The sequence below is a fragment of the Athene noctua genome, chromosome 2 (genome assembly GCF_965140245.1).
Source record: "Athene noctua chromosome 2, bAthNoc1.hap1.1, whole genome shotgun sequence".
In the NCBI taxonomy this organism is placed as follows: Eukaryota; Metazoa; Chordata; class Aves; order Strigiformes; family Strigidae; genus Athene; species Athene noctua.
In genome coordinates this window covers 167,389,045-167,460,120 of record NC_134038.1, presented here as the reverse complement: position 1 = coordinate 167,460,120, position 71,076 = coordinate 167,389,045, and the positions used below count along the sequence as shown (strand labels likewise).

The 71,076-nt window shown below is 47.4% G+C and overlaps 1 protein-coding gene across 1 annotated transcript; it reads left to right on the top strand.

Moving 5' to 3' along the window:
- The first annotated feature begins 13,119 nt into the window (after positions 1-13,119).
- Positions 13,120-70,178, top strand: WNT9A (Wnt family member 9A). The gene is made up of 4 exons (XM_074898210.1): positions 13,120-13,226; positions 52,994-53,253; positions 57,130-57,392; positions 69,655-70,178. The coding sequence occupies exons 1-4, from the start codon at positions 13,132-13,134 to the stop codon at positions 70,126-70,128; spliced, it is 1,092 nt and encodes a 363-aa protein (XP_074754311.1). The 5' UTR covers positions 13,120-13,131; the 3' UTR covers positions 70,129-70,178.
- The last annotated feature ends 898 nt before the right edge of the window (positions 70,179-71,076 follow it).

Genomic DNA, 71,076 nt, shown 5'->3' with positions numbered 1-71,076 from the left:
TACGGATCTCTGTGTGTGTGCGTTCATGAGCACAATTTTTGCATGTGCATGCACATATAATTGTGTGTATGTACACATCTATGCATTTTTGGTATGTTATTGCTCCCACTGTTTCCACCAATTTGAAGTCAGAACCTCACAGTCTGACTCTCTTATTCTCCCAGTCTCAAATACTTTCCGTGCTCACAGCTGGGAAGTCAGCCCGTCACATGAACTGTAGGCAAGGAGCATTATCTACGTGGGTTTACTTGTTGAACAATGTAAGTAGATGATTAACCATTAAAGCAACAGAGTTTGCTGACCCATTAACCAAATAGGAAGGCCCTCTGGTTTGCTACACAATGGGTCCCATACAGAAAGCACCCCAACTTGCCCATCTCGTCAGTGCTGTTGCTGACAGGCCTGTGCGGATATTGCGATGTAATGACTCAGTTTCATCTCTCACGCAACCAATCGCGTGCCGGAGGCCAGTGCTCCCCACATTTTCATCTGCACTGTGTTGACCTTGGAAACTAATCTTGCCCGAATCCATGCTTTGTATCAAACCCTGGGAGACTTAATAGCTGCCACTCATTTTTCAGCCCCACTTTTGCATGAAGCATGTCTACACATTGCAGAAATGCTATGTCTGAATTCAGGAGATGGTAAAGCACACAAATTTGCTCATCTGGAGGCACCGGCCAAACACCCACCAGTCCTTGCATAAGGCAGAATTAATCATTCCTTTCTAACTTACCATTACTAATTAATCCCTGCATTGCATACCATCCTTGTCTTGCCTGTCAGATGCATTCCCAGTCAAACTATCCCTCCTGTGTTTTGCTCTACGCATGCTCAACTGTCCAGTACTTATTACCTGTCATTCTCCTTGGTGGCTGCTACTGGAAATTCAGGAAACTGAACTTCCTGCCTCCCTAATTTCAAAAGAGAAGGAAAAGTGGTGATGTGGTGATATGAAGGGGGAAATCTCTTCCATGTGGATGTCATCAAAATCATGATGTCACTCAAAGACCAAATACAGTGATAGGAAGACATTTTTTTTTTTTTTTTTTTTTTTACCCCATGCTAGTACATGGATGTAGACTGGGTGGACGTTCTGCAAGCTGTACATTTGGCATATGGGATATGCCTTGGTGTATCTCAGAGGTCGCAGGGATATTGAAATAGGAAGTTCCCCAAAGGCAGAGCTAAGTCTGGGATCCTCAAAGTTATCTGAAAGCCGGATTTCCAAAGGTATTTGGTATACTGAAGATGAAAACAGAATACGAAAGATCTGGTTTGGGACAGTGAAGTAGAAGAGTGGGGGGAAAAAAAAAAAAAAAAAAAAGGTCCAGCATTTAAATTGAAACTTTGAAACTTTGCACCTATTTGAAACAAGTAAGGACAAATTTTTCTACATATCGAGCTTCATTTCCACTTCCCCTCACAAACTGCTTGAAAAATAAAAGAAAATTTTCATTTCCAGCTACTTCTTTTAAGTAAGAAATTTTGCTAGCTCTATTTCCACCTGTTGTATGCATGTCCTTGAAAGACATGGACAGCAAGAGTTAAGTCCACCTTCAGCTCAGCTCAGGCAGCGGATACTCTGCACTTAGGCAGTATTGCAGCTTTGGATGGTAAAGGGGCATTTTGCAAGATATTTTAATTCCGGGTTTTCTCAGCATCCCTGTGTCAGAAGGGCTTGGGTTATTGTGCTTTCTCTTGTGCTCCTGGGCCTATTTGCCGATACTCTACCAAAGTTGCTTTGTAAGATGCTAAGTATATTTTGGCTCTCAAGCCCTGCCCCTTAGGGCTGTGGCTTTGGAGATATTGTCTCAGTCGTTCTCGTTTGGCCTCCAGATGCTGATCCAGAAGGACCTGGGTTACATCTGCCAGCCACATGTTGGTGCCTGGGATAACCTAGATCCTCTCAAATAGCCCAAGATACTTGTGTTGTCAACTGACTCCCACTCGTGGATTGTACTGACTAGGGCTCCACTGACTAGGATGAGAGTTTAGATGTTAAGGGGAGAATTGTCATTTAGGTTCCACTTCATATATCGCATAGCTCTCCAATAGATATAAAAGGAACCTAACATGAGTCTCCAGGTCAGATGGAGGTATCTACACTGTAGGTATCGACATCGAACCCAGTGAATCTCATTTAAGGATTGAATGGAAGAGAGATTAATCAAATATATGGCAGCTGGTAGATTTTGGGCCAGATCTGGAGTGACCCAATTAGTACATCCAGGATGGGTATCCTGCCCTTTAAACTGCACACAGATCACAGCTTACCAGTGTGGATGGATGCTGCTTTTCAGTGCTCTGCTTATCAACTGCCCACACTGCCCACATAGTAATGTCACATCACAAATATTAACCAGACCACACAGCCTGGGACTCTTCCTAAGTTTTGGACTCTGGGCACCTTCAGCCCACCTGCAAAAGCCTTGTGGACACACAAGGTTAGATGCTGCGAGATAACAGGGCTTCAGGTTGTCTCCCAAACTGCATGCGGTGTTGAGCTTGCAATCTAAGACAGAAGCCAATGGGCTACAGAGAGGGAAGAAAACAGAAGAAAAGAGCGAGATGGCTTTGTCCAGCAAGATGGTATGCTCCTAAGGCCTTACACTGGATCAAGAAGTATATGCCATCATCACCCTTCATCATCATGATGGTGACCCACCATCACTGGTATCTGAATGTCTAAATATGAAGACATCATACAGTTTAACCCTGAGACATTTAAACAACTACATTTGGAGCTCAGTACTGATACTCAGATTTTCCCCAGCAGTGAGTTACCTGTTGATATCTGGCATTTTTATTCTGTCTGTCACTTGATGAAAGCAAGTGGTAAAGGATTTCAGAGATGTAGCAGGCTAGGATAAGGTTTGCAAGAGGCCGGACAGGAACTGGCACAATGCAAAATGATTATTTCATCAGTTTGGCTGTGCAGGAAGGCATTAAATATTGAGGAAGCCAACAGGGAGCAGGACTGGCAGCAGACAGGTAGGGTAGCAAGAATGATCCTCTACACTATACTCAGACACTCCAGAAGACACAGGTCTTCTGTGCGATACCTGCCAGCCTTGTGTGGATGTCCAAGGTGCCCAAGGCCAGCTTGCTGACAACAGACATCTGCCTTCCATCTGTCACGTGGGCTCAGGTACCTAGCAGACATAGGACACCTTCGCTGGAGACCTCTGAACGGAGAGGGCTGGGTCCCACTGAGGCTTTCTGTGTTTTGCTGTATACCCACGCAGGAGCATCGTGGCTGACCAGTCCAATGACTGCGATCCTGACTTTGAGCTTGAGTTTTCTTTCTAAAGCTCTGTTTTGCTCACAGGAGTGGAGACTTGCTCATGAGAAGCTTCTTCCAACCCGGGGCTTATGAGCCAAAATCTGGTAGTCTACTCAGGCGCTAGCACAGGTAAAAACACCCAGCTCCTAGACACTCTGGCTGAAGACCAGACAGATGACAACATTCAAGACAATGGCATTTCAGTTACAGCAGTAAATCATAAGCCCAACTTTAAAAAGAAGGATAAACACTGTGAAATAAAATCCTTTTGTTAGCATAAAATGTCCAAAAAGTGAAATAACATGACCGAAATCAACCTTCATTTAATATAAAAGCAAAGAGTTTTCAGCAGTGCTGGAAAATACCCGACACATGTTCAATGGGTGGGCTTGATACTGTGACTACAAAAATATTTTTGCTCAGTTTGTTTCTGGCTGTTTTGCAGCTGAGGGGTTGCCAGATCTTTTGGCTGGATCCCTTCTGCTTTGACATTCAATGAGATGGGTTTGCCAGCATACCCGTATGGCTTGAAGAGATAGCGGTGCCGCTGGACTCGGGAAATGACCCCCCTGGTAAATCCCCTAGAAATATCCCACCGTTTTGAGCTACTGAGACTGTCAACAGTTTCAGAGAAACTGTCCAGAGCTGCTTAAAAAACAACCAATGGCTACTTTTTGCTTTGGCATTTCGAACAGGGCATAGCGGGACCGAGGAGCAGCTTTTGTTTAAATAAATGTGGCTGCTCGCAGGACAGAGGAGTATAGAAGGACAGGTCCCTTGGGAGGCACCTGCCATCCAAGAGTTGGCGGTGAGTGGTTCTGGACAATGCTCCTAGCTCCTCTCCACCAACCCACATGACCCCAGTATGTGGGGAAGAGAGGTGGATCTCCCAAGGGACAACCAAAGGGAGGCTGAACCCAAAAAATGGGAAAGTGGTGACAGGATTAAATGCAGGTAGATTGGAAAGACTAAAGGGGATTGGGTTTGTTTTGGGTTTGTTTGTTTGTTTGTTTGTTTGTTTGTTTTTTCCTCAGGCTTTTCAGGAAAATATGAAATCATAGAACAGCAAATGTCCTTTTGGCTCAGCTCATAACAGTCCATTTGAGCTCAGTGTCTGGTTTTGTTTCCTTCTGAGGGCATTTCACTCCTCCCATCACTGACTTTCCTTTGCACACAGGTTTGTTTTTGTGGTTGTGGGGTGGGTGGTTTTTTTCTTGGTTTTTTTTTTTTTTTAAAAAAAAAGAGAACACGCAATTTTCAGACAAAAAGGTCATATTTTGAAACATCCAAGGAAATCTGTTGGCATCTTGGACCTGCCCTTAGAATGTTGCAGGGAAATGTCTCATTTTTTCCTCAGAAATTTTCTCCTACCTTTTCCCCAGCCCACATAATTTTCAACAGAAATTTATGAATATCTTCTGTTCCTCCCCAATCTCCATTAAAAAAAAATAACAAAAAAACCCCACTATTCAAAAAAACCCAAAACCAAATGGAAAAGACATTACACAGACCTGCTCCTCATCCACTTTTATTATGATTTCTTGTTCTTTGCCATGTTAAAAGCTGATCTAACATCCTGTATCCCTTCCACCTGTATCCTCACCCACCAACGCACGCTCTCCTCCTTCCCTTGCTCTCCAGGACCACACGTTGAACATTCAACATGCACCAGCCCCTCTCAGTCATGTCTGGCCCAGTGTTGTGCAACCCATGTGCAGTCCAGCCAAAGCAGATGCTATGACCTGTCATTTATCATCAAGAAGAGACACAAAATGAAATGGTGGCAAGCTAGCAAGCAATAAAAGGATTTAAAGGATTTTTTTTTTTTTTCATTTTATCTGAGCAGTAATTAATTAGGGGAACCTCAAAAAAACCCATGGTGAATGGCAACATCCACAGACAGCTGGTATGGCTAGAAACTGTTACAAAACATCAACCAAAAATGAATTAGTTGGCATCTAAAGAGGTTTCTGTGTACCTCTCTCCAAGGGTACAGCAGTGACTGCAGCCAGGGACACAGAAAGAGAGGCCAACTGGACTCCAGAAGCGCAGCCTCTACTCCCCAATATATTTTTTCTTTTTCCTCCTTTCCCTTTTTTCCCCCACCCCCCATTATCACAGCTCTTCTTTTCCCTCTCAGGGACTGTGCATGTCCTTCAGTTAACTGGTTCAATGTATGTTCATGGGCAAAGATCCTTGACTTGAGCATATGCCTGGTCATTGCCATCAGTCTCTAAGATAGAGAGGCAAGGTGGGTGACCTTAAAGATAGAGGAATAGGTTACCCCAGGGCACCTGTCACTCTAAGGATGAGGTAAACAAGAGGTCCTACAGGAGCAGAGCTAATGAGGTCTCCTATAGATATGCAGATGACATCTGGACATCTAACCTCACAGTAACTCTTGCATCACCTTCAGCTCCTTTAATGCCTACCCCCACACATGCACAAACTCAATTTCTCAATTTCCCTCCTTCAGTCACTCCCCTACCGCCTCCAGTATCTTCACAGTAAGTCCGCGAGCAGCACGGCTGGTGGCTTCTTCAGGGCAGGCACTATATTAGTGGCATTAATCAGCTCAAAGAAGCTGCTGAGCTCAGACAGGGGCCCCTCCCTTTGCTGTGCACAAATTCAGATCTCTCTCTTCTACCTGATTTTCCAAAGGAAACAAACTGTCATCAAAAGCCCTCAAATAATGTCTGGTAAATCACTGTGTTTTACAGTCTGGGCTCAGGCAGAATGTGAAAAGAGTCTCTGCTTCCTTGGCACTATTCCTTCAGACCTAAAAAATACCTCCTGCAGCTCTGTCTAACAAAAACACATTCATTCCTAGCATGCCTGATTGTCGTAAAGACAATAAGGACTTTATTTTGCACTGGGACTAACTGCATTGAATATCATTCTGGTCCAGACTATAAAGTCTCTGATTCTCCATGAAATTACGAAGAGAAAGGTGATTACCATGTAAAGGACAACCTGTCCAGGTTTACTCAGAGGGCCTACTTTGATAGTATTCATGTACTTAAGAAGAAGAACCTTTGCAAGAGCAGAGCACAACTGGGGAAATATATGCATGGAAGCAGGAGTCAAAAATCTCCTTTTTAGGTAATTTTAAAATTATTTTGCCAGCTCTTGGGAACATCAGTGAAAAGAGATATCCTTTGGACCTTAAGAGAAGCATTTACTGGGCTTCCCATGAGTGGGAGATATTTTACAATTTCATTTTTTTAATGATGGAGAGTAATTAAAAAGTTTGAAAACGTCTTGTTTCACATGCACGCATGTATAATATCAGCAAGCCCTGAGGCCTAGGCACCCCCGATGGTGCTTTCTTGTGATTCAGGCCCATCAAAGTCATCTGGGGGAGTCCCAGTGAGTCACCCTCCACTCTCCCCCTCTCTGCATGGTCCCACTGCCTGTGGGGCAGCAGCCCTGCCTGCTCCTGGGCATGATTTGTTGATGGGTTCACCTCATCGATGGATGAAGAGATCTTCAAAGGCATTGTTCTTCACCACTATGGGGACTTTGTAGCCCAGCCCAGGAGTCCAGAAAGCCCTCCTGAATGGGAGACATGCCTGCTGCTGGACCTTATTGAGCATCTTTTCGTTGGACTGCCCTAATTCAGATTTATTGCAAGTCTATGCAAATGCTGGGTTATCACTGCCATTGCACATCACTCCAAAGACCAAGAGAAAACCTAACAGGGAATCAGCAGCTCCTGTGTGCTTTGGGATGTAGGAGTCCTTGGAAAAGATGCACAAGGGAAGACCAGCTGCAAACAACTCCACCTGGGTGCAGTGCTCATACGCCTCTTGGCATTAGTCTGTGCAGCCACCTTGACCTCACAAATAGGTGATGAACTTGGGCCTTCCTTCAGATTAACTGGCAAGCAATAGCCTCTTAAATTAAGGGGAAAGAGGTGAGTGCTCCTAAAGATCACCCCTTCCTCTTCTTGCACAAGATACTTTCAAAGTATATTAATACGGGTCCTGTAATCAGTTAAGAGAGGGGATCTCTGATGGGAGTGAAGCTCAGGGAAACCTATGGCTTCTTGAAATTTGGTGTGAAAGGCCCTGCTAGGGGTCAGCCCTATGGCAGCTTGGTGCCCTGGCCTGATTCTGTTTCCATCAGATTGCCTTGTTTTGGGGTAGACCTACAGAGGAACAAGCAAAAATTCAACACGTGTAGCCCAATGAGCTATGACTCTGAGTCCAGCATGGCCCCCACAGTAGATGGAACTCAGAGGACAAAGATGGTGTGTCCCCACCTTCTACAGCTGGGGACACACACAGCCTTAGAGTACCCCCATGTCCCTGCATCCAGTTCTGGATGGAAAAGGGGGGCCCCATGATGGAGAACTGCTTGCAGGCCATCATGGCATGACAGGCTTTCATTTGATTTCTGCCTTCAGTAATGCTGAAGTAATGCACTGCAACCGACTTCGGTGCCTTTTCTTCATTGGAAAGGTGGGGAGACAGGGCAGGAGTGGGGATCAGAGACATGCTGCTCCTTATTTGCAGTGATCTGCACTACCCAGAGACCTGGGGAAGAAGGGACGCTTTCAGCCTGGCTCTCATCAGCCCAGCTGAAAAAAACAGGCATATTTTGACAACATCTCTACCCCTCAAAATCATTGACCCTGTCCAGAAGGCTGGGTGCTGGCAGGATGGAGGGAAGGGATGGAGGTATAACAGAACACCATGTGGCCTGACTCTCAGAGCTGTCCCTGGAGTGACTCTAACTGCATTCAAGCCTGATGTGAAAGAAGCAAGAATCTGGCTTCCAGCCTGTGTGTGATCACTCGAAGAGAGGAAACACCCTGGAAGTCCACGTGATGGTGAAAAAAGAGTAACTGGAAATGAAGGCAGTGGCGGCAGGGGGGGCTTGCACGGCTTGATCCCTGAGATGGTGGAATAAACGACATCCCGTGGGCAGTCGGCTTTCCTGGGTCTTGTTATTTCAGACTGTATCCGGAGGGCAGATAAATGCCAGGCCCACTTCTAATTAAGGAAACTGAGGAAGGGAAATGTGAGTGGCTTGTCTCGGAGGTGATCTGTCGGGAGGAAATGCAGCTGAAGGCGTCTCAGCTATCCCGGGCACAGCCTCGGATACCCAGCCCAGACCGAGCCTGGTGAGGTCCCCACCTCTTGCTGCCTTGCTTGAGTTACTCTGACCTGGGAGTGAGTGCCAAGTATCTGGTGGGGAACCCATGCAGGACTGGCAACGGGGGATGAACGAGATGACCTCATGGGTATTTTCCTTCCCTCTCACACTTCTATGACTCAACCGCCCCGCTGAGCTGGAGTCGGTGCCCTGGAGAGGTTTGGTTCATGAAACGAGACCTCAGTGAGCTGGTCAAAGTCCTCGCCTCTCTAACAGGAGCTGCTTGGAGGGCAGACAGAGCCTGGCATGCAGAGAAGAGCACCTGTAGCAAAGCCATAGGGAGAGAAGGGGATCCCCAAGCACAAAAGTTGCTGGGTTTCCTGCAAAAAACAGTGAGGATGGTGGTGAGGGCTCCTCTGGTGTGGGGAAGCCTCTGGAGCAATGTAAGCAGGCTGAGCCCTGCTTGAGAGCTGAGTCACGGAGAAGGAAAACTTGAAGTCACCCTCCAGATCCCCCTGTGGTCTAACGTTCCTGGGAAGAGCCTGACAGGACGACTGAAGCAGCCTGTGCTTTCTGAGGATGTCCCGTCAGCTCTGCTTGCTGGCTGTCTCCGGTCGGTGTCACCCATGGGGCTGGGAGGCAGGGCTCGTCCTGGCAGCAGGTGCAGGGTGCCAGGACGCTTTGCAGGATGCCGGACCCTCTGCTGGGAACCTCACAGGCCACCCCCCCTTTGCAGGCAGGAGCATGTTACCGAAGCACAACAGTGGGATCGGGGTTAGGGGGAGGATGCGGGTTTTCTGCTGATGTCAAAGCAGAGACAGGTCCAGTGACGACTGCTCCGGGGCTCCTCGCTCAGCGTTAGCATCGCACCCTGGCATCTTCTTTTGATCCTAAAGAAGATGGTATGGTGCTGACGGTGCTGGCAGTGGCACCATTCCCTCGTGCACTTACGGCCCTTGGAAATTGCCACTTGAAAGGCCAAAATCTTTGGCCACTTGGCTGCTTCGCTCTGCCTGTGGGGTGTCCCGTCCATCTTGGATATAAAAAGTCACGTATAAAAATGCTCACTCTAAAAGCCAAGCACGTGTCCCACGCTGCCCTGGACACCACAGCACTGCGCCTATGTGTCACTGCCCTCTACTGTCGAGTGGCTACGGGGACATCGGCCAAGGCAACCACCGCTGAGTAGAAACACCCAGCTTTTGTGTCACCCTAGGGACTGCTGAAGGACCTGGAAAGCCACAAAGCTGCCCTGGGAGGACGCTGCACCCAGGACCGGTGCATGGTCCCCAGAGGCATGACAAGCAGGATCCACAGGCAGCAAAGCCCCGGAGGAGTCAGCGCCCTCCTGGGTTTCCCCTTTCCCCCAGCTGAAAGCAGAAGTGGTGACTATTTTTGGTGATGTCTCACGTTGGAAAGAGTCGCGCGCGCCCCAGAGCATCACCCCGGCTACGGCACCTTGCTCAGGGCAGAGGAAATGAGTAATGGCGAGGGTTGTGCTGCCTTTCCGTGGTCCTGCCCTGGAGCTCTGCAACAGGAGTTTCCTTCCACACGCTGGGCACACCAGCTTTTAGGGGGATGTGCACGAAGAATGACTTTTAAACTGTCTTTTCCAGCAGAGAAACGTTCAGGGAAAGCTTCCTAATTATATATATATATATCTATCTATATCTATATCTATATCTATATCTATATCTATATCTATATCTATATCTATATCTATATCTATATATCTATATCACCTTGCTTCTCCCCTCCACCTGCGGTCCTTTATTGCCTTTGCTTAAGCTGGAAGAGCTCAGGTGGGATGATAAGGAGATAAGGACACCCAACATGACTCCAGAGCTGGTCCTCATCTCCCAAACTCTCCTCAACGAAAGGCCTCTAGATGGGGCTTTAATGCAATATTGCTGCTGGCCTCGGCCGGGCTGCCATCGCCTGCAGAGCCCGGGGGCTGCTCCCCGGCCACCACTTGCCGGGGCACACAGGGACGGGGCACGGTGCTGCTTCACCCCAACCATCGGGATTAGGGAACCCCGATATTCCCCGACCCTGGTGAATCACGTGGATTTGAGGAAGCCGTTTGCTGGACTGGATTTGATGCTCCCCCCCAGCATGTTCCAGCCCCCACCCCGAGGGGGCTGAGGCTTGTGAGAAAAAGCTGGAGTGGGACACACACACACCCCCCCAGACCCCACGCACAGTCGTGCATGTGGAGGTGAGAAGCTTCGCGTGGTGCTTCTCTGTTAGTTTATTTTGCAAAGGTTTTGTCACAGAGTGGGCTGGGATGTTTTACACATTAAAAAAACCCCAAAAAACAAAAAACAAAGCAGCTTCACCCCACCCCTGCAAAATGTTTTTATTTTGAAAATAAGCAGACCCCAGAGAGTTTGCACAGTGCTGGGAAGGCTGGAAATGCCCGAGTGCGTGGCCAGTGTTGAGGATAAATTCACCAGTGTCTCTCCAGGGGCTGTTCCAGGATAAAAAAATTCATTCTGATTAACCCACCCCCTGCCTTGTGGCTCCCGAATCAGTTTGTCCGCAGACTGTTGGGGTCAGGAAGAGCGACGGGCCCAGCACGGTTATCGGAGGATGTCGCTGTCTCATCATGAACCCAGCTGTCCACTGCTGGGAACAGCTCTGCGGAGCCGAACACCCCAAACCCCAGGGCACGGATGGTACCTTTGGGGCTGAGCCCAGTGCCGAGGACCCACGTGTTTTCGGCGGGGACACGGGGTGGTTCAGCAGCCCGACGCACACTCAGGCGGGAAAACTTTTTTGTTCCTGGGTGGCAGCGAGCGCAGAAATTACCTCGAGGGTGACGGCGAGAGCGACGTCATCGACCAGCCTGGAACAACGGTGCTGAGCACCAGCCCGAAAGGGGTGACGCTTAGGACCTTGACTCCTTCCCAGTCAGGGTGCTCCTCATCCTGCCCGTGCACTGGGGTCCCTGCGCTCCCCTGGGATGCATCGGCGATCGCTGTGGCGCGTTGCTCTCGCACAAGAGTGTGCGATGCCTGCGCCTTGCCACGTCCAGCCTTTGCACAACTGATCAGCTCTTTCTTGCTCTTTCTCGCCTGTCTCACCTCTGCACAGCTGTCTAGCTTTTAAAATCCTGACTGACATGTCTAACCCTCGAACTGCCCAGTCCTTGCACAACTACCCGTTTGTGCATGACAGATCATCGTTACCAGCAGCCCTCGCGTGCCTTGTCATTGCACGCCTGGCCCTTGCATGTCTGGTCCATGAAGAGCCCTTGCACGTCTAACCCTCGCATGCTCAGCTCTGGCACAGCTGCCCAGCACTTGCACAGCTGCCTGGTCCTAGTAGGTCCCGGCCTTGCACACCCAGCCTTTTCACACCAGTCTGGCCTTTGCACACCCAGATGGCCCATCCTTGGCACATCCAGCCCTTGCACCACTGCCGTACCCTGGCACGCCCAGGCCTTGAACATGCAGCCCTTTCACAACTACCCAGCCTTCACCCAGCTGTGGCACATCCAGCTCTTGCACATCTGGCCCTTGCACAACTGCCCATTCCTGACACATCCAGCCTATCCCTGGCACGTTCAGGCCTTGCCTGCCCAGCCATGTCACACACTTACCCTGCACGTCCAGCCCTGGCACACCCAGGCCAGGGACACCCATCCCCTGCACACCCATGCTTGCACACCCACCCTTGCATACCCATTCCTCGTACACCCCTCCTTGCACACCCATCCTGCACACCCATTCCTTGAACGCCCATCCCCTGCAGACCTCTCCCTGCACACCCATTCCCTGCACACTCACCCCAGCACACCCCTCCTCGCACACCTACCCTTGCACACCCACCCCTGCACACCCATTCCCTCCACATCCACCCCTGCACATCCACCCCTGCACACCCACAACTTGCACACCCATTCCCTGCATGCCCACCCCTGCACGCCCACCCCTGCACGCCCACCCCTGCACACCCATTCCCTGCACGCCCACCCTTGCACACCCATTCCCTGCACACTCACCCCTGCACACCCACCCCTGCACACCCATTTCCTGCGCACCCACCCTTGCACACCCATTCCCTGCACACTCACCCCTGCACACTCACCCCTGCACACCCACCCCTGCACATCTACCCTTGCACACCCATTCCCTGCACACCCACCCCTGCACACCCACCCCTGCACATCTACCCTTGCACACCTACCCTTGCACACCCATTCCCTGCACGCCCACCCCTGCACGCCCACCCTTGCACACTCACCCCTGCACGCCCACCCTTGCACACCCATTCCCTGCACACTCACCCCTGCACACCCACCCTTGCACACCCATTCCCTGCACACCCACCCCTGCACACCCACCCCTGCACATCTACCCTTGCACACCCATTCCCTGCACACCCACCCCTGCACACCCACCCCTGCACATCTACCCTTGCACACCTACCCTTGCACACTCATTCCCTGCACACCCACCCCTGCACACCCCCCCGCCCGCCCCTCGCCGGCCCCTCCCGCCCCGCTCTCTCCTCCCGCCCGCTCCGCCGCCCGCCCGCTCGCTCCCCCCGGCCCCGCCTCCCGGGGGTGTGTCCCCGCCGCCTCCCGCCCCGCCGCCGGCCCCGCCCCGGCCCCGCCCCGGCCCCGCCCCGCCGCCGGCCGGGCTCTCTCCGCCGGCCGCGCTATAAGAAGCGGCGCGGGCGGCGGGGCCGCAGCGGGCGCGGCGGGGGAACGAGATGAGCAGCGCCGGCGCCGCTGCAAGATGCTGGATGGACACGTCCTGCTGGGATGGCTCTCCTCCTGCGCGCTCCTAGGGCTGCTCGCCTGCGCCCCGCGGCCCTCCGCCGCCTACTTCGGGTAGGTGCCCCGCTCCTCCTTTGAAACTTCTCGGGTTTTTCTGGGTTTTGTTGTTTTTTTTTTTTTTTTACCTTGTCCCTCCTGCCCGAGGTGGGGATGCTGCCGGCAGCCTCCTTCCCTCGGTGTGTGCGGGCATCCCGCGGCGCTGGCAGCAGCCCCGGGAGAAGGGTACGGGGAGGGGCAGCCCGGTGCCTGCGTTTCTTCCCCCGGCTCCCCCCACCCCGGGGTGCTGCCACCCTCCGCCGGGCTCCCCGGGAGCGGCAGGTTGCTGCCTGCCGGGGGCTGCCGCGCTTCTCCCGAGGCTGTTGAGGGCGAGGGAGCGTTTTCCTTCTGCCTTTCCCCGACGGGGTGGGCGGCGGTGGCCCACTTGGGGCGGGGTGGCCGGGCAGCTCGGCTCTGGACGTGTGCTATAACGTCCACCAGCCCCCAAAAAAACTTTTAACCCCCACTTCAGTGCACGCTTCAGCACTAGGCGCTGGCAAGCGGGTCCCGACATCACCCCGGCGGCATTTATTTTTTTATTGTGTGTGTGGGGTGAGTGCTGCTGCCACCAGCCTAAGACGTTGCAAAGTTTAGTCCCGAAAGAGATGAGCGCGGAGCCACCGCATCCCGCGGTGCTCACCTGTGCGTGAGGCGGGGGCACGGCCGGCAGGGGGCGCTACCGCTCCGCGCCCGCTCCGCGCCGCGCAGGTGGATCCCGCTCCCTCCCGTCGCCTCCCCACGACCTGCGCATCCCCCTTGCCTTGGGCGGGAGGGAGCTGGAGGGGCCAAACGAAACCCCTTCCCCGCTCCATCTTTAAAGCGCCCCCCCGAAACCGCCCCCATGGGGCTTCAGCCACCAGCAAAAGCTCTGTGTGCGCCTTGCTTCTCCTTTTTGGGGTGTTAGTGTAGATGCCTTTTGCCTTTTTTTTTTTTTTAAGACTTGTCCCCAAATGGGGTCGGTTTGCTAGGGCAGCGGGCCACAAGCACCTGATTAAGAGACTTTTGGAGCAAGTTTACTCAAGAGTGATGGTTCTTGCATCTTTTGGGGGATGTTGTGTTGTGGCCGCTGGTAGGAGCCACTGGACCGGCCCTGGAGAATGTTTTAGCACACTTGAGTTTTTTTTTTCCCCACCTTTCCAGTAAAACAGATTCTGGTGTTGAGGCTTGTCCATTGCTTGTGGTCTGGCAAAGTTTTCTAAACGGTGCTACTTACATCTTCTGTTTCCAACTCAAAAACCATTTAACTTCATGCTGCTGGGGCTGGTTTTCTGAGGAAACAGCCTGTCCTTTTAGGAAAAGCCCTCCTCTCACTCGGCAGCACACGGAGGCCTGTGCCGACCCCATTAGCTCGTGTGTCTGCCGCAGACCACCGGCACTGTGCAGTTGTACTGTGCCTCAGGGACTGACAGGGCTTGTAAGGAACTTGGCTGTAACTTTCCTGTTAATGCATGCGGTGCTGGTATCTGCTGTAGTGCAGCAGGTAACTCATTCCAGTTGTTTGCTTCTGGGATTTCTCTTCTGGCCTTGTCTGGTTGGTCTTGGTTTTAACTTAAGAGTGAACATGCTGAGCCAAGGGAAGTGTGCTGCTAGGTCTGTCCTGACCACTCTGTGTTATTCTGTCTCAGTATGGCCGCTGTTTCTGATTTGAGACTCCCTCTCTGTCAAGAAAGGGAGAGGAGATGCTGCCAGATGTGCAGCCAGCCAGATGTGCACTCCAAGTGCTCCAGGGCCGCTACACTGCGCGGTGAGGTTTGCTTCTGCAGAGCATCCTGCTCTCTGGTTAGAACAGCATCATCTGCTGCTAATTTCCTCTTTGTTTTTCCAAGAGGCCTAAAGCACAGATTGCACTTGCTGAGCTGATGGGGACACAGAATAGTTAGTGCTGAGGTCCAGGGTCCGTGCTAATCCCCAGCAATATGTGATCTAACAAAGTGTGTGTGGAAGAGCTGAGCTCTCCTTGCTGCAGGCTTTTATATATCGATAAGGGAAGAAACTCTTACCTGGTAAAAGCTGGATGTTCCTGCAGAGCTCTTGGTACTTCTGCAAGTGCCCTGCAAAGGCTGGTATTAACCCTTCTTGCTATGCTTAGAAAGGTCGCCATGTGCATGGAGGAACAGCTCCAGGTGAGAATGCACATCTGTTTGTTAGAATATAAATCTTTCCTGAAGACCTGGATGTGGGACCCTTTGCTCAGGAGCTGAGCTGCGATGCTGAAATGTGCTTAGTTGATGCAACACCCTTTCTAGACAAGGGAAGGGACACTCCTTCCCAGTCTGAGGCATCATCAAAGCCGCTGTGACACCTTCTGGTGTCCTGCTAGACCCTCAGATCCAAGTGCTGCTAACGTCCCCATCGGAGGAGATGGTGGGGAGCATAGCAAAGCAGGCGGGTGTGTTAAACAGATGTCATGCTGGAGCTGCGGCTTAGCTGCTCAGTTCTGCAGTCTGGTGGGGGATAGGGACAGCTGTGGATGATCCCTCCCCCCATCCCCAATGTCTTATTTCAGGGAAAGAATTCAGTGTCTCCAAATGTGTGGCCTGGCAGGGAATTAGTGCATGGGGACAGAAATCAGGCATGGTTACACGATAACAAGATTGTGTCAGCATGTAGTTATGTCTGTGCCTGTCCCACAGGGGCAGCTAGCGAGCAGGAGGGGATGCTGGGGTGGGTGGGAAGGCCACGGCTGGAGGCTGCTGCTTCTCTGTCTGTCTGGCTTTGGTGTTCTTAGATGAATGCACAAGCAGCCAAAAATGATAAATGCCCTCTGGAAGTAGAGCTTGGTGTCTGCGATAAAGCATTGGTGCAGATGGGGCCCTTGCTGCTGTCTTGCTCCATCCCCAAGCTGCCTGGCTAGGATATGGGGTGAAGGATGCAAAATGCCTGTCCCTCACCCAGGGTTATTCTGGCAGCCTCAGTGCTGCTCCATGGATGTTGCTGACCTTCTCCCTGGTGTAGGAGAGAAGCAGGTGCCAGCTTGACCTGGAGCTGGTACACAGCAAAGGCAGGACCTGAAGCGATGCTGATGTGTAGCAGTGAGCAGAGCTGAGACCCTGCAGGCACCTGCTCAGGAAGGGGTTGCCAGCCCTAATTATTGGAAAACAGCTGAAAGAGGCTGGCTTTAGGGATGTGGCTATGCTGTAGTTCTTAAGTCTTGTCTGATATGAAACTTCTTGATGCTGGAGAGGAAAAAACATGCCTGCAAAACTGAGCAGGACCTGGGGGCTTGTGTTAGATTTAGAGTTGCCCATCAGGATGCTTAATGATGATGGGTGCATCTTAGGGTAGGAGTACATCTGGGAGACTGTTACAGGCTGAATCTATACCAGAGGGGAAAGCATTGCCTTGAGATGAGCATCAGCTGAGACTGGCTTCTTGAGATGCACTGGCTGTTCTAAGAAAGGGCCTGCTTTTATGTTCAGACATGTCCTCTGCAGCTGGGCTGTCTGAAAACTAATTTGCACTGTATTATAACTGTCTGCTGGGGATAGTTTGGAGCATCCCCAGACTTATAAGATCCCTGAGAAAGCACTGCATTTTATTCTTCTTCCCTGCTCTGCTTTTCTTGTGCCTTACAAGCTTTGGGTGTGGGTACCTCCCCTCCCTCCCTTTCTTCTCTTAAAACGTGGATAGGTGGTGGTGAAAATGCCACAGCAGCATCTGAGAATTGTGTTGGGTCTTGCAGTACCAGGCTTTGGAGGTGGCAAATTACCAGATCAGCCGTGCTGGTGTGACAGGCAGGATGATTAACTTCAGTCCTGCTGTGCCCTGGTGCTAGTGGGAAGGCAAACCAGCCCGTAGGAGCTTGCTGCTTTCCTGAGCTGCCTGGTCCGTGGATCTGAGGTCGCAGCCTGTCCAGGCCATAAATCAAAACCCCTCTGTTTCTTTGTGAGTGTTCTAATTTATAATCTGATTCAGTTTTGATACACCCCCTTTTTTTTTTCTCTTGCTGGAAGAAGCGCTGGTTTCTGCAAGTGGGGATTTGCTTTGCTTTCCTCCAGGAGCAGAAGGAGCCCAGCAGCTCTGCCCCCTCTGCAAACACTTGTCAAGACAGCAGTAATGTTACAAGTGGCTCATGCTTACATAGTGTTTATATTGACAGATTGCAATGTTCTTCATAAATGTAACTGATCTGTACACTGCACGCAGGCAACAGGAACCCTTAAATGCTCGCGTGGGGGGGAGAGAGGGAGGGGAAGCATAGCTTTGCCCTACTTTACCAACACATCGCTAGTGAGAGCAGGCTTTTTATTGCATGGTGGGGGGTTTTGGTGTGGGAAGCGCAATATATTTTTGTTCCCCTTGGCAGGTACGGAATGGGTACTCTGCTATGCTTTAGGTGCTGCTGGAGTAGAAATATTGCATGCCCTGCAAGTCAGGGTGTGTTTCTGCTAAAATCCCTTGGAAAAGATCTGAATACTAGACTTAAAGGGGTATTTAGGGGTTGTGACCACCTTGATGGGGTGGGATCTTAAGGGAGCTGAGAGTTAGCATGAGTTTCTGAACTCTGTTGTTACAAGTGTGTGGCATCAGTTTGGATGTCATCTCCAATAAAAGCAAGCCCACGGGCACTGGCTGGCTTTGCCAGGTTTTGCCGGCCTGCAAGATATGCTAGGTGCTAACATGGCTGTTGAATATCAAGAATTTCTGTACCTGTCACTTGATGGTAGTGTGGGGCCACATGCTCATGTTTGCAGCTTCAGCTGAAGGCGTGTGAACTTCTCGGGAAGCTGTTGCGTAGCCAGGCCACAGCGTGTTGGCTTTCCAGACGCGCCGGTCGTCTCTGGCGTGTGTGAGATGGAGCAGCTGGTTCTCAGCACAACCCAAAAAAACAAAACCTGGACTCGGGTGGTGAGGGAGGAATGCAGCACGCAGGCAAACACAGCTGGAGCGTAAGAAGGCAGCTCCTGGGGCTGGGAGGGTGGCTTTCCCATCCCACCCTGTGTTGCTTTGCCTTTTCTAGATGCCAGTTTAAGGTGCTGGATTTCTGGTTTTGCTTGGAATAGGAAGGGTGTGCCTGTCTTGGTTTGGTGGGGTTTTTTTTTGGTTTTTTTTTCCTACTGCTTTTGAGCTGGGTGAATTGTCACGTAGAGAGAGTCCTGGCTGGCTTCTCTCCCAAAGTTGGCCTCTGGTCAATTCAAAGCAGTGTTGAATCTCCAGGGAACCCCATGCCCAGAAGATGCATTTGCTTTGTAGACACTTGAAGGTGTCGCTGGATTTGATGAAGTGCCGTAATGGTGGTGACAAATCCAGGAGTGTTTGGAAAAATAACTGCGCATGCAACTAAGGTCTACCAGACCTACATCTTCAGCCCTGGGGACCAGGATCTGCCCCAAATCAGGCTGGGAAAAAGCTCCTTCCACCTGCAGTGTACTTAAAGAATGGAGCAAAACTTTATTCAGACAGAGATTAGTGTGTCTTAGACTTATGTATTGGATTGATCATGTTGCTTAAGACTTGGGAACCACTATTCCGTGCCTCAGTTTACCTTACTTGGGGAGACACTGGGGCTGTTACTCTCTGAACTCAACTTAATTGTGAGCATTGTATGCAGCCTCTGTGTCCAAATATTGCCTGCTTTTTGCAGGGCTTACCAGTGCTACAGATGACTCCCTGGGGGAAAAGATGGCTCGTTAGGAGAGGATTGAGTCTATACTCAGCAAGGCAGGAGGCCAGTGACTTTTAGTGTGACTGGTGATGCAGAACTAGAGACCAGGAATCTATAGGACTCTGGTCTCCTGGTAAAAGGCCTGGTCAATGATTAACTTGCTTTCTGGAAGCTGCTAACAACAATAAAAGGGAGTCCAGCCCCACAACCCCAACACAAAAAGCCCATGAGTGTTTAATAATTAAAGGCCTTGTGCTTTATCGCAGGGTAATGAGAATCGCCTTAAGGCTTATTCAGTGGTAGGTAATTGAATTAGGTTGTGGGGTTGGGAAGGGGGAGGGTTAAGTGGAAGGTCTGGAAGACTGCACAGAGAAGCTGATGTGATGGTCCTTGATTTGAATCTTTCTGACTGGACTGGGTTTTGTCAGTCTTTGCCACTTTCTTCATTTTTGTCTGCTTAATTCACTGCTTGCAGACTTAGTGTAATTGCCTTGTGGAGAAGGTGTTCCTGTCACAAGGATGCTCAATTCCATTCCCTTCATTTAGGGAGATACTGACTGTTTTTATTTCTTTGAAATGCTGGTATTTACAGACTCCTTGAGATTTTTTTTTTTTGGTGAAAGAGCCAGGCCGGAAGACACTGCTGACCTGTGCTGTCTATTCATGGAGGAGTCTGACTAGCCAGAGGAGGTGCTGAACCAGTAAGCATCACCAGTGTTTCCACTGCATGAGGCAGTTTCTGATGCAGAGCTGACTGGAGCTGCTCAGGGTGGTGAGACCTCAAAAGCTCAGCTCAAAATAGCTGAAGACTAGACTTGCCTGCCCTGTCTCCCTTTTACATCCCTCTGCATAGCTGCTTTCTAAGAGGGACTTAGTTTGGAAGGGGGCTTTGGAGCTTTTTTTGGATTCTGAGGAGATGCTACATTCAAATATCCCTGTGGGGTAGACTGTCTTGAATGTGGTCTCAGGCCACCAGAGGTGTAAGGACTTCTGCTGCTGGAAGCCTGATATAGATCCTCTGCTCCAGTTTCTTGGAGCAGTGTGGCACCTTCAGGGCTTGTGTTCCCTGGTCACTTGAGTTCTCCAGAGTACAAATGGGACAACTCATCCTAATGTTTGCTGCTTGAGGCATTTGAGAGGAAAAGGCCCAATGCATTAAAAATGTCTTGCTCTGGTGTATGTGAAAGTGCTCTCTACAGCAGCCTCCTGGAGAAAGTACTCTTGGGTGGGATGGCACTTGCTTAGCTCTTACTAAAAGCCTATGTTAGACACAAACTTCTTTACCCCAAGTTCCCTGACTCTCCACGTAGCAACCTGCCACCTTCTCAGTCCTTCCCTGAGGGTCTGTGTTGAAACAGTCCAAGAAGTCTTATGTACCTGGCTTTCCAGACTGCAAACATGCTGAGTCTCTGGCTTCCCTCCATAATGAAGCAGTCTTTCTCTGCAGCCAAAAAAAAGCTCTCTAGTGGCTTGTAGCATGTTAATGCAATTGGTTTCTCAATCTGAGCAGTGCTCAAGCAGAGGGCTGGTTGCTTGTGCTGTTAAAGGCTGGCGGGAGGCTGCTGCTCCTCCTGCAGAATGTGGCTGCAGGGAGACTGGTGCTGTAGGTCCAGGAGCAGCACATGGTCTGGCTGCAGGCAGGATAGGTAAGATATGTTTTCCTAACTTACTGGACCCAGAGCTGGGGAAGCAGCTCAGGTCAGGTTGAGTGGAGCTGAAGTTATGATGCTGGATTGAAAGGGTTAACCCTTTAGAAGGTGTCTCTTTTTGTTTAGTCTCAAGTTTTTCCTCTTTCCCTGTTTTTAAGGTTCCCTCAGATTGTGCCTGTAAGTGCTAATGAGTCTTATCTCTTGAGATACTGTCATAAAATACACTTATGAAATTTATCAACTCAGTAAGGTTTACATTTTATTGTAATGCGTGTTTGCACTGTGCTAAGTGGAACAGGGAGTATTTTGACTACATGGATAAACATAGCAGTTACAGGATTTGATTTAGCTGACAGAAAATGCTATTCTGACTTTTCTCCCATAGCTGTTGCAGAAATTGAATATGAACATGAAATATTATTTCATATGGATTAAGCAGCTCCTACATGTGCTATGTGGCCTTCCAGTCTGCTTGTGACCTTAAATCGTTCTTCTAGAAAGTGTGGATAGTATTTTGCTAACAGATTTCTTTTTGGGGAAAGGAAATAACAGGTCAAAAAAGCTTGAACTCTTCCTTTTGGAAAGAACACAGAGCAAAACAGTCCTTCTATACATCCACTGTAGAACATGCAAACTCAACAGTATCTGACATTAATGCTGAGTCTGTGCTGGCTTGGAAGGTAGCATGGAGTGTGCAGTTCATGTTGAAGGGATGTCAGGCTGTATGGGGGTTGGCATGAATTTTATAAGCAGATTCATTCGGCCTAGCTCACTAAAATAGCATTAACCGCATAGCCAGATGCTTACAGAGTTTGGGAAAAATCTATCTTGTTCTGCCTTCTGCATTTGCCATGCATTGGATGGACAAGTTTCACAATTGTAGCAAAAGTTTCCTTTCTTGGAAAAACTGCTCTGAGACTTTCAGAGGGTGAAGTAGCCTAACTGGCCATTTACTGTGCGTAGTAGAAGGTAGCTGCTTGTGCTGTGGAGCAACGTGGGATTTCCTCTAGATGTAAATGTAGTACTGAGGTGCCTATAGGAATATCTTGAGTTTTGCTTAAAACTGTCAGATGGTCTTGTCTAAGGCAGTCCTAGGAGGAATGTGTAGAGGTTTAGTTCAGAGCCTTGATCTGCTGTTGGGAAACCTCTCAAACCACAGAGCAGCTGCCCAAAGCAAGTAGGGTCAAGCAACTGTTGCCTTCAAGGCCAAGTCCTTTTGGAAGAGGTCAGCTGATGAGCAAAAGAAATTAGCTTCCACTGTCTCTTGGACTACTTAATCTTTTTCTTCATCTTTAGGGTCTAGCAAAATTAAGTTTACTTTGAGATACACAAGAGTGTGTCTTGATTCTGACCCCTGGATGACACCTTCATGTGTAACATGCTGGTAAGTGAAACAAGATAAAATTAATTACTTTGATGCACAGAGCCCACAGCTTGACACTGGCTTTCTTGGTTCAGTATCTTAAGCACCTCTTAACTTCTTCCCAAAAGGAACTGGTCATGACTTGGCTCCCAAAGCATCAGCACTGCCAGATGAGCATCTACTGAGGTGGGTTTACTGATGTCTTCAAGAATACCTATTCTAACTTCCAGTTAGAGCAAGTTATTACCCCTTAAATTCCACCTCCATAAAGTGCCTTATGTTCCCTGCTGTCACTGATCAGGTCTATGTGACAGCTTCCCCAGCTCTGCATGTGGGAGTGTGCTGTGTGTTGCTCCAGCATGCACAGGAGTGCACTGGTGCTGACCCCTCTGTAGGCTTGGCTCAAGGGGCTGTTGGTGGTGGGGCTGCAGGATCACTGAGTACTCACGTTAGAGGACTGCCCATCTCCTGAGCTCTGTCAGGTTGCTCTCATGACTTAGTGTGATCTTTATAGACATCCCCAACTGACGGCTTAAACTGCGCAGAGGCACAGCTATGCCGTCATGGTCTGCCTACAGCCCATTCCTGGTGTAGATCTTGCTGTGTGAACACCTGTTGAGTTGGGTGTGTTGACTGGCTTTCATTATTATGGTGAGCTCTGACCTTTAAATATCCTCATTGTAATGTCTTTTCTGCAGGTTGATTTTTTTTTTTTTTTGGACTGGTGATCTCATGCTTGGTATTGCAATGAAACAAAGACGGGCAGCCCTGGGGTGGGAGGGCATAACTGCACTTCTGTTAGAGATTGCAACTGAAGATTGTAGGTGAAGCTGGTCCTGCAAGTTGGGGAGGACCTCTTTTGGGGCTTTCCAGCATCATCTTATAGGGCTACTGTTAGTAAAGACCTTATGCTCTGAATTTGCCAAGGTGAAGTGTTCCTTCTTCTGGGCGTTAGTGCTCCTTGGCTGTGTCTGAAACAGAGCTTAGGGGCTTCATTTTACCATGTTGACCAATACAATGTCTCAGTTGGAATCGGTGCTAAGACCTCTGGTAGCTGACTGCTAGTAGGGTGTGTGTTTTGGTGGGCCTTAACACTGAAGCTCCTCATCTTCTGCCTGCAGGAAGGGTCAGTCTTAACCACAGGAGGTCTGCAAGATCCTTTCTCAGATGGCTTTCTTCCCTCAAATCTTGCTTTGACTTCAGTGTCTCCTGATTCCCATGGAAAACAAGTTAGCCCTGTCTTCTGTGCCTTTCAGCACTGGAGCATGGGTGAAGGCACAACAGACAAAGCATTGTGAAATACTCAGGCAAGCCACAAAAATATGCTTCCACTTGAGTTTAGCTTAGGAAGACCACTGTGTACATTGGTGTTTCTCAGTTTCTTTACATTCTGCTGTCTCTGGCCTCAAATGCAACTATCCCAACCTGCCCACATTTGAGGAGGCCTGGACACCTCCTTCAGTAGTCTCAGAAGACTTCTAGTGTCCCCCCTCAGGTATGGGAGCTTCTGTATCCCACTGACCTGAGGCATGTCACAGCACTGCATGCCTCTGCCTCTTGCAGTGGCACTGCTTGTAGAGCTGAGCTCCTCTGGTGTATGGAACCAGCTTTAGTCTTGCTCAGGTGAGTTACGATGTGAATAAATGAGCTATGACATGTGCTATGATGTGACAGTGTCTGGGAGCCAAGTTCAGAATCACAGAGTTGTCTATGTTGGAAAAGACCTTGAAGATCATCCAGTCCAACCATTAACCTAACATCAACAGTTCCCAACTCTACCAGATACCTCAGCGCTCTCAACTCTACTCTTAAACACCTCCAGGGATGGGGACTCCACCGCCTCCTTGGGCAGCCCATTCCAACGCCCAACAAACTGTTCTGGAAAGAAATGCTTCCTAATATCTAGTCTAAACCTTCCCTGGCTCAATTTGAGGCCATTGCCTCTTGTCCTATTGCTTATTACTTGGTTAAAGAGGCTCATCCCCAGTGCTCTGCACCCTCCTTTCAGGGAGTTGTAGAGGGCGATGAGGTCTCCACTCAGCTGGGGTTCAGCTCAGGGTGGGGTATTCACCTGGGAGCTGGTGGGACTTGGGTACCTGGGAAACAGCTGAGTGAGACTGCTCTTCAGATGAGGGTTCAACTTGGGCAGATCCTTGTGGGCTGGCTCCATTGGTGCTGGCTCCAGGGATCTCTCCCAAAGCAATCAATGACTTCAGTAGAGCTCGCCCAGCTCAGTGACACAGAGTTCAGCCTACTGCTCTGCTGCAAGCCCTGCTGTGCTACAGCTTTCCAGAGCTGCCCGTCTCCTCTGACAAGAAACCCTATCCTGGAGCCCAAATCCCTCTGGGGACACTTCACCAGAACTGATTCTTTATTTAAAATAACTGACTTGTTTTGCTTAATCTTGACAAAATTCTTTTCTAGCCCTAATCCTCTTCTAGTGTAAGGTGAGATCTTGAAATACCTGGCAAACTTATAGCATACATCTTTCTTCATCTCTAGGCCTCTCTGTAATCAAAGGTGGTGGTGGTGGGGGTTGGGATGTTTTCAGCCCCTGCCAAAGATAAATCTCCTTCTGGGAGCTAGCAGGGAGCTGTTTCCCAGTCTGTGGTTAGCAAGCTGATTTGAGAGGCCAGAGGTGAAACAGCCACTTGAGCTGAATTACAGGGTCTATCCAAAGATCCAACACTTCCTTTGGCTCATTAGCATGGCTGTGTTGCATCCCTGGTAACTGTTTATCTTCAGGCTTGTCCCATGTTGACTCTGGATATCCAGAGGCTTAGCATGAGTTTGGAGAGAGAACTGAAGCTGAAGAGCTGTGCTTGGGAGAGTGTGGAGTAACCAAGACTTTGGGCAGTCCCTTTGGTTAGTCTTACATGGCTATTTGTTTTTTGCCTGATTGAAGCCATAATTTCCATGCTGTTTTTTGTAGCTGATGAAATGTATTTATGGGCAGAGACCTATCTGCAAAGTGCAGGACAGATGCTGGGCCAAAGAACGTTTGGAGGGAAGTGGGACCAGGCATAATCCTGCATTTGTCTCCCAAGCTTCCAGAGGAATCAACAGCCATGCAGAAACAAATCTCCCTTGATGCAATGGAGATGCCTTCAAACTAACTGCAGTTTGTCTCTGGGGAGCTTGTGGGCCCAGTCTTCCCCAGTGGACTGTGGGCTGTCCCAGACACTGCCTTGTGGGAGGTACCAGGGTAAGAGGAGGGCATCCTCCCTCAGCACAGCATCCCTTGAGGCACTTGCTTGGGCTGCTGCAAGGCTCATGGAAAACCTGACAGCTGGAGGGGGCACTGGGAAGGGGGAGGTGAACTTGAAGGCTTAGCCTTTTCTGACTCGCTGGAGTCTGGGACTGCACCAGGCTTGACCCTGTTACACAGTGACACTGTCCATATTTTTACCATGTCCCCTGGCTGGGGTTGGATGCTCTCCCTTGCAGACCATGCTGTAGGTGGGGGGGGGCACTTTGTGGTGCAGAGGTGGGTGGTGACCCTGTCTATTCCCAGAAGCTGACTGCTCCAGCACTGAGTGTGGTGTGAGGATTGGGAGGTCTTCTTGGGGATGCCGTGCTTCAGTTGCTGTTGAGCAGGGCAGAGGCAGGCACAGTTGGGTAGCCTTGTCCAAACAGATGCTCTCACCTGCTTGTGTGGGGCAGTTTACTCTGTCACCAGAACTCCCTGGAGCCCTGCTTTCAATTAAAGTGGCTCTAGAGCTGGTGTCTGATCTGTCTGGATGTGTTCAGAGGCCAGGAGTAAGTTTCACCTTGTTGCTCCATGGGGATGGATGAGGAGAGATTGCTGGTCATCTTTGTGGCTTTGGGCACCTTCACCAACCCCAGGGTGCTTCAGCTTGTGAAGCAGGGCTGTTTTCATGGGGAACAGGCTGTGAGCAGAATTGAGGAGTTGGTAAATGTCCCTTGGGTCTTCTCAGGACCCACAAGGGCTCTTTAGATTATAGACCAGGTCTGAAAATGCCTTATATAGGTGCTTGATGAAGCAGAGTCCTCTGGGATTGGAGTTACTGCTCCTGTTGCAGTAGTAAAAGGGGTTCAAAGACAAATGTATGGGGATCTACTGATGTCTTAGTGCTCTCTGAAATGCTGGTAAGCAGGTGGTGTTGTTTAGGCCGAGAGGGCAACTAAGCACCATACAGCTGTTCACTCACTCCTTCCCACTCAGCACTGGGAAGGAGAAAAATTAAACAGAAAGGCTTGGGAATTGAGATGAGGACAGGGAGGGTTTTTTTTTTATCCATTAAAACAGTCATAGGCAAAATAGACTTGTTAGGGGAAGAAAAACAAGAAAATCACTTTGAATTAAAGTAACAGCACTAACAAAACCAACAATTTGACAGAATGGGACAGTGAGAAGTGTTACATTATCTTAAAACACCTACCCCTCCCTTCTTCCCAGGGCCCAGCTTTGTTCCCCATCTCTCTACCTCCTCCCCCAGCGGTGCAGGGGATGGGGGGTGCAGTCAGTCCTCTGCTTCTGCCTCCAAGGGCAGTGGGGGGTAAGTGCTCTTCTGCATTCTTCCCCCTGCTCCACGTGGCTCCCTCTCACGGCAGACAGTCCTCCGCAAACTCTCTCTGCCATGAGTCCCCCCCATGGATGCGTTCTTCTCGAGATGCTCCAGCGTGGGTCACCTCCATGTGTTGCCCCTCCCAGCGCTGAACTACAATAGCGGGGGCTTCTCCCCTCAATCCCGGCCTAGTGCAGCCGTCTGCTCCGGCGTGGGGTCCTCCACAGGCGAATCTCTGATCATCTGGTGGACTCCAGGGGTGGTGGGGGGTGGCCCTGACATCTCACCATGGGATACAGGGGGGCTCCATGCTCCAGTGCATCTTTCCCTTTCTTACTTCTTTCCACTCACTTCAGTGCTCAGAGGTGTTCCTCATAAGTCCTCCTGCAAGTCCTCCTTGCTCTCAAGTTCCCCTTTTTAAACACTTTATCACAGAGGAGCAGCCGCTGTTGCTAATCGGCCTGCCCTTGGCCAGAGGCAGGTTCAACTTTTTTTGGGGCTCTTTTTTTTTTTTTTCCTGAGAAGCTTCTCACAGGGGCTATTGCTGTAGCCCTCACTCTACCAAAAACCTTGCCTCGAACACCCAGCGCAGCAGGAAACCCCTAGCTTCAGCCTGCAAGATCTGGCTGCAAAACAAGCTTCATTTTAAGAGTGCAGTGGTTGTGCCTGCTATCCTTTTCCCAGAGCTTTGCTGGATTTTCAGTGTAGCTGATGCCCTTGCATAAAGCACCAGCCGTGCAGTCCTCTTGCTACTGTCAGCTGCCTGAGTGCCTCCGTTTATGTATCTAAAACTTGAAGGCTGGAGAAGGAAGAAATCTGACCAGTGCAATGGAAACCTTCAATTCCCTGCTGTCCCAGGAGGAGAAGAGCAGCTCCAGGCTGGAGCTAGGAATGAACTTCATTTGTACACTGCCTTGCCTCTCCAGGAGGATCAGCCAGGAAAAACATCAACAGTTCCATTAAAAAGTCTGCTGGTTTGCTAAAGTAGTGGAATAAACATACCTGTAGGCATAACAGCCTGAACCGCACAGGAAACATTAACTAGAACGATCACACGCAGACTTGCTCCCTCTCCTCCTGTATATCTACCAGATAAAAAACACTGTGCATCCATGGTAATGTGTAAATCAAACAGCAGCTGGGGGTATTATTCTTAGCTGGGGAAGAATTGGCTTGGATCAGAGGGGCTCGGTGCTTTCCTAGAAAGGCAAAACCTGTGCTGAGCCTGCTCTGAGCTGCTGCCTGGTCTGGGGTGGGGACCTGCAGTAGAAAAGGGCAGGATGGGGTTTGGGGTGCTTGTTAGCCTTCTCTTTGAGTCCTGTTGCCCCTTCTTAACTTTCCTTTACCTATTTCTGTGGGAACTGTGTGGGGCTGAACTGCTTTTGCTCTAACCAGTTGAGTCCAGTTGAAAAGCTGGGGCGAAAACCAGTGGGAAGTGGGTGACACCCTGGGAGCTTGCAGAAGAGGGAGGAGGGTGTGATAGCACTAAATGAGGAAACCAGCCACCCCCAGACATTAGTGTCTGATGGAGATGGTCTCTTCAGTCCTCCACTGAGCCCACAAGACATCTCCTGATGTCTCTGGGACAGGGGGAGTGGAGACCTGCAAACTTGTATGACATTTCAGTGAGGGGATGTGAGCTTCAAGCATGACTTGAATGAGAGATGCTGCCAACACTTTTTGGACCAGCAACCTGCTCCCTGAACTGCCCATAAAAACAGCCTGGCCATACCCAGCATATATGGTATGTACAGAAAATACATGTGGAAAATGCCTTCAGTTGCAACCAGATGGCACCTGTCAAGCACAAGCAGACATTTCTATTAGTGTTATTAATTGAGTGTCTTGGACCACTCCCAGCCTCTGCATAGCAAAATAGCCCTTCTGTAGCTGTCCTCCCAGAGCAGCCCAAGGGGCAGGTTGATGTGATTATGGCATGCTAGATACAGTCCCTCTGCTCCCAGGCCTCATCTGCACAGCCATTTAGCACAGCTAATCTGAACTGACTTTTAAAGTGGATTAGTTCAATTACTCTTAACTAGCCCTGGTGGAAACACTCTCCTTGGGGGTTAAAGATCCTTAATTCACTTTAACACACTTGATTTTGATGTAAATCAGGCTAAACTGAATTAAGGGCACTTTGGAGCCTTGTTCAGAGGCACTCCTTCAAAACTCTTGTGGTTTAACCGTCCCACTTTGCATTCCTGTGCTCAGTTCATTCCAGTTAGCATTGCTGAAGTGTCCCCTTACAGATGACTAATATAGGCAGCCTCTCAGATATAAAGCTGCAAACACATTACCTAGGCTAATGTGTGAACCAGCTCCTGTGAGGACCTCCTGCATCTGTTGGTTTGGTGCTTAAAATGTACCAGCCAGAGTGTTTCAGAGGCGTTTGCTCTCTTTCATTTTTTTTTTCACTCTTCATTTTTTCTTTTCCACGTCTCTTTTAATTCTTCAAACCAAGCTCTTAGCTTTTTCACTTAAAAATGCAGAGCAGTGAGTCACACAGCTTTTCTCTGCTGTCCCTAACTCACTGGATAAAATAGTACTTTGCCAGTGCACTCATCCTCTTAACTTGGTAATTTAACTCTCCAGTTGAAGATGAGCAGTGGTTGTGAAAGAGATTGGCCTGTTTCCCTAAAGCTTGAGCAAAAACCAGTCATTAGATGGGATGCCCTGGGCAAGCAGGCAGGACAATTCTTGTTTTGGAGAGAGTTGGTTAGGATAGGGGTTTTCTTCTGTGTTTTAAGTGTTGGATGATGTGTGTCTTGGGTAGAAGAGGGGAATCCTCTCAGCACCAAGTGAAGGGAAGATTCTTGACCGGGGGGAAAAATTACCGCATTTTTTTTTCCTCCATACTGACCCTAAACTGTTTTGACTGTTTCCCAAAGGGGAGACCCCTCTGCAGATAAGGCTCTCCATCCCACAGAATCAACTATGACCTTGAAGATCATCCAGTCCAACCATTAACCTAACATTGACAGTTCCCAACTCCACCAAATCCCTCAGCACTGTCGACTCTACTCTTCAACACCTCCAGAGATGGGGACTCCACCACCTCCCTGGGCAGCCCATTCCAACACCTAACAACCCCTTCTGTTAAGAAATGCTTCCTAATATCTAGTCTACATCTTCCCTGGTGCAACTTGAGGCTATTACCTCTCGTTCTATCGCTTATTACTTGGTTAAAGAGACTCATCCCCCTCCTCTCTGCACCCTCCTGTCAGGGAGTTGCAGAGGGCCAGGAGGTCTCCCCTCAGCCTCCTCTTCTCCAGACTGAACCCCCCCAGTTCCCTCAGCCGCTCCCCAGCAGACCTGTGCTCCAGACCCTGCCCCAGCTCCGTTGCCCTTCTCTGGACACGCTCGAGTCATTCAATGGCAGTTTTGGGGTGAGGGGCCCAAAACTGAACCCACTCATCGAGGGGCGGCCTCACCAGTGCCGAGCCCAGGGCTCAGATCCCTTCCCTGTCCCTGCTGGCCACGCTGGTGCTGACACAAGCCAGGATGCCATTGGCCTTCTTGGCCCCCTGGGCACACTGCTGGCTCATTATCAATCCCCCCCAGGTCCCTCTCTGACTGGCAGCTCTCCAGTCACTCCTCCCCAAGCCTGTAGCCCTGCTGGGGGTTGTTGTGGCCCAAGGGAAGCCCCCGGCATTTGCCCTTAGTGAAACTCCCCCAGTTGGGCTCAGCCCATGGCTCCAGCCCGTCCAGGTCTCTCTGCAGAGCCTCCCTACCCTCGAGCAGATCAACACTCCCACCCAACTGGGTGTCATCTGCAAACTGACTGAGGGGGCACTTGATCCCCTCGTCCAGATCATCAATAAAGATGTTAAACAGGAGTGGCCCCAACACCGAGCCCTGGGGGACATCACTTGTGACCGGCTGCCAACTGGATTTAACTCTGTTCACCACAACTCTTTGGGCCAGGCCATCCAGACAGTTTTTTACCCAGCAAAGCGTGTGCCCATCCAAGCCATGAGCAGCCAGTTTTGCCAGGAGAATGCTGTGGGAAACAGTGTCAAAAACCTGACTAAAGTTAAGGTAGACAACATCCGTAGCCTTTCCCTCATCCAATAATGACAGGTTGCCCTGTCATAGAAGGAGATTGGGTTTGTCAGGCAGCACCTGCCTTTCATAAACCCACGCTGACTGGGCCTGAGCATCTGGTTGTCCCTCGTATTGCATGATGGTGTTTAGGATGAGCTGCTCCATCAGCTTCCCAGGCACCAAAGTCAAGCTGACAGGCCTGTAATTTCCCTGATCATCCTTCTGACCAATCTCATACATGGGCATCACATTGGCCAATTTCCAGTCTGTCAGGACCTCCCTGCTCAGCCAGGACTGCTGGGAAATGATGGAAATCACCCTGGTGAGCACCCCAGCCAGCTCCTTCAGCACCCCCAGGTGTATCCCATCCGGTCCCATAGACCTGTGTGTGTCTGTGTGATGCAGCAGGTCACTGACTGTCTCCTGGATTGCAGGGGGGTCGTTCTCCCAGTCTCTGTCTCTGGCTGAGGAGGCTGGATTCCCTCAGTACAACTAGTCTTGTTATTAAAGACTGAGGCAAAGCAGGCATTAAGCACCTCAGGCTTCTCATCACTTGTTACCGTGTTTCCTCCCGCATCTAGCAGGGGATGGAGGCTCTCCCTCGTCTTTCTTTTGCTACTGACATAGAAACATTTCTTGTTATTCTTGACTGCTGAAGCCAGATTAATTTCCAGCTGGGCTTTAGACCTCCTGATTTCTGCCCTGCATAGCCTCACAGCATCTTTGTAATCATTGTGAGTCACTAGCCCATTCTTCCAAAGGCTGTAAACTCTCCTTTTTTTCTCCTGAGTTGCAGCCAAAGCTCCCTGTTCAGCCAGGGTGGCCTTCTCTGCTGCTGGCTTCTCTTACAGCACCTGGGGACCGCCTGCTCCTGAGCCATTAACACTTCCTTCTTAAAGAGCATCCAGCCTTCCTGGGCCCCTGTACCCTTCAGGACAGTCTCCCAGGGGATCCTTTCAAGCAGGTGCCTAAACAAGACAAAGTCAGCCCTTCTGAAGTCCAGGATGTCAGTCCTGCTTAGCCCTCTCCCGACCTCTCTAAGAATAGAGAACTCTATTATTTCGTGATCGCTGTGCCCTAGTCAGCCTCCAACCTCCGCATCCTCCACCAGCCCTTCTCTGCTCACAAAGAGGAGATCCAGCAGGGCACCTTCTCTGGTTGGTTCACTCACCAGCTGTGTCAGGAAGTTGTCTCCCACACATTCCAGGAATCTCCAGGACTGGTCCCACTCTGCTGTGTTGTATTTCCAGCAGATGTCTGGTAAGTTAAAGTCTCCCACAAGATCAAGGGCAAGCGATCGTGAAATTTCTCCCAAGTGCCTATAGAATATTTCATCCACCTCTCTGTCCTGGTTGGATGGCCTGTAGCAGACTCCTACTACAACATCTGCCCTGTTGGCCTTCCCCCTGATTCTAACACAAAGACACTCTACCCTGTCTTCACCACACTTGTACTCAAAGCAATCATAACAGTCCCTAACACACAGAGCCACCCCACCACCTCTCCTTCCTTGTCTGTCCCTCCTAAAGAGCTTGTAGCCATCAACTGGCACACTCCAGTCGTGGCAGACATCCCACCATGTTTCTGTAATAGCCACGACATCATAATTTTCCTGTCTCATCATGTTTCATCATCCCCTTGCCTGTATCCCTGAAGTCCTGATTTAATACCATTTCATCCCTTTGGGCTTCACCTGAGACTCCTGTTTTGATGCTCTGGGTCCAAATTTAATCCCTGCTGAGAGGCTGCCAACAGACTGGGGAGGGAATGGCTATTTGGCATAGCCTTGCCATCTTTCACAGGGAGGGTGGCCAAGGAAAGGAAGGGTTAAACAGGATGGTTGAAAAGAGTGCCAACGTTGCTCTTGGTACTGCTGCTTCAGCCTGTCAGAGCGAAGGTTTATTTTGCTGATAGCCTCGTGTAACTTCATTCTCTCCCCTGCTTATGATATTTCAGCTCCTCTTAATTTAGCATTATTTAAGAAATAGGTGAGCAGTTTGGGTGGTCACAGGAGCAGCTGGCAGCTATATGAGCTTTTTTTTTTTTTCTGGAGGGCAACAAACTTTCAGTTTCTTTAGCTCAGGTTTTTCATGGCTCTCATGAAGAGTCCCCTGGTTCCCTGCAGGCTGTGGAAGAGGGAACAGATGTTACACACAAGTGGGATGCAGATACTGCTGCCCTGCTGTGCTGGGGCTGTGAGACCACTCCGCTGTGATGCCACAGCTCTGAAATCACGCTTGTGGGGACGATGGAGGAGAGGCATGCCCAAAGCTGTCAGTGGTTGCTTTCTAACCAGGCATTCAGAGATGTTCAGGGTCTGCTGGGTTTTATTTTGGGGAGTGGATGTGGAAGGACACAGCTGGATTATAAACTGAGTCTGGAAAGGCCCCTGTTTTATGTGTCTGAACAGTCCCCGGCAGATGCTTTTCCACACCATGCTTTCAAATGCTCAATGAAGGATGCTCTGCTGTGAGCCTGGCCACTTTCATTAATGCTTTACTTCCTAGCGATAAAGGTTTTCCTCTAACAGGTGATGGAAATTTCTCTGGCTGAAATAAGATGATTTAATCTTATTTTCTGATGACTGGGGAACTCCTCCTTCCCTCTCTTATGCTGAAGAACATCATCATGTTGCTCTCCAGTTCCCAGCTGCCTTCAGTCTTGGTCATAAGGTGGGCACAAAAATGACAACGTGGATGCTGATGTAGTTATGCATTAAATCTGGTTCCTCTGGCAAAGTTGCTTGGAACAGTAATGTAAATCAGTGGCCAGGTTTTGGGAGATTTTTTTCTTATTCTTGCTCAAAGGATACTCTCAAACAGGATACTCGGAGTGTTTTCTACCAGTACGGGAAAAAAATTGTTATCCCTAGGTTTTTAATTACCTGAGGCAAGACCTCTGTCTCGCTAGGTTTTGGTGGCAAGCCCTAATGTGTTTAGCACCCTGAGGTGTTGCTGTTTCCTCCTCTAGGACATGAGGCCATCAACCTAATCTGTAGTGTCTCTTAAGACTTTTTTTGGGGCTATTGCTCTGGACAGTACTGAAAACAATATGACGACTGAGCACACATCACTTTGTGTAAGCAGCCAGCTTGTAACTTCACTCCTGATAAAGCATCAGGGTCTTGCTGAAAGGCAATGTTTCACCTAGGTGCAAATTTTTACTTGAGGCTGATGCTGTCTTTCAACCTCATGATCTATGAAGAGGTGCATTAATACATCCTGTCAAACTGTGCCACCTGCAAAACCTCCTCCTGTCTTAGGGATGCCTGGACAACCCTGGCAGACCTTTCTGGAGTAGTTCTTTGAAGGCCTCTCTGTTGAGGCCGTGCTTGTATGAAGTAGGTTTTTCAGTTGAAGACAACAAATAGGGGTTGCGGGTGCTGGGGTAAAAGGTACCTGAATAAAAAAAGAGGCCAGCTCCCTGGAGGAATTGCCATCCCTTTTTGCAGAAAGTTGGAGCTGAGGATCTGCTTTAGCTAATTATTGTCCTACCTCTGTCTTGGGGGTGTCACCCTTACTCAAGGCTTGTGGCCAAAAGACCTCAGACTTCAGTGATTGAAGGCAGCGGTCATTTACTTGAGTTTGTAACCATCATCTAAGAGGGAGGCTAATGAGCTGCCTTTGAAGTGGTAATTGCTCAGTCCAAGAGCAACCCAGAGTGGCTTTCCATCCCTTGTGGCTTCCTAGGATGGTTCAGGGCTACTCCTGTTAGTTAGGAGTGCTGGAAACCTAAATGCAAGACCTGCATAGACCTGTGAGATGCATTTGAGACCCAAATTAAATTATTTTACTTGAGGTGTGACATCTTCCGTTGTGCATCGCTGTGACCATAGGATAGGGTGGAAAAGGGCCTGCTGGAGTGGCCCTTAAAATGGGTTTTCAGTAGGTGGAAGATACCTGGCAATATCTGAACTGAGTTCTTGCTCCTGTGACCATACAGTCTGAGGGAATGCTGGCCTGTGACATTCATGGAGTCTGTGGAGTTTTCTTGCTTTATTTTCAGTCTGCATAAATTGACCCCCTCTTTCTACTCCTGCAACTTGTCTATAGGGTTGGAAAATGTCTGTTGTAGAAGTTGCCCAACTTCCATCTACAAAAATGAACTAAGCGGTGTCAAAACTGGGAGCAATGGATCAAGTGATACATTGGTGTGAGGGTTTTGTGGCTTTTTGTGATTTCAGGTTGGTAAGTAGAAACCTCAGAAGTTGAATTCTTACTGTACTCAAGTGATGCCTAGGTGGAGGAGCTGAACATTACTAAATCTGAAGTAGTATCTAGGCTGCTACCAAGTCCTGTCTCTAGTAATGAGGACTGGTTTACAGGGTACCCAGAGAGATTTCTTTGCAAACTAAGCTCTTGTCCAGTTAGATGATGAGGCCAACATCTTCTCTCATAATTATAAATGTACCTTTAACAGAGAGATGGTGTTCCCTTAAAATTACTGAAAACTTAAAATCAATAAAATTCTCTGTTGTGGGATTTTTATACATCCTGCTTAATGGGTTCAGACTGGAACGTTTCTTGATCTCCTGCTGCCCTGTTTTCAGCAGCCTCTGGACACCCTGTGGGCCATTGAATTTAGATGCCAATATTATCTGGTAAGGATTTGTCCTCTTTAATGGTTTCTCTCCCACCTCACTTTTTAAAGCTGCTCTAATTCCATATTGCCCTAATTGTGATATGCAAATTTTAAAAGGAAAATTGCAGCCAATGTATTTTAAGATCCTTATGGGCAAGCAGCCCCCTGCTTAACCTGATACTTTTGGACAGCTTTTCTCACTAAAGAAAATAAAAAGCCTTCCAAATCAAGAAAATTATGTAAGCAAATCCGATGAGTGTGCTCTAAAATTAAACCCGCTTGCAAGCTCTGGGGCCTTCAGTGTGGAACTGGTGAAGATTATTTTGGGGAGGCTGTAAAGCCTTGCCTGGGCAATGTCCAGTGGTGTCCTGAAATTCTCTCCCTCTGATCCACTCACTCATTTGTTGTGACCAAATGTGTAGGAACACAAAGCTCTCAGGGACCATCCTTGCCCAGGACCAGCTCCCCACCATCCTAAATGAGCCACAATAGGTTTTGAGCCCAGAAACTTCACAGAAGCACTGGATAGCTTGTCCCCCTGCCCTCGTACAACTCGTGCCGGGCAGTGTCCTACTCAAAGGCATGCCTCTTTATAACAGTGGTAGTTCGGTGTGGCTTTGCTCTGGAGCAAAGCAATGTCTTGTCATCTGTGTGACCAAAGATGCCTGGTGTGAGCTTTCCAACCCTGGAGTTTGCAAGCTGTGCTATGCACGCTCTGCAAATGACAGTTATTTGAGGATGAAGGTGGCAGACTGAGTTAGAAAGGCTTTTACCTGTCATCTTGCTGTAAACCTCTTGTCCTCCTCACTCCATGTGCATTATGAGGAATGCTCTCTTCTTGCTGCTGTGTGTTCATCCTCCCTCCTGTTGTATTACCTAAACTCTCCTCCACTTGTCAGTCACATAAAGCATGTTTTTCTGTGGTACACGGACAGAGCTGCTTTGGGAGACCTTGGTGCCCATGCTGCAAGCTGTGCTTGGAAAAGGTCAGCATTATCCTCCAGGGATTTGAGTGTCTCCATGAGGTTTTTCCGTGAGGGTTCCCCATCAAGACGGTGGTGCCACGCTCCCTTCCAGTTTGGGGTGGGAGAAGGGAAGACTCTTGTCTCTGCCTGCAGTCGCTCCCGCAGTATCTCCAGCTACAGCGTGAGTTAACTGACATCCTTAGCTTTTGTGCTGACACAGCTTTGGGCTGTTCATAGGCTGGGGTGATCTTAAGGGGTTCATGGCACTTCTGGCTGAAGCCAGATATAAACACCTGGAAAGTCTTAGGGAGCACCTCTCGCATTATGCTCTTAGTTCTTGTTATGCCCAATAGATCTGTCAACTCAGCTGTACAAGGTATTTCCATCTGGGAAAAAAAATCTCCCCTAATTTTGTTTTACTCTTTTATTTGTAGTCTGATGACAGGTTTCTAGCAAACATACAAAGAATTTGTTAGCATTGCTATTCTTTCCCTTTGCCTGAGTTGTTCTCTTTCTTTCTTGGCCCTTGGTCCTCCTGAGCTCTTGCAGCCAGGAGACACTGTAATCACAAATGTGCAAAATACAAGACGGATAAACATCTTAATCTTACAGATGCTTCAATCTAAATGTTTTCTGAGGCCCTCCATCAAGAAGGATTAGCCGGGAACAGTGTCTGAAAGGTCGTAGCCTTTCTTTGACTTGCACTGCTGCTCAAGATGCTAAACGTGTGTGAAAGCTTCAGCAAAAGGCCTGAGATGCCATCACTGTTCTCTAAGGCTCCAGGGAGCATCTGTGTGTCCTCTTGGGCTTTGGACATTCGTCTTGGAGCTCTGCCTGCCTGTATTAGCCATTGTGATAACGTTGCCTAGGGCGCCCAAATGTGACATGTATCAACTGGCATTTTGGCTGCACTAAGTGTAAGATTTTTCCAGTGTAGGTTTATATCTTTTTTTTTTTTTTTTTCTCTCAAGTGTGTGCATATTACTGTTATGATTTATTTTCAGGCTGTAACTTTGGTTTTATCACTTGAAATACTTTGGAAACTTGGAGGGCTTTTTTAATTAGTTGCAAGCCCTCTTTAACTTGGAGGAAAATTCCAGCGTGGAGAATGCTTTTGGTTCACAAAGAAATTATGTTAGAGCCCCATTAGAAAGGTTTTCTCTCGTCTTTGTGTTATTTGGGCCTTACTTTCCTCCTGAAAGTGCCGTTTGCTTTGATAAAGTTGACTTTGCTTCTCAACAGCTCCAGAACAGATCAGAATTTTTTATTGAGATGTCAAGACTATCAACATGGATATCCTTTGGCAGAAAGCTGGGTGGGAAATCAAGAGCCTAGGACACTAGACCTGAGTACTTAAATTTTGACAGAGGGTGGAAGAAATGAATACAAATAGTGCTTTTGGTAAGTAATAGCAATAGTTGTGTGCTAGGATGGGTTATTCTTCCTCCCTTCTATTCTGAGACCTGCTAGTTAGCCTGTAACAACAAAAAAAGTGAATGTCTCCTGGTTGTTCCTTTGCTGTAAAGTAAAATGTCTTTCCCTGATCTTAGTTTCAGTACTGCTTATTGCTCCAGCTGCATATGCAAGATATATACTGTTGGGGCACTTTCAACCACTGCTATTTTGGGGCTGGAGAGGGGTAAACTAGAGGGATTCCTTTCTCCACCACTGAGAAAACAAATGTCACTGTGGGGATTGTGGTGGAGGGAAAACTGGCAAAGCAAGTGAGATCCTGCCACTCTTGTTCCTGTGGTTCACCCAGCAGAATTGCAAGTGTAACCCACGCTCGCAGGGTTTCAAGGAAGTGAGGTGTGAGACTTGTGGGTTAGCGTCCCTTGGGGATGTGGGTCAGGGGATGCTGGATGCCTCTGTAACCCTAGGGGAGGGCTGGAGGGAGCTGGGGAGGTCGGTGGAAGGCTTGGCAGAAGGCGTGCGCTCTTGCAGGGAGGAGAGACCATGGCTGGGGGTGGGACAGTTCTTGACACAGGGCCAACTGGAAAGTCTCAAGTGCAGATGAAGAAAGGGGATGGGGAATGTGATACTGTCTACCAGGGAAGGACGTAAAACCTAACAGAAGTATGTAGCCAAGTTCTGTCGCAGTGCTATAGGGTTTCAGCTGCTGCTTCAGCAATGCCGTTGTGTGGCAAGTTGATTAAAGCACTGGGAACTCTAGTTCTCTTCATACAAGGAGCCAAAGAGATATCTCATCTTGGTATGTTTCTGTTTAAGTTTAAACTTCCTTGAATCTCCTAATTATTTCCCTTCAACTTGCATTCATACCCTTCCTTTCAAATATGCTTTGCCACAGGATTCAAGGGAAAACAGAACTCAGGCTCAATTGGAGTGCAAGCAGGGTAGAGTTGATGGTTCAGCCAGATTTTAACAACTTTTACCCTGAATTCTGTCTTCTGCATATTAACTAGTATTGAGCAGACAGCTGTAGTCCTGCTTACCCCCATTGTGAGAGAATCTGCTGGGGAGACTTATTCACAGCAAGTTATTTATTTCCTTGGAAACACGGCTGTACTCTTGCTCCAGTATCATTATTTGTATTTTTTTGAGATTTTGCTGTATAGCTGAACACCTTTGTGACACTTGGAAATTAAGTTAGATCCTTCTGGGTGGTGGTTTGTTTTTTTTTTTTTTTTCCTACTGCCTCTCTTAGGTTCCATGTAGTTGTGCCCTGTATCATCCTGGGGATGATGACTCAGTCTCCAGACCCACTGAAAGAGGTGGGATGTGGGAATTGTAAAGCAAGCCCACATGCATTTTGAAGACAGATGGAAACTCCATTTCAGGCTGGAGTTGCTCTGGTTGTGATTAGCTCTAATGAGCATCTGTTGATGGAGTGGTCCAGGGAGGGGGTTCTGAGTGTTCTTTATTACTGATCATGTCAGGAAGCGAAGGGCTAAGCTGAAAAGGAAGATACAGGTTGTTTGTGAAGACTTATAGCAAAGTTTATGGAATATGCCCATTGTGGTTTTTAATTTTTCTTTTCCTGTTTGTAGTATTGCCATATCAGACAAATTCCACCTGCACGAAAGCATTGCCACAAATAGCTTTGATTGTTTATACATGTCACAGGATTTCCCTGATGTATATACCTGCCAGATATAGGCTGCAGTCCTGGAATTTGCCTGTCCCTTGTAGTGCTGAACGCTGTTTCCGTCAAATGCATGTGAAAATAGAGCATAACTGCCGAAGTGCATCTGCAAGGGAATCCAGAAGCAGTGTGCTTTAATGCCAGCACCTCAAGCATCTGGAGATACCTTTTAATACATGATTACTGCTAATGTAAGGCTTCACGGTTTAATTTGGGAAACGTCAGAAGTGAGCTGTGGAAGTAACCTAAATCACTCCTCCTGTAGTGCATGCACACTACAGTGGAATTTTGTTCTGCAAAATCCTTGCTTCTTTCAGTGAATGGACAGTTATTAAATATTTCTCTTTATCGTTCTCATTAAACTGTGTGGCCCCAAGGCTTATTTAGACCATATTATCCAGGTTCTGTGCTCAGTGAAAAACACTTTTGGTTCCTTGTGGGTGTTTTTAAGATGCTGAGACACAGAGCTCAAAGAAAGATATAAAGAGTCCGCTTATATACAGCATCCCTTTTGATGCTGAGAGTCAGCTTTCTTTCATTACTTCTGAGTATTTAGAATTATTACAGGTCATCCCACGTTTAGTTGTCACACTAGGGAAACCCAAAGACTCAGCATCTGGAAAATGAGGCATGCTAAGGACTTGCAAAAAACCTGTAAAAGCTCTTTTACTGAATTTGTCTTCAGTTGTGGCCCCGCTAGAATAAATTTTAATTCTCAAAAAAGGTATCATAAGGTCACAGTTTGCCCCTCCCATGCCTCATTTCCATCTAGTTGTCCTAAGGGAATGAAGACAAAATGAGAATCTGGAAAAGAATATCTTTCTCATGCAGTGCTCCTTTGCAGAATGTGGTCACATAACCTTTTTCAGTAGAACTGCTTTCCTAATGCATGCACATGATTATGCTGATGTTTCCTGGCCCTTGAGTGACTGAATTGCAAGTCGTCTGTGTATAATGATTTTGTTCTTTTCACTTCTTCCACTTCTAGTTCTCAAAGGAGTTTACAAGGGATAATTTAGCTACAGAACTTTCAAATCTCTTCATCTCAGTTTCACAGATGGATTCTAAAGCAGTCTGAATTCAAGAGGAGTTTAGGGATATAGATCATAATTTTTTCAGATGACGTGTCAGCTAAATGCCTTTGTGAATCTGGGAAAAACTGATCATCCAGCCCTGGACTGGGAGATGGATTATATATTTTCAGGCCACACAAACCATTTATGTTGTAAAACATAATATCAACCTGGGAAATTCTTGTAGAGTTGAGCGCAGAAGGTGCACTGGTTGGTTTTTGTTATTCCCTGTTAGTTTTTCCCAAATGTGTAGATTAATGGGACACCTCTCAGTTGGAGCTTCTGACCTTGCTATAGTTTCTCACAGTCAGCTGAAACCTCATGCCATTCATTCAGCTGTAACTCGACATACTTTTTAAAGGAAAAGAGTCAAATCCTGCACTGTAGATTTGAAGAGGGTGGACCCAATGATATTTCTGAGGTCTAAGGAGTAAAAGTAGTATTCTCCTTTTTCCTCACATTCTCTGGGGCTCTCTGCTGCCTTAGATACATGACCACCGTTTTGCCCTTCAGTCCTTGGAAACGGCCGTTACGTGGCATCTTGAAAGGGCATACTCAATGTTAAACAATAGGAGTTTTATATATTTTTAATGCTATTCAGTAGATGAAGATAGGGCATCACATAGTATGCACCCATAGAGCTCATAACTCCCCTCCATGGTGTTTTTGGGTAACCAAGTGATTTAAGGACTGTCTGTGTGCTCTGCTTGTTCTCCAAGCTGCTAGTAAGTGGTTTAGAAAATGGGAACTTGCACAAATTGGTTGGTGTATTGGATGATGTTTGCATGCTGGGATAACTCTAAGCCTGTGGATCCTCTTCCCATGAGACTGTTTTTCCTCAGGGTGCTTTCTAGCATGTATTCTTGCACTTTTTACTTAGAATTGAATATGTTTCTCCCTTTAGATGTCTGCAGGAAGGAGTGGTGTAGGGATCGGCATAGGAATAACGTTGTGTAGCTCTGCATTTCTTGGGACTTCCCCGTCAAGCGTGAGCAGCTCGTAAATCAGATGGCTTCCTTACCTGGTTTATTACTTCAGAGGTCATATTTTACAGGCAGTGGTTGTAACTCAAGGCTTGCTCTGAGCTGCTTCTTGGAATTGAGGTGAAACAGTCCCAGCCTCATGAAGCATATGTCTCATGGTGCTCGGGAGCAGTTCTCTGCTAAATGAATATGGATACAGTTGTGGCATCCCACAATGCTGCATTTTTATGTCCCATCTTAAAGCAAGGCTCTATCCCCCCCCAAGTGACTTGAAATCTGTCAGAACGCTGTGAAGAACAGCTTTCACATTCAGTGAGGATTGGGCTGGCAAGGTACAGTGTGACATAATATGTCTTTACCCTCTGTAATCTTTTACCCCTTCCAACATCCAGGCACACAAGAGCCGATTCAATTCCTAATCTTGGTGTAGTGAAACCACCTCGTGGTTTCTGTATTTGAGTTGATCTAAATTGGGATGGCAGGAGTTCTTGAATCCAACAGCTTTAGGCTATTTTAGGTGGTGAAAATCTGCCACTGGCACTATGAAAGGCATTTATAAGTAACAAGCTAATTATGTAAAATGCACACTGTCCACTTGTTAAGATCTTCTTAAAGTTTCATAATCTAATCAGAATTTGCTATGTATAACACTTGGCTTGTCCTACCGCCTGCCTTTTTAATGCAACTTGGATGGATGGATGGATGGATGGATGGATGGATGGATGATCAATACAGGAAGGAAATGCTTTCCTTAATATGGTTGAGTGTGCCACACATGCCTTTATAATGCGATGCATAAAAGATGCGTTGCTTTGAAGATGGATAATATGCAGTCCTGTCTGCTCAGCAGAGCCTGCAGAATAAAGCTTTGGCTCTTCCTGGGCGATAGTATTTTAGTTAACATGACTCTTTGTTCATATAGACTCTAGTGTTATAAAAAAGACGTGTATGCCGAAGTCGCCAAGTATTCTGAGGGTATTCACCAGAACTGTTGCCAAGGTTAGGTTTGGCTGAGGTCCTTGCTGATATTCTGTAGTCCAGTCACCTTCAAAAGGTGAGTGAGGGTCCTGACAGCAGCACGGGTCTGTTAGACATCTTGGCTATCAATATCAGTTTATTCATCCCTTGTGATTAGCCACAATTACAGCATCTGTTCCCCTTCCACAAAACTGGGCAGGGATTCACTCCTTTGAGGAAGGGTTGCCCCATTCCTATAATGTTGTGGGACCTGGGTCTTTCTTAGTGGTGGTGGATGGACATTGGGAGATTGGTGGGAGATGTTCACATTGTTTGTTCTTTCCCTCTTGCTGGAACAAATTGTGGTGTGGAGGAGCTGTGTTTTGGGGTGCTAGGGGAGATCAAGGGAAAGAGAGCAATGTTGTTCAATGGACAGCAGTGCGGGAAGGACCACGCAGTGCCCTTGCATCTGGAGCAGAACACAGTAAGGTTTGTGATGCTGGCTGGCTTCATGGAAACTGTTCTAGGATACCACAGCAAGAATGTAGTCTCTTTCATGGGTGGTTTATCCCTATCTGATGAGTTTGAAACCTTGGCCAGAGGTAGCTTTGCTTAGCTGGAGACCTGACCATTGAAGTTTCATTTGAGGCTTGTAAAACCTCAGGACTGTAAAGCTTCTTCAGGAAGACATTCACGAGACACCTTTTTGTCATGGGAAGACCTTTATGCAACAGCCTTTGAGTATCCTCCTGTTGAGTTTTGTAAGGATCTAGCCTCTATGTTCACAGTTCATTCCCGCAATCTCTGTTATGGCTCAGAATGACGACAAACTTCTACCATCCCATCACCATAATGTCTCATGCATCCTGATCTCTCCAGTGCCCAGAAAGTTTGTTTTTTCACCTGTTTAGTTTTTAAACCTGCCACAAGGATAATATGACATTAGAGTGGAAAAGCTATCACTGCTGTGCAGGGGAGGAATTGCAGAGCTGTAAACTGCTCCCAAAATAGATCAGATGAGGTGTCAAACCGCTCAACTATCTAAATACTCCACGAGCTGACCTCTGTGTGATATATAATAGGGGCTGGGTATGATGTTTTGAGGGGAGGGGGAGGTGAAAACCCCCTTCTGCCTGAATCTGCATGCTTGTTTCTAGAAGTTGTCATTTGTCCAGAGGTTGGATTAGGAGTCAGTCTCTGCTTCCAGCTGGGACCTCTGGGTCCTGAGTACAAAAGCTGAGACTTGGAAAGGAGGAAGAAGTTCATTCTCCATTTATTTTTCCGTCCCAGTGAACTTGAGGAGTTCTTTGCATTCACTGTGCTTCTCTCAAAGGTTCAATTTCAAACCCACAGCTTTTGAGATTTCTGTCATCTGGAGAGCAACTTTTACTTTCTCTTCAGCTGCTGTGCTACTTGAATGTGTGTGTGTACATAGGGAGATCTCCGGGCAGCGAGGGAAGCTGCTGTGTTGGCTACAAGGAGTTTTTTCCCTGGCTGCCAGTCTCCATGGTCTGGGCAAGGGCACCTATGTAGCTGCAGCATCTGCTGAGAACAGACTGGGCGGTGTTTGGGAGGGACAGCACAATTTATCTGACAGAGAGGAGGGAGAAAGGCACAGGCCAAGTCCTGCTGTATGATGTGTGCTGTGGAGCTATGAAGCCTTTATCTCCCACATTTAACAAAAGGGCTGGTTGGGGTGTTAGGGAGACAAATGGGCGATTCATTACCAAGTCAGATGTGTTCCCTGTCAGGGGCGGGTGGGAGAGACTGACACTAACACATGGCTGGCTGCGTGTGAGGCATGCCCATGTCCTGGTGTGCTGAGGGCTGCCGTGGGTGGGAGGTTTGCTGAGGACGTGGAAGGATTGCTGTTAGGACCACGGAGGTGGGGTTGCCGAAAGCGAGCGCGGCAGCCATAGCTTCTCCAAGGAAAGAGCGGGGTACTTTGGACATAGGAGTCGATCAAGCTGGCCTTGCAATGTCTTCAGGTGGTGTGTACTTGACACTTCTGGGTTGGTTCTTGCTGTCATCTAAAGGGTTGGGGAGTGCAGGTGGGTTAAATGCTGCAGCCGAAGCATCCTGCAATGCGTCTTACAGGTGCCTGTCTCAGTGCTGAGAACGTAACTGCCGTATGGGGTTGAACCAGAGGTTTCCTCAGCCAGGCGTGGATATCTGGGGAAGCCAAGGAGAAATGGTACAAGTGATGTCTCCTGGCATGTCCTGCTTGCTCCTTGCAGGCAGTGGTTTGAGGCTTTCTGAGCCGGAGGCAGTGTTCAAGCCCTCATGTTTCATCACCCACCTGGGTGAACCTTTCCTGAATCTGTCTAATCCCTTTTGGAATCTATTCATAGTTCTGAGCTTCACAACATCCGGTGGCAATGAACCTTGCAGTTTAATGATGTGCTGTTTGGAAAAAATGTTCTATTCTCGGAGTGTCTAGCATTTTTTTTTTTTTTTTTTTTTATTGCTGTGCCTGGACTGAGTCAAAAAGTCTGATTCCTGCATTGCCCTGAACAAAGTGCTCCCTGTTGAGCCCCCACCCTTGGGCAGATCTGTGGGGCTTCATTAGGCTCCACATCAGTACCTTGAGCTGTAGAGAGCCAGAAGTATGGGCTGGAGGTGGTTTTTCGTCCTTTTTGTTTAGTTTTCAAATGCTAAATATCCTTTGTTATGTGCAACTCTTCCCAGACAAGGGAAGCTACCAAGAAAGACCATGAACTTGCATTTTCTTTGCTTGAAACAGAAAAACAAAAATGTTACTGCAGGTTTACAACACAGATGACTTTCTGGCTTTTAGAAAATCAGTCTTCATGGTAGGAGCAGATGTACCAGTTTGCATGTGGCTCAATTCTTTGCAAGAAAATCATGAGTACCTGGCACACTTCCTTTGGTCTGCTGTGTTTAAAATCTGATATAAATTATTTTGCTGTATTTGTATGATCCATTACATCTGTGGTCTTCTTGTCCTCAGTCCCACCAAAAACTGTTCAAAAGCAAGGTGGGAGAAGGGATGTTTATCTACATTTGTACATTCTATATGTACAATTCTAAGCACGATCTAGAAATGTCCCTTGTTTTCTATGTCATGGAGAGCTGTTAGGCCCAGTTCTGGTTTAAAATGATCTACTCTAACTCCATGTCAGGGATGGAGCTGAGCTGTTTTTTTACTGCAGCAGGGATCTGAGATCCTTTCATGGCAGGATTCTCAGCAGTGTAAAAAAACCCAACTCCCCTCTACCCAAACGCCCCCGAAAAACCCCAATCCACAAAACCCCCACGACAATTAAACAAAGCCCCCTACCTTATGGTAGTTTTATCTTCCTGCTGCAAGGAGGTGTTTTTATAGGGCATAAATATGTTGTGCATGTGCTCATCCTATCACGGAAAATATTCTGAAAACCTCTCTTTCCTCCCTCCACACCTTGTGGAGCTAAACGGGTTAAAACAAACCTTTCATTTTCTTCTCGGGACTTATTTTTTCATCCTCTTCCATTGCATTGCTCCCCACTTAACTGCTTCTCTGCAACAAAACTCACAGCTACGCATTACCTGCGGTATAGTGGGACCCATGCCAAAAGAAATTATGTTAAGCTGAAAAAAAAAAAAAGCAGTGGCTGGGATAAGGAGCAGCAGTGGGTCGTGGGGCAGGGATCTGGTGGGGATCCAGGAGCTGTCCAGCCAAGAAGGGGGGTGCCGGCAGGGTGGTAATTCCTGGCACAGGCTGCCAAGGGCAAAGCTAATGCCGTCTTAAATCAGGAGTGAAAGCCCCTGTTGCTGCCTGGCCCGTGCATTCCACTGGCACCGCGGTTCACCGGCTGGTTTTAAGTTGGGTTGAAAATCCTTTGTAAATCTTGCTGATTGCTGCTTCATTCTTGAGAGGATGAAGGGGAGAGGAAACAGCCTTCCCCTCCTCTTCTCCCCCCCTCCCCACCTCCTTTCTCCACCTCTGCTCACTTATGAACAAAATGGGTTATTCCAGTGGAATTAGGTTGCTGGCCACTCTTGGGGCCAAGCTACCTGGGACCTCCCAGCTAAGGGCAGCTAATAAGTCATTGAGTTGTAAAAACTGAACACCACCTCCTCAAAAACCCAGCAGTGTTTTCTAAAGGTCGTTTGGTGCTGGGAACTGTTCAGCACAAGCCACAGGAATTGCAAGAGACTATTGCAAACTCTTTTAGAGCTGGTCATGATGTTTGCCTTCTTGTATCATTTCCACGCTGGTGAATCTTAATGCTGCAACTCAGATATTTGCCCAACATAAAAATGTCTTTTGCTCTGGTGGGATGGAAACTTCCTGTGTAAGGTTTGTTGCAAGAATGGGGGAAAAAGAGTAGATGTAGTTCAGTCTTGTGGTTCAGGCACAGCACCAAGGTCTGAAAGGCCCAAGTTCGATTTCTTCCTCTGCTATGGGCTTTCTCTGATTGCTTATGCTCTCCTCAATGGGGGAAGGGAGGCAGAAGGGAAAGCAATGCTTCCTTACTTTAGTGGAGTGCTATTAGCTGTAATTCTTAACCTGTGCAGGTCTTCTGCCTTGCATGGGTGGGAAATACTGCAGCAGCTTGAAGTATTTGCTCGTGGTCGTTCTGGTTGTCATAGTGGAAAAATAGCTCTTCCTCATGGCATAGCACCGTAGTCCCATAGGTCCTATGCAGGAACGCACCATAACGAGAACATCTCCAGACCTCTGCATCTGAACTGAGTCACGCTGTTGCTCATTCACTGGAATATTTTTTCCTTTGGTTGCTAAATTTTGCCTTCATATATTATGTGCCAAAGTTTTGGTAATTTTTGCAGAAGTTGAGGGCATGGTTTGGCAGGAAATTGCATGGAAGCTTATTTATACACAAACAACCATCCTGTATCTGGGAGACAACCATCTGTGTCTTGCTCCATTCACAGAAAACATACTTTCTGAACTGATGTGACAACTCCTTTGTAAGGCTGTTGGGGTCCAGCTCTCTTCTCAGTGCAGGACAGCTGGCCTGGGGGAGGATTTCACTTGCTTGGACTGCTGCACTCAGCAGCCTCGGAGAAGTCCTCTGACTTCTGTGTGAACTTCAGCTAAGGCTAAAACAGGAAACTCAGGCATAAATTATCTCTGTGGTAACACTTGAGCCTGAAAAGAGCTTAATAACTTCGGATCAGAGTGGCTGATGTGTGTTAGAAGCATTCAGGAGTGCTGTGCTGGAAAGGGAAGAGCTGTAGACTTGCAGCAGCAAATTCTTACTTCCAGAAGTAGCTGTTTATCTTTTATCTGGGTAACAGAACTCTTGATAGGACCTGAGAGCCTGGCAGGTATATGTAGGAGGATCCTTACGTGCCCACTCCTCCATCCTCTTGCCCAAGATGCTCAGAGGAGAAGAGAGCCCAGAGGAGACCATTGTATAGATTTCTCCAGGCAGAGTAATTGAAGAAAATGTGAATGACTGAAACCTACAAGAATCTACACTTTTTTTGTCTCCTAAAAAAAATAAAATAAAGGGAAATCTGTTTGATCATATCTGATAGAGACTGATGCTTCCTCCCTTCCTTGGTAAGCAGGATCTATTGGGTTGGAAATTCCCCCATGATGTAGCTTTTCTCTTCTCTCTTCTCTTAATTCCCACCACTCAGAACTAGGACCAAGGACTTAAAGGCATTCCCCTCAAATGCATTCTCTTCATTAGCACATGAGCATAGGATATGGCTGCTTTCTACCTTTCTAACCACTTCACGAAGTGAGGTTACAAGTCTCTATTACTCCTACCATGTGTGGGTGGAAGTTGATGTTGTCATGGTGGGGACTGTTACTTGTTTCTTGGCAAGCAGAAGCTGCAACTGAGCTTTGGGTACTACTGACTAATGAGGAAGGCCATGTCTGAGGGGTTGACACCTAAAAAAAGCTCTGTGTATATACCATGCTATTGAGAGGAAGGTTAGGATCAAAATATAAATTGGGACATAATAGCTGTACTTGAGTTTCCATATAGTTTTTTGCTTTGTTTAATGGTTTCCAATAGCAAGACACTGTTGTTTATGGAGAATGACATGGAGAGCAAAAAGCAGAGTTGGTTGGGAATCATCTTGAAGGGAAAGAGCTAGAACGTGCAAAAAGGGGCAGGGTCTATGCATGATGACAAGGGGAGAAAGCCTTGCAAAGTCCTAGGATAGATGGAGTTTTAGCAAAATACTTCAAATAGCAGTTATCCCTTGTGGGATGGGGTACCATGGTAAATCGATTTAGGAAAGCTTCTTCACAGTGTGGGAGTGTGATGGTGGGAGAGAGAGAGGGCAGCTGAAGGTTGTTGGATGCAAAAAATAATAACAGGCTTGGTGTTCAGCATAACTCAGTCTGACACCTTGAGTTGTGTGGAGTCATTAATTTAGGTATTGCAGTGAAGGTTAGTGTTCAAGTTGTCAACTTTTCAGAAACGTTTTTAAACTATTTAAAGAAAGAAGTGGTGGAAGGAGACAAAAAAAGGTTGGAAGAGTAGCAATACTGCAAGAAAAATGTTAATATGAAAAGTGAAAATAGAATCAATTTGATCCTTGTACAGATGTACCAAAGAGAAATCTCCTGAGAGTGAGGGATGTGCCAGAACAGGAGTGCAATATTTCATCAGGCCTGTCATTCCAGGTGGGTAGAGCAGAGGCATTTACTTGCAGGAAAGCAGCTCACCTTGTCTCGCGTCTCTGGTGGGACTTGCAATGGAAACTCTTGAGCATGTCAAAAACTAGAGTGCGCTTACAGGTCTGTGCAGGCACCTTCTGTCTCGTCCCTCTCAAATTCTCATCAGAAAAATCCCCAGTTAAAAAAGGAAAAATACAGGGATGCTGAAAGAGTGAGCTGATGACGCAATAAAAATTCTTGACTTCCAAGATGAGCTGAAAGCAGGACCCATCTTGAATTTCCTCTTTGGAAGGGCAGTAATTCCCTGATGCTACTGATAACTTGGCTACGCAGTTATCGGTGTGAGTTGTGTAGTGTCCGGGACTGTGTTTGGGATCTCTCCCAGGCCTGGGTGATTGGAGTTTGAACTCCAGGACAGCAAAGCAATTAGCAGTGCTTGTCATGAAGTTCACAACCAAGGCAGTCAAATACCACCAGTAGTCTATGTGCAAACCAGATAGATCATGCTGTCTGCATCAGGTGATAATAAAACTTCTGGTTTTCCGGCTTCAGCCTAGTGATAGAGTAACTGGAAGGAGAATAATGCAAATGATGTTGCAAAGGTCCCTCTCAGCTAGGTGGGTATGGCACTGAGCAACCAGGTCCTTACTGGGGTCTGGACAGTGTAAGTGTGTCACTCAGAGCAGAGGTCAGGCAAGGTGCACAGAAGATTTAAGTCAAAGTCTGAAGCAGAAACAGTCTCTTGACATTGTAGATTCATACTGCTCTCATAGAGGCCACAGTTAGTTTCCAGAGAGTTAAAGCTTCCCGGGTTGTGTACAATGAGCTTTTAGGTCTCTCTCCATGTTCCTAGTGGAGAAACACTCCATCTCATGGTCAGCACCCTCGATCCAAAATAATACAATTGCACGGAGTGCTAGCCGGCAATTTAATCGTAACAGTTGTGGATCAGATGTGTATAAAATAAAAACCACCCTTCCCCCAGCTCTTTCCCAAAAAATTTCCTTGTAAGGAACAGCTCGGTCTTTGTGAGGAGCTGAGAAAGCATCCGACTCTGACACCGTTGCCTTACGGGACCTTACCCCAGCCTAGGTTGCATAAAAGAGCTTTATAGGATTATAAAGGTTCTATGCAGTGGCAGCTCCAAGGCAGCATTTCAGGTGGGGTCGCTGGCTCTCCTTGGCTCTGCCTGTGCTCGTTTATTATTGATGCCATGCTCTGAGAAGTGCTGCCATAACCCCTCTTCCCAGGGATGCTGGAATGTGTGTGCAGAGCTGAGGCTGCTTCATTGGTCGCCCCTGCTGAAACGGGCACACATCCACCACCGGGGAGGAAAAAAATGTATGTGTGAGTGCACGTGTGCTGCTTTTGCTCATGGAGGTCTTCATTTGGAAGAGCTTTATTGCTTGGCTGGGAAAAGGCCTTTTCCCCTAAAATTACTCCTTGTCATGTTCTGGAGATGCTTTCCTAATTCACTTGCTTCGCTCTGATTCAGACCAGCTTGAAAGCTGGTTAAATTAGTCTGAGCAATAATTCAGGCAGTGGTAGATGGGTCTCTGTTCAGCATGTGTGTTGCATGGCTTTTTTTTTCACCAGTTTGGACTTTAATGTCCCCTTTTCTCTAATGGGGAGGGCAGGGCAGAACTGGATCTGGAAACAGAAAGTGGAGAAGGTGATATTCTGCCTTCTCTATAGGACATGGTGCTGCTGTCTTGTCTTTGGGTTGTTTTCTTGAAGGGGTGAGGGGGGTGTCTGCATGCTGGCCCAGCTTTCTCAGATCACTGTGGCTGTTACTCACGTGTCCCCAGTATCAGAGCTGGTGAACTCCTACCTAAGCCTGTTGCGCAGAGCAATGAATCTGGATTTGCTGACAATTAGTCCGTTTAATGCTTCAGTTTTCTATTGTTTCTCAGGACTTTGCATCCACTAGTTCTAAGTGGCTGCTGAAGTCCTGTCCTCTGGCATTGTGCAGCACCACGAATTCTATTTTCTACCTTTTCCCTATCCCTGGCTCTTTATTTTGTTTTTATTTAGGTGACTTCTATTGGAGATACATGCAACTGAGCTGTGCTATCAGCAAGTTTTGCCAGGCTGATCTGTGGGAAACCACTCTTTGAAGTGTCTCAAAGCCAAGTCCTAAGGGGGAGGGTGGGTAAGGGGTTCAAAATCAGTAACTGCTCTACAGAAATCTTGGCCGTAGGATCAGTTCCTGTATTCCTCCTCACTGTGATAGCCATCTGTTACATGATACTTGGAGCTTATATTTTCCAGAACGTTTAGCTGAACAGTACCTGCTCAGTTGGAAAGGTAAATTGGGGAGGGGGACCTGTAAAAAAATGCTTTTATGCCTCCCTCTCTCTTTTTTGCCAGCTGAGGATATCTCTTGCACCAACTATGAAAGCTTGTAGTAACGAACCTTCAGAGCAAAGGTATTGATGAAGGCCAGGAATTAACGCCCTTGAGATTTTGTTACATGTCTTTACTACTGTGAAGCTCAGACCAAGCCACCTTTTTCATGAACAAGCCTACTCAGAGCTTCAGTTAACAAGGCACCAGGGCTGGGGGATGTCCCATCTCCTCGGGGAGCAGTTGAGACCAAGTCCGTGTTCTGTCCCAGTCAAGACAGAGCAAAAACATAAGGTTCAACATTTGTGAGTGCTTCAGATGGAGAGCATTTAGCCTTTTGGATGTTTCTATCGTATTAGCAGAATTTTGGGGAAAAAAAAACTGTTTGGGGGGAAATTTACACTGTGTTCACTAGTTTTCCATGTTTCTCACGAATCACTCTGACTTTGTTTTTACCATTGCGTTTTTTTTTTTTTTCTGGAAATCATAACACTTTTGAAGGAGAACGTTTCCCTGCCCATCTCTGTTCTAAAAATTCAAACCTCAAACCCAGCCATCTTTTTTCCTCCCTCCTTTAGACTTCTGATGTTAAATCGCCTTGTCAAATCATCCGTAATGATTGGATCCGTACTGGATGTTGCTGGTTATGGCTCAGGTCAGGATTTTGTGCCAGTTGTGCAAGGAGGTTTGGGAGTTAAAGCATCCTAGCTGCTTGCCCATGGGGACTCTACTCCTGGCAGGATGCATTCCACTGATTAGGGAGAAATCCTCATTAAAAAAAGAAACAAAAAAATATCACTGCTTCTGCAGGACAGGTGAGGTTTTAAAGGGTTTCCAGGACCCATCTGCATTCAGTAAAGGGGATGAGTGTGTGCTCCCCTCCTGTGCCCATCACCCCAGTTCCCCAGGTGGTCCTACAGCGATGGAGATGTCTGAGCCTGAGACCTATCCCCATTCTCACCTCCGTAGGACTGCAATTTTCCAGCATGTTTTCAGTTCTGGCTTTAAGCAAGTCTTCTTTTTTGGCTGGGGAAATGTGTCTTCAGGTCCTTTGAAACCCTGCATAGTGATTCCCATTGACTGCGTGGACTGGCACCTGGCCGGAAAAGGGCAGAGCCAGGAGAGTGGGGTGCGGGCAGCCTGGCCAACAAACTGCTCATGAGCCCAGCAGATGTTTCTGCAGCCTCTCTGCTCCCTGGGGCTAATGCCAGAGTGGTTCTTTTCCAGCAGCTTGTTACCTGACACCGGGAGCGGTAGGCTGGCTTCTTTTGTTGCACATTGTGCGAGTCAAGGTCCTTGTGCTCAGAGAAGGCAGGGGAGAGGAGAAGGCAATGGGACACAAATTTCTTCGGGTCGTTTTTTAGGTTTTGAGCTTGTTCGGCCTTGTAAAAGCTTTTGGCGGCATCATCTGGAAAGTATCTTGCTCTAAAGCCTCAGGCTGTGGCTCGCTAGGTTTTATGCCAGGATCTCTTCTTCTGAGGGCAGGGTGGCTGTAAGTGCTTTCTCGCTCTCTTGGGTTCTGGTGGGACGAACTACCCTCTATCCCTTCTCAAGCTGCTTCTGGCTCTGCTCGATGTGCTAAAATTTTGTTGTTGTTGTTTATGCACGGGAGAGCGACTGTAGTGCTCTTGTATTTTTGGTAGTTTCCCAAATTCATGCAGTTGGGTACCTTCAATATCTTTCCTGTTTCAGTTTTCAACACAGTCCTGTGGTAGAGATTGACAAGGTCTTATGTCCAAACGAGCTCTGTGAGATCTGGTAGAGAATATAAATCCAAGTATTGCTTCTTACCCTTCTTTTGCTCCCACCTTGTGCACATACTGGAGGAGGCTTTGTACAGTCTCTCATTGCCCAGACATCAGCAAGTCCCCATGGGTGCTCAGCCAGGGAGAGCCGGATCCCACCATGGCTGCCATTTTTACCGCAGGCTGTATTTCTCTCTCCTCACTGCTGTGTCCCTCTGTTCCTCTGCAGGCTGACGGGGAACGAACCCCTGACCATCCTCCCTCTGACTTCAGAAATGGAGGAAGCTGCCATCAAAGCCCACTACAAAATCTGTGACCGCCTGAAGCTGGAGAAGAAGCAGCGCAGGATGTGCCGGCGGGACCCTGGCGTGGCCGAGACCCTGATGGAGGCCATCAGCATGAGTGCACTGGAGTGCCAGTACCAGTTTCGCTTTGAGCGCTGGAACTGCACCCTTGAGGGTCGCTACCGGGCCAGCTTGCTAAAGAGAGGTGAGAGGGGTGGGGGTCTCGGCACCGCCAGCATCCATCGGCTTCTCTGGCATTTTGCAGAGTGGTCATCCTGGTGCATCCTTTGCCAGCAGTGGGTCACCACCTCCCCAGAGGTCCAAAAAGAGCTAGTAGAAGGTAAACACCAAGCCAGGCTCCGCTCATCCGTGAAAGTGCACAGCAGGCAAAGGATGTGCTATATGGCAGTAATTTATGTAGTAGTGAAGCAACCCCTGTCTGCTTCCCATGGCTCCTCTCCTTGGAAGCTGGAGATGTTTGTGCATGTGTCTGCAGTTACCAGTGTGGTTGCTCCTCACATCTGCTAGAAGCTGAACTGTTGCTAGAGGGGAAGGTGTTGAAGTTCCCAAAGTTGTCCCGTCTTTTTTTTTTTTTTTTTTTTTTCCCCTATTAGGTCAACCTTTCAGGAAGGAGCTTGAGAAAATGCCTTTTTAAGGGAAAAAAGGCAAAATGGACCATTCTGTTCTGTCCTGTTAGTGGGAGCAAGGGGAACCCTATCATAGTGCAGGGCAAAACGTGGAAATGCTCTACCCAGGGACGAGCTCCCCTTTGGAGGGTAATACCCCCACCCTTTCCAAGCAGCTCAGGTGGAGAGGACCAGAAGCTGAGAGAGAGTATTGGAGGAGCCAGTGGTATTTTTATGTCCTTCCTTTGTGCTACCTCTTATAGTCCAGTTTCCTGCACCCTCCCAGTAAAATTCAGTTCTTATTTCTGTACTGCAGGTAACAGTGCAGTGGGACCATTTCATAGATAGCTTGCATGGGTCTCGAGGGCTTTCAGGGACTTCCAGAAAGTCCGATGGGCTCAAAGATAAGAGCAGAGGTTTGCAGAGTGCCCTCCCCCAGTAACTGGCGAGAAAGATTAATTCAGAAGTGCTGGGGCTTAACTAATGCATTGTCACTGACGGTGGTGGAAACAAGGAAAGTCCTTATGAAACCCAAGAAGTAGGCAGCCAGAGCTGCAAGACATTTAAAAATATCCCTGCGTGTCAGAGGAGTCCCTGGATTAGTGGCGCCTTGGGAAAGCCAAGCACTTTCTCATGGTGACACCTGGAGGCCACAGCTTGTTCCTTCAGATGTGCCTGACCCGGTGGGCAGCCCTCAGCCAGGGGTATTTTTTCAAAGCAGCCTGAAGTTGAGCTGCCTTTAAAACACTGTCGAGAACCACCACCACCCGCCTCCACCCCCCCCCCCCCTTGTCAGGACCCCGTGTAATAAATGGTAGTTCTGAGAGTTGCAAGACTCTGCCTGCTGTCTCATTTTTTCATGTTTTATGCCCCTGCAACATCTCTGCCCTCCACCGATGCTGTAAATCCTTCACATGCTGTTCCTGTGGCATAACATGCTGCCCTGTAAATCTTTCTCCTCCTCTCTGGGAGCTGCTGGTTCCTGGTTCAGCATTGCAGCAAGTGATACCGCAGGGCAAAGGGGCACATGTATCACCCACTAAGACACAGCTATTCAAATACATCAGTGTGGGGCTTGCTGCTTCTCCTCCAGGACCACTGCAGCTTTTTAAGAAGAGAGAAAAAAGGCAACACCCACCCCCCACCCCATTTCACCTAAGAAAAGTTTCTCCCTCCATTTTTACACTTGGTCACCAGAACAGCCTGGCTGCTGGTTTGCAGCTTGGACTGATGCAGCCTGTTTCTTAAAATAACAGGGGATTGTTTAAGGGACTTGTTATCCTCTTTGGATACTCGTGCACAGTTTTGGAAATGGCTGAAACTGGATAGCTGTGGATGGCAGGTTGTTGATACACTGGGGGTTAGAATGCCTTCATTGCTTTAAAGCTCATTATCTTGTTACAAAATATCTTGGTGCAATCAAATAGTATATGGCAGAGATGGTTTTAAATCTGGCCAGAGCCAAATGTCACATGGACTTGCTTGGAAGCTGCCTGAGCTGCCTGCTGGCGTGATGATACCTGTGCTGATGGGCACCGGGAGTTTGTGAAGTTTTCAGTGATGGAGAACGGGAGGACTAAAGCCGAACCTGGTGGGGGGATTGATGGAGGGGGAGAAGCTGTCAGATGAACCGTTCCTCCTGGCTTTCTATCGAACCTGGTATGTACTGTGGTTGCATGGCACTGAATTTCTGCTGAGATTTCACAACCACTCTGAATTCAGAGCTTCAAACCAGGAGAACTTCAAGCAGGTTGTAGATTGGAGTTATCTACTAAACTGGACCACGTCCAGGATGTTTGCTGCTAGTTGCAGTGTCTCAGGCTCTCAGAGGAGTGTTTACATGACCTATTCCATCGAGGACTTTCTGTTAGCACGCTGGTACCTCTCCTTTTCATTGCACAAGTAGTAGTGGTGATGAGGCCAATTCTACAATCCGACAGTGTGGAGGCTCTGTCCCTAGCAGTGGTATCCCTCTGACAGGTGTGTGGGCAGTCTGACCTAGGGTGTAACCTAGAAAAAGCTGAACTAGCTGATGAAAGGTGCTTAGAAAGTATTTTCTACTTAGAGGAGTTTGGTGGTCTGCATACCCATGAGTTGTTGTGTGAACTAAGTAAAGAATCTTCCCACCACTCCCAATGAGAGAGTCTGCAATACTGAAGATGTTTCTGGGGCGTCAGAGGATGTGGTCTAGCTTCAGGGAGAAAATAAAGTGGGAAAGCACTTACATTTGTTTTCTCAGCCCTGACCACCCTTTACGGTATCCTCAAGTGAGTGTGGAGATAAGCCTTTTTAATTTCAACCATCCTTCCGGTGAAGGAAAGATTCCTGCTAGAATAGTCAGACAATTCCTACTACAATCTGGTTTGAGTCAGCCCCCCTGGAAGAACCAAACCTCAGTCTGCTGGACTGAAATTTCATTAGTCTTCTGTTGAAGTTCAGCACTGTGCACCTGGGAGTGCTTTGGGAAGACAGGCTCTGGGGATGGGCCAGGGTAGCACTCCATGAGTTTGCTTGGACATAAACCTCCCAAGGAACAGTTCCAAAAATGACCTGGCAGACCATGCGGTGTCTCTGCATGTCCTTGGTTGACACACCAGCTTACAGATATATCCACTACTGTCACCATCCACTTCTGTTATTTTTGAGTGGGGGATTTCTTGAGTTGGATCCAAAGCTGTTCTGGAATTGCATCTCAAATACTCAGTCGTTTACGGCTTCCATAGCCAGAGAATGAGGAGTTATAAATACTGGCATGTTTGCTTTTTATTTCTCCTTTGTATTATTTAGATTGAAATCATGGGTCTCTCTGAGACTCTGTTTACCTACTGGGGAAGAGCAGATGCTGTTACCTCCCTGCAGGCAAGCATGGAGGTGTTAAAAAAGGGTTGTGCATGAAAGACTTAGGGTGTAAACTGCTTTTTGAGGCATTTGAGTGAGGTGCTGTGGTAGGTGACAGGCTGGCTGCTGTGTGCTTCCTAGCCCTCAGGTGCCTTCTGTTAACAATTTTGTTGGACTGAAGTAGGACCCAGTGACTTTTTTTCAGGGGGAGAGGTAAGAAAAAGGAGTGCTCATGGTTTCTATCCCAACCACCAGACTGGATTCTATGCTGGGTTCCTGCTACTTGGTGTCCCCTTGGTAGTAGTATTGCTGTACCATGGTGGTGGTACCACCAAGGCCTGTCCAGCTCTTTTTCACATATCTGCAGAGTGACAGCCACAGAGCTGGCCAGGTTTAATTTACATTCTTGAGTCCTGGCTTGTGCCACCTCTATCCATCATTCCTTGCCCTCCACTGTGTCCTCTCTACCATCAGTGATGCACATAGAGCTCAGCATGCTTTGACATCGTTCAGACTTCTCACAATGGGGTTTTTGCCTCTGTTTCCTGATATTTTTTTTTTATTTTTTAACCCTTGCTCCAGCTGTAATTAAAGAAATCTCCTCCTCTTTCCTGCAGGTTTTAAAGAGACAGCCTTCTTGTATGCCATCTCCTCTGCGGGACTGACGCACGCCATGGCCAAGGCGTGTAGCGCAGGGCGGATGGAGCGTTGCACCTGCGACGAGGCCCCTGACCTGGAGAACCGTGAGGCTTGGCAGTGGGGTGGCTGTGGCGACAACCTGAAATACAGCAACAAGTTTGTCAAGGAGTTCCTGGGGAGGAAGCCCAACAAGGACCTGCGAGCCAGGGTGGACTTCCACAATAACCTCGTGGGCATGAAGGTACGTTGCAGACTGCTCAGCATGGGGGTTCATACTTTTGTGGGGGCAATAATGTGCTGCATTTAGGTGTGGAAACAGGAGTGTTGGATGCCAAATGCATGGAGTGATCCTTCTGCTGAAGGGGTGAAGTCTCGGTTATGGGACTATACCCTGGTTTTGTCACTGTACTTCCAAGAGCTGCGCAAAACCATTGGAGGGAGATCAGAGGGAAAGAAACAGGACTGTCCAGGTCTAGAAAATGAGGTGGGGACCAGTATTGCTGCTTTCCACAGGGAGGAGAGGGCCTTGTGCTACAAAGGGATGGAAGGACAGGTTCTTCAGGCTCACAGGACGTAGGACAAAGAGAAGGGGATTTACGCTACCGCAACACGGGTTGAGGGATGCTTTTCTTGCAGCAGTTCAGTAGAGCATGGATAGTCTAGCATCTTCACAGCCAGGCTTGTTTAAAACTGGCTGGACAAACACCTAGAGGGGAACCAGTGTAGGGGTACTACTCTCTGAGTGACCTCCATTGTAAAAGTCACTTTAGCCTTGTTTTCTGGCAGAAGCCTTCCATGTTGCCTGGAGCTGCTGGGTTTGCAGATGCCAGTGCTGGGGTGTAGAGTCTCTCTTTTTTTCTTTTCCCATTCTTATCCTCTCTGCAGGAGGACTTTCTGTTCTTTACCCCATGTTCTTCCCACAAGGCTTTACTCTCCTGTCTGGGGGCCTCCTCGCAGGACTGATGTAAAGGACAAAGCACCTGCAGTTGCTGGATCATCCCTGCAAGAGAAGGGAAAGAAAGGGTCTCTCCACCTTCCCCTGTAATCTGCTTGGCTATACCTAGCCTAGAGTTGCTTGAACACGAAAATCTTTCTGATTGGCCAGCACAGGTGCCTAGGATCAGTGTTTCATTGCACCAGCCTCGGAGGGGGACATACTGTAAGGCTATAAATAGCCTTCAAGCCTTGTTATTGTCTGTATGATTGGAGGGAGGGTTGGGGCTAGGATTGGGGACCTGAGTCTCCAGTTTCCCAGGCAAATGCAGCCCAGCCAGTTGTGCATTCTAGGAATCACCACCCCAGCTCAGTTGTTCCTGTGCATATGCATAAAATGTCATTCCTCGAGACAGAGTTGGGGCACTGGAGAATGCCACCAGTGAGTGCTGGCCAGCAAAAAGTCTTCCCCTCTCCCCACCACCAGATGCTCCTAGACAGCGCTGAGATCAGGATTAGAAATATCCTGGATTTAGCTAGTGTCTGGCTTTGGCTGACAGCTTTTCTGCCTCTGGATTAAAAGGCTCAGTGCCTCTGGACTCCTATTGCAGCTATTTGGTATGTGAAACAGGCTTTCCAGGGTGATGAAATTTGCTTTAATCCTTGTGGTCGGTTGTTCCTGAGAGCTTGTCCCAACTCTTTGGAGTTGGCTGTGTAGCAGATGGGACTGAAAATGGAGAAAGTGGTCCATGGAGGCTGTGATTTCATGCTGGAGATTGCTGTGAGATGTCCCAGCTCTCCTCCCTTTCAGAGTCATATTGTAACTCCATGGATATCCCTTCCAGCAGTGGTGGGGCTAAAAAATTTGCCCAAGAGATTTGACTTAACTCCCAGTGCTCTCCACCCCAGTAGCTGCCATCACGATGCCTATATGGCTGAGACCCAGTCTTGGATTTAGGCTAGATATCCTTATTTGTCATCTCTGCTCTATGTGACTTTGAGCTAAATGAACTCCAAGGATGAGCTGGAGGGAGTGCATCTCCACTCTCTTCCTTCCCTTTCTTGTCCTGATCCCACTGTGAGTTAGTTCCCAGGGAAGGGGATATTTTAGGGACTCTTGCATCCTCTGCCTCTACTTTACTTGGCACAGTCAGGCTCTGGTCATTGACAGTGGTTTCTAAGCACTAATGTAATATCTGGAGCTAAACAGCTGAGTAACAGTTGTGACAGTTGTCCAGACACTGAGAGCCCTCATGGCAATCCAAGTCAAAGACCTTTGCTGCAGATCAGTGATCCAGTGTTCCTATTTTAGTCCACCCACACCGTGTCTGTCGAATTGGTATTGCTGTCTGACAGCTTTCCTTGCCTATTTGCAGCAGCGGTTGAAATGATTTCTCTGTTTATGCTTCTAGAATAATTGTACCATAGCTGAAAGGCAAGCCAAGCAGCCCACCAGGTTTATGACACCAGAGTGAAGCCAGGCAGAGAACAAGTGAACTGCACGTTGAGAAGGAAGCTTTTAGGATGATGGTGGTTCAAGATCAGGAGAACATATGTCTATATAGTCAGGGTATGTGGACATAAACCACTGGCACAATAAGGTGTCATTAAGATGTTGATCAGAGATATTAGAGATGAGGACTCAGGCTGTAATTTGTAATCGTGAACCTGTAGCACTTGCTTCAGGTGTCAAAATATTCAAACTGATTTGAAGCCTGAGCACTGACCTTGGTGTGGTTGATGAGGTGTCTCTGACATTGCTTACACTTGGGTGTAGATTAATATCAGGTTCAATCTGCTTCCTTCGTCCCGGTTCCACTGCAAGTGCAGTGTTGTTGGAGGATGAGAGCTGCTCAACAGGCAGTACTAAGTTCCCTTGCTGAATTTATTGATGTCTTTCTTGATGAAGGTAGTGAGTTAAATATGAAACTCAATCATGTTTCCTGTAGTCATCTTTCTCCAAAGAAGCTGCCATCAACCGCTGCCATATAGACTTACCACTCGTTGAGTAGCAGGAGATGCTAACTTAGTGGCTATGACAGTCTGAAGCCACCTTGTACTAACCTAGTTTGGGTCAAATAACTCATACGTATTTGATTTGATGTGAATCAAAGGCAATCTAGAAAGACTGGAGATAGCCTTGATTTGTGCCATTTTGGAACGGAACAATTTTGAACTGGAGTGCTCATGATATAACTAAGATGCTCTTATGGCCTCAAACATCCCTGTGAGTTCCAGAAAGATGATTATGGCCATTTCAAGCAGGAGCTGAGATGTAAACTGAATGCCTTTCCCAAGGTTATGCATCAAGCCCATGACAGAGCAGGAGACTTGAAGCCAGCTCTCCTGAATACCTGTTCAGCACGTACTGTGTTTTTCCTTTAACCAAACCGCAGATTTTATATCTGTTAGTGAAGCCATACATGCGTGAACCAAAACCTTTGCACTACGGATTGCTTTGGACTGGGCTAAGAATGGACAAAGAGACTTTCTTTTCTACTGCTTGCTTTTGCTACGGGAGCTTGCTGCGGTGCCAACCAATATTGGTGTACTTACAGTGTATGTATGGATGTGCATGTGTGTGTTCACTGAGGGAGTAGAGGAATATCCATTAAAGATATAGCTCAAGCTTGGTGGTCTCTGATTCTTAACAACATAAAACCCTTCTCATCTAATTACTCTCAACCATGGCAGAGTGTATAAATAGTCCCTTGAGACCCAGCAAAAAAAAAAAGGACCTATGCTTAATTGACTGATTTGGTAACCACCCCTATACCCTTCTGGTCAACGTGACAGTTTCTCCATGGTGTCACTCTAGCAAACAATCTGCGTATTTCTGCAAGGGTGACATTATCCTATCCCGCCTAGTTTTAGTCTCTCTTGGTAGAAGTTCTCATTTAGTTATTATTTTACTTCTGTTTTTTTACAACCTTGATGGGCCGACTGTAATTTTGCTGCCACCAATGAAATAATCACCGAACATGTTGTGCCTGTGATTGCTCAGAAAGTTATATGATATGACCTCAATCACTAATGAAAGGGTGAGCTTGTCTAGTGTGAGGATGAGGTAATTAGACCAGGACTTCTCCAGCCTTCTCTTTATTGAAAAGTAGGAGCTCTGAATAGACCACTTATTAAAAAAGCAATTTCCCTTCCTTTGCCAAATCTACTCTTGCTCATTCAGCTATTATTTCAGAGGGGTCTTGGGTGGAGAGGGTGTGTGTTGGGGGGATGTGTGTATGTGTCAAGGGGATGGGGTGTGGTGGTGGAGAGAGAAGTCAACCGTATTAAAGCTTGGTTGCCAGCAATGAAGTTTCTTGGTTATATTAAATGAAGTACAGGCAGCCTTGCTAAAGCTCTCTTCTCTATATCCTCCCCCCGTCTTCCCCCCTTGTACACACAAGTGCAGCCCTCTTTTGTAACCCATTAATGAAAAGTCGGAATATTAGAGCACTCAATTAGTTCCACTGGGCTTGAGTAAGTGATGTTTTAATTAAATTTGTCCAGTTTCTCAGCAAAGTATCATTAAACATGACTTTCCAACTCCCTCTCTGGAGCGTTGCTAAGTTTCTTAATCCCAGGAGTGCTGACCTCTTCCAGAGGTATGTCTGGTCAAGCATGTCTTGCAGATCCAAGGGGCACTATTAAAGGGGGCTGCTGTTATCCAAGCTAAAAAAAAAGTCATGTTCTCATTCCCTTTTCCCTTTATCCTTCCAGAAGGAGGGACACAAGCAAGCCTTTGCCTGACCCTGAAGTCAGGGGTATAACCACAGTCTCCCTGAGAGTCAAGAGTGTTTAGCGCAAAACTATGGGAGGGCAGAAATGAAGAACAAGAGAATTCTTCCCTCCTCTGAAAGGTCTCTCTTCAGGCAATATCCCCCTTAGAAACTGGTTCCCTTCACGAGGCTTCCTTAACTGTGTTTGCACAATATCAACCCACATCTTTTGGTCTGTGTAGACTATATGAGTATTTCTGAAGGATCCTTGTCACCCTTTTTGCTGTAGGGTTCAAGTTCAGACCCATCCCAAGAAACGTTATGCCTGCATCTCTGAAACCATGTGGGATGCTCTGGAGAGGATAGCGGGAGGTGCTTGGACTTTTCCTTGCTGTTGACTTACTTTTTTTCTAAGTCCATGCAAGAAATGGCTTTTCCTCTTAAGCAGTGCTGGCAGGGATCTATCTCAAGAGCTGAGCGTGCCTCCTGTGCTGGAGATGGACTCTCCATATCAGGTAGATGTTTGCCCAGATATCATCTGTCTGAGGAACTTCATGAGCTATGCCGTAACATGTTATCAGAGCATACCACCCTCCTCAGTTCTGTATCTCCATATTACAGAGGGGAAAATGAGACCCAGAAAGATTAAGTGACTTACTAAAGGTCACGCACAGGCGTTACAAAGCAGAGGCTTACACCCTGGTCTCCTGTTGTGGAGACAGTGTTTACAAGCACTGCCCATCCCATCTCGTAGGGTTCCTACTAACAAATGTGCTTGCAGTCAAACTCCGGAGTTTGCTGAACAGGAAAGTTTAAACGCTAATCCCACTGTTTTTCTGCACTCTCTAAAAGTGTAATAATTGCTCTTTTTTTATGAGACAAATCTATATGAACTTACAGTAATGCAGTTGGTGCATGGAAGAAAGAAAAAAAGACATAATGCATCTTTTAGGCAGTTTCTTTAGTGGTGTGTTTGCAGTGAGAAATCTAGCATCACGCTTACCAAGGTACAAATCAGACCTAGTAAACAGCAGCCTCTCTGAGACTAGCTCTTGACTTTGTATGTACAGATCAGTTTTCAGGGCCACCACTAGTATTAATTGCTGCAGGTTATGACGGGTAGGAATTCATAAGCATGCGCTCTGGATTTTCCCCTCCTTTCAGGCTGAGATTGGCTCAGCCAAAGTCTTTCTAAGGCCTGGAAATCGACACTCTGGAAAAAATTGCTTACTGCGTCCCATAAGTTGAAATTAGTTGTTTATGTGGAGCTCCCTTAGCCTGTGAAGCACACTAGGAATACTGAAGGGAAAAAAGTTCTCAATTTAAAGTAGGGTTATGTTGTTCGCTGTTTAAGTGTTTGTATTGCGTATTTCACTAAAATTGTTCATTTTTTTAAGGAAGGAAGGGTAGTGGAAAGGGCAAACTATTCTGAAAAAAGTTTGGGAACAGTCTCAAACAAAGGTTTGGTTTTTTTTTTTTAAAAAAAAAAAAAAGATAGAAGAAAAAAAGGAATGGAAAAGAAGACTTCCAAGAATCTGTGAAGCTTTTATAATTCAACCAATGCTGATGGCCAGTGTTAAGGGACAAGTCTGGTCTTCTAGTTGTTTGGGCACTGTGAAGAAATAGGGACCATGACTGCTGTCCAAACAAACGTTAATACTTGAGCTGAGAGAAAAACTAGGCCTATTTAAAGTGAAGGAGGATATATATAGAGAGAGAATGGAAGAGATCTGTTTTGTAAAGAAGCATCCCAAAGCCCTTTCTGCAGTAAGACAAGATGAGGGCAGGCTTTTTCCTGGATGAGCTGACTCTAAGGAGGTTCATTCGCTCCCTCCTCTCCCCCAAACCATAGCGAATGGTTTGAAGCCTTGGAGCCGCAGACCAGCCATGACGACAGCGGAGCTATAACCAAGGAATTCTCACGGCTGTGCGTGCGCTTTGGACTGCTGCTGCCCAGACAAGAGTTGTCTGAAAACCACCGCCAGAGCCCCGTGACCCAGCTGTGAATGAATGGGAATCTGTCCTCAGTGTTTCAGCTAAAACACTGAGAAATTGTGTGTTGCAGCATGTCTGAGACTGATCATTACAGGGGCACTTAGTCTGAGCTTCGTAGCGAACCATTGTTGTGAGGAAGGATTACATGTTGCATAGCAATGCTCTGCTGTGATCCTTTTTCCCTATGGCTCTTGTAAAGATTTGGACAGGCAGTCCTGCAGTGCTATCTGATTTCCTCTTAGCAGCAAACACCAATAGAGACGGTTCAGTCTTGCTCTAACATAATCGTTTTCCTCATTGTGCCTTTGTCAGTATTTGGTATTCTCACGACAAGATCAATGGGAGTTTGTGTTCCTAAGTGAAACAAACTAATTTTTTCAAAGAGGTTTATTTTCCTCCTAAACTGCTCTCTTACTTGTGAGACTACCAGACCAGGTGGTTGTTCAGAGGAAAGTGGGAGGAAATGATTTTGATGTGTGATGCTATCCCTGGCCCACTAGTTGTCTTTGTTCAACTTTGCTTTCATGGTGGAAGCTCTCTACAGCACAATATAAGGATTCACATGCACACCTGTGTTGTTACTCCTGAGTTACTACAACTCTGCTGATGTGTGGTAGCTATGGAGTTTATGCCATAGCGAGCAAGAAGAGTTTTGTGCTTTGGATTTAAGCTGAAAATTTTGCTTCACATCTGTGACAGGATAGAATCATGTGTGCGACGACTTATGTGTAGATGAAATACGATAAGTGGTGATGCCATGTCTGTTCAAGAGAGGTTCAGATCTATGTAGGATGGATACAGATCAGGCGCTGAACTGTGATGTGCCTTGAAAAGAAAACAGGAGCTACCTATGGCTCTTGAAATAAGCTTGTATTAAAGTCTTATTCTTCCTCATGTACCCTAGACAATGAAATTATTATATCCTGGAAGTCCTTTCAGGTTTGAAATCATGATCTAGACATTTACCCATTTGTCCCAGGGCCCAGCCAGGAAAGGTTTCTCCAACACCTCTCCAAGCAACCTGCTGACTTGGATAAATCTTTCTCTGCTTCCTGGAGGAATGAGGTGGATTTAAGTGTCTTTGACAGGAGCCTGCATCAAGAGGAGGAAGGTCTTTGTGGAAGCTGGAGAACGAGATGGGAAACAGAAGGTCTTTGCCAAGATTCATTTTGGCTCGTGGGTGGTTAGGGGCCTGTAGGCAGCAGTTTTTCATCACGCATTGCCTTGAGTAGCTGCATCGTGACTGTCAGCAGCAGGGCAGGCTGGCTGGGGAAGAATTTTTTCTAGGATGTTCGCTATAGCTGCCTTGTAACATTCTCGAGCCCTTTCTGGTCCTTCAAGTGAGATGGTTTATGGGGCATTTGGGATGCACCACGCTTTTGCACGGTGATCATATGAAAATCCACATACTGTATTTCATGAACTGGTGCATTCGTGAGAAGGGGGACAGTGGAAAACTTTAATGCTTTGGCCTGCCAGCGCATGACATCTAAGCTGTCCTAGCCGCTGCTTAATAAGGAGCTGAAAGTGGGTCAGGAATAAAACAGACTGGGATTCATTAGGGGCTTTGTTTATCACTGTTAAGACGGGAAGAGTGGGATTCATTTACCTAAACATATGCATTAGCACTTTTTGAGAGACCTTTATCCTGCTGGAGGGGCAGCTGGTGGTGAAGAGCAATGTTTTGTAGGACCTCAAATAGTGCTAGATGCTGATATTTAGACACCTGAATTTGGCCCAGAGGGTGGGATTCTGCTTACAAGTTTTATAAACTGAGGTGCCTTCATGTGAGCTGGCTCTCTAGGCTCCTGTTAATGAGTAGAGACGTAGTCAGCACAATCAGTGGAGCCTGGAGAGCTGTTCAGCAGAGCATGTGCAGGTCTGCTTCACTGCAGGATCCTCTGCCTGCTTCGGCTCCACTGAGTCAGATAGGAGTTTAGAGGTGTTTCTCAAATGCAGGCGTTTAAACTCTAATGCCTGCCTCAGTGAGGTCAACCCTGGCTGGACGCTGTGTTTCAAGTGCCTAAACCTATTGAGTTTACTCAAACTAATGAGTATTCCTGATTGAAGGTCTGCCGCCATCTGCTAGCTGCCAATCCACCAGGATCTGGATTTCCAGCACATGTTGTGCCGAATCTGCTAGCCCCATGTGTATGCCTTGGTTATACTGCACCTGCAGTGTCAGCTCTCCCCCTGAGCTCTGGAGAGGTGGCTTCTGACGGGAACAGCCTGGTGTCCAAGTTCCCTTCCTGCATTTCATGACTGTGCCTTCTTAAACTAGCTCTAAATCCAGCCAAACCTGTGCACAGGAGCGTGTCTGCCAGCTGATCCAATTCCTGTTGGTTTCTTGTTTTCCCATCTCCTGTACAGTGGTGGACATCTCTTCCAGGTGGAGCAGATGCAAATGGGTTGGGGGAGGTGGAAGGGCTGAGAAAAGCCTGAACTGATGAATGACTGCAGTGTGCAGCCCTTCTGCAAGTATCTCAGCAATTTTGCCCAGTTTGCTGATGGTCTGGGCGTGAAATCAAGTACAGGAGCTTTGTTTCACATGAACTTGCCTCTCACTTCTGGACAACCAGTGAAATGTGACTTTACAGAAGAGACAGTAGGGGTGAGGGCTTTTTTTTTTTTTTTTTTTTTCTTTGTGTTGAAACGTGTTCTGTACGCTCTTGTCTAACATTGTGGGATTTCTTGCAGAGCTGGCTAGACACTTTGGCACACAAAGCGTGACAGCCTCTAACCAAGCCGGCCCAGCTGAGTACTATAAGCAGTAACACATCTCTCTCTGTAACCCGTCACTTGTTTGAATGCTACTGTGTATTATTGGATTGCATTTGAAAAGGTCTTGGCTGTTGCAGGAATGAAGTGTGACCATTGGCCAGGCTTTGCTGAAGGCCGTATTATGCATAGTGTCTTTCTAAAAATGTCTCTGTAATATCAGAATTGGGCCAGACCCCAATTCTTAGTCCATGACCTACTGCATGTTTGCACATGGTGCTCAGCAGGACTCATGCTGCCAAATAATTAAGAACCGGATGGTCAGGAAATGGACTGGAGCCAGTCTTCTGTTGTCATGAGGCCATAATGTAGGCAGGTGCCATAATGGGCAGAAGGGAGATTTTTTTTTTTTTTTTTTCTTCTTTAGATGCCGTAGATGCCCAAAGGAAGGGTGCTTTCAGTAGCACCTTGACAGGAGGCAGCTCTATAAATCCAACTCTGTTGTAGCTTGCTATTTTAAGGGGTGCTTGTATTTTACCCATTTAAAGTCAAAATGTAACCTGTTTTGGGGAAGGGGCAGGGGGGGAGAGCTAGAACTATAAATACCTGCTTATAATCCGTGGACAAAATGCAAATTATCTGGGACTGTCCAAATAACATGTCTGCTCTCATGTTGCCCATGGAGGAGTCCCAGACATGAATCTGTCTCTGGAGAAACTGGGAGGGAACATTCAGATGCCATTTATAAGGAGATGGGTATGCTTTTGTGCCATGAAGCTTCTTTATTGTAGCCTGATTGGAAAAGGATGGGATCCTTTGCTTAACATCAGTCAATTTATGGGTATGGGGTCCTTTGCAGCACCTGGGATGCTGTTACCACCTTTGTATCTATTCAAGATAAGTAACCATTGATCCTCTTTGCTTTCTTCTCTTCCCTTCCTGATACTGCTTCTCTTTCCCATGCTGCTTTTTTCTGTTGGAAATAACCTCGTCTTTCTGTTCCCTCCATCTCATATGTGAACACGGTGGTTCCACTGGCTCTGCTCTTCCTTCTGTGTTTACACTTTGTTGTGGTCTGAAGAGAGCTATCCCCAAGCAAGATCTGGATATCTTGCCATATGGACACTGGCTTTCTTTTGCTTTTGGAATAAATTAAACATACACATTTATTTTCTGATATTTTGAACGTTATTTTCCTCCTGTAGTGATCTGTGAGATGAGTCTTATTTCTCATTACAACACCGACTACAAGTGTCTGAATTTTGGAATAAAAAGTAATTAAGAAAGGTGTGGAGGGGACAGAATCTACTTCAGTTTCTAAGGGCTTAAATGCCTTACCTTTCTTTTTCATATTGAGTTTGAAGACTTTGGTCATAAGTGCCCTGCTTTTTTTTTTTTTTTTTTTTTTTTTTTTGTGGAGAGAATAAAATAGATGTTTCCATCCTAGTTGAAAACACCTTCTAGAAGGCTTTGTCACTACGTTATATAAGTTATGCTAGCCTGGGACTTGAACCTTGCAGCCTGTTCCTCCCTGGACAGTGGCTTGTGTAGACAACATCTGGGCGCAGCAGCCCCTGAAGGCCTGTGTGATGCCTTTTCCATTTATCTCCTCACCAGAAGCCTGACACGGCATTTAGCCAAGTGTCTTTTCCACCCCTGGGTCAAGTTCTTTGTCAACACTTGTGGCTTTGCTTACTGTATTGCCTGGTCAAACCTCAGGACCTGCTCACCCTGAGGTGCTGCGGAAGCATCAGGGCAGAGCTGAGGTTCCTCATCCTGACATGGAATAGCTCCTGTTTGCTCATGATGAGACAGATGGTGCAGCCTTTAGTGCAGGGGGTCTGTTCCTATGGCCAGACCTGAAAATTTAAAGTTCCCTTATCTCCCTGCAGAGTGACTGCCCCACATCTTCTCTGTGCTTGAAAATTGAAGACCAGTCCCCTAGTCCTTCCTGCAGCCACCAGCTCTGTCGTAGTGTCAACCCCTGATGGGCTGAGGACTGAAGCCGCTGGCCTGGACTCTTCTTATCCCAGCTTTCATGTTTTTCCCCTTGAAACTTCTGTGTGAGAAGCCAGCCTTCCAAGCTGCCTACAGCTGGTGCCACAGGCAGAGTAAATCCTGGGGGCTGCATTAAAGCACCTGGAATTACTGAGCCCTTCACACAGGGGTCCATTTTCTATTTCTTCACATCTTAATTTTTCAGAGAAAAGGAGGGCACAGTGGAGACCGAGGCAGCCTTGGACTTCACTGTGCATGAAAACATACTTTGTTAAACGTGTTTGGCCAGCAAGCCCTCTTTGTTTATAAAAGCACATGCAGGCTTCTTCGTTGCTAGCAGAAAAAAAATTGGCAGGTTCCTTTTGAACATGCTACCACACTCTGGAACAGGATCCTGAACATAGATTGGAGAGGCAGAAGCTACTTGGATGTTTTTGGAGCTGCTGCTTTTGGTGAGGGTAATTCAGACTGTTGTTATTGAGGGCATCAGCTACATGAAGGTTTTTCCTGAGTCACAAAGTGAACCAGGTAGGATGCTATGCCTAGTTGTTACTGGTGGACACAGACGAGCTTAAGAATGTTTCCACTGAGCCTGTGCTGCTAAATGGGAGGTGTGTGAGTTTAAGGTGATATCCTGTGTCTTGTCGTATGGAGAAGGTTTTACAGTCGTCTTCTGGAGCACGTGCCATCCCACCTGTGTGTTTGTGTGTGTTATAGCAGAACTCTCCCTCTTTTCTCCACTAATCTAACTCCTTCCATTTTTGTTACATTTTATCTCCTTGTTCTTATTAAAATAGATAAATAGGTCTTGAAATATGTATTAATCTCTTAGTTGCACCACCACTTCAGATCTCTATGTAGATGAGTGCCAGCGCTGGACTACCTTTGTACACCTAAGTAGTGTCATTAACTAGCCAATAAAGCAATATTCTGGCATGTAAATGTCATATTCGTGGAAACTGGGACCCTACTAAAACAAGTCCTGTAGTACGTATTTTTTGTCCTCTTTCAACAGATAGTTTTTGTATTTGTCATCGACTTTCTGTTCCAGAAGTGTCTTCTAGCAAAGGGTTTTTTTTTTCCTCTGTGTCTTGATTTCTTCCCCCATAACTGATTTTCTTTTGGGGCCATGTGTGTCTGCAGGTCATCAAAGCTGGAGTGGAAACAACCTGTAAATGCCATGGCGTATCGGGATCCTGTACTGTCCGAACTTGCTGGAGGCAGCTCTCTCCATTCCATGAAATAGGAAAGCAGCTGAAGCAGAAGTACGAGACATCGCTCAAAGTGGGCAGCACTACCAACGAGGCCACGGGGGAAGGTGACATCTCCCCACCCAAGAAGTCCATCCCTGGTCACAGTGATCAGATCCCAAGGACTACAGATCTTGTCTACATTGACGATTCCCCAAGCTTCTGTATGATGAGTAGATACTCACCTGGAACTTCGGGAAGGAAATGTTACAAAGACAAGAACTGTGACAGCATCTGCTGCGGGCGAGGGCACAATACGCAGAGCCGGGTGGTCACCCGTCCGTGCCAGTGCCAGGTCCGTTGGTGCTGCTATGTGGAATGCAAGCAGTGCACCCAGAGAGAAGAGGTTTACACCTGCAAAGACTGACGCGTCTTCTGCTTGATGGCAACCCTCGGTGACGGGCGATGGTGATCTATGAGAACTACATATGGAGACAAACAGGGTTTGATTGACCTTCTGGGATCTGAAAGCTATGTTAAGACATAAGCACTTTGTAGGGTACAGGTGACCCAACTGTGTTGCTGTTTTGTTTTTGTTTTTGTTTTGTTTTCCTGTAGACTGAATTTTAATGAGGTCCAACCATGTGAAAATAAGTGCCTGTCACACTGGGGTTAGACACCAGTTGACCTCCACCTTAGTTGTCTACGCAGTTTGACGGATCATTTATCCTTGGGACATCTTGATAATTTTCACCAATCCTCCATGAACTCCTGGGCTAATGTATTATTTTTGGCATAAATAACCTATACTACTTTATTCCTGAAACTTACCCAACTGCCTAGAGAACTAAGCAGATACAAATGAAAGATCCTTCCGCTATGAATGCAATGGCACAGGAAGTGGTCATTTATTTCTCCTTCTAAAACTGGAGAGGTGTGTAGGGTAAGCAGAAACAGCCCTGATGGTTCCTCCAGTGGAGTTTCTGCACATTGAGCAAACGAGGCTCTGACAAAGAGACCCACTTGGAGGGTAAGCTTTTTAATAACAGCTCTGTATCCACATGCTTTGATCACCAAATACAGCTCAAAAAAATGTTGGGTCCACCATGTTGCAGAAAGAAATATATCCAAGAAAGAGGTTGGGAAGACAGTAGAAAACCAGATGTGCCTGTCCCCTTCATCCAATTGTGTTCTTTTTTTTTAAAAAAAAAAATCCAAACAATTTTTTCAAATGCAGTTTCTTTGGCACTATCGCTGTCTTAATTTTTATTTTTATTTTTTAAAAAAACCACTAGATACTTTTATTTTCACTTTGTGCATGATTTATTTTTTTCTCCTCTTCCCACCTCTTGTTGATCAAATTCACCCTGTGGTA

Coding starts and splice junctions, on each gene's coding strand:
- WNT9A (XM_074898210.1), top strand. CDS start 13,132: ATGCTGGATGGACACGTCCTGCTGGGATGGCTCTCCTCCTGCGCGCTC. Junction 13,227..52,993: donor CCCTCCGCCGCCTACTTCGG/GTAGGTGCCCCG, acceptor GTTCCTCTGCAG/GCTGACGGGGAACGAACCCC. Junction 57,393..69,654: donor ATAACCTCGTGGGCATGAAG/GTACGTTGCAGA, acceptor GTGTGTCTGCAG/GTCATCAAAGCTGGAGTGGA.